The sequence below is a fragment of the Amborella trichopoda genome, chromosome 13, assembly GCF_054954075.1.
Source record: "Amborella trichopoda isolate Santa Cruz 75 chromosome 13, AtrichopodaSantaCruz75HAP2 v2.0, whole genome shotgun sequence".
NCBI lineage: Eukaryota > Viridiplantae > Streptophyta > Magnoliopsida > Amborellales > Amborellaceae > Amborella > Amborella trichopoda.
In genome coordinates, this window is record NC_142348.1 from 14,548,696 (window position 1) to 14,620,784 (window position 72,089).

The following is a 72,089-nucleotide window of genomic DNA, read 5'->3' on the forward strand; positions in this document are numbered from 1 at the left end:
TAATTGTGACCTCCCTGTCGAAAGGCAAATGGTCTCATTGTATAAAATCCCAAATTTTAAATAATGTTCAAATAATTGTGACCTCTCTGTCGAAAGGTAAATGGTCTCTTTGTATACAATCCCAAATTTTAAATAGTGTTAAAAAATCGTATATGCATATAATTGTCTCCAACAAGTATAAGATAATTAATATTGATTTAATCTGGATTAGTATAATATCTTGGTTTAAGTTATTTTTGCGGAGTACTATCGAAATTGAATAAAATAACATTAAATTGGGCCATTTGCTAATATAGAAGTTATTAAAAGAGAGATTTACATTAATATTTATTTTATTTAACGTTGTTAAAATTTTGCCTGAAATTTAACGTTGTTACACTAATACGCAGTGGTTCTTTGCTTATATTTCGGATCTTCAAGATCCAAAAATCAATAAAAAAATTTGGACATTCAAGATCCAAAATTGCGGACTTTTAGATCTTGAAGAGTAGTCAGGGCTTCTTCTTTTTTACCCTAACCAAAATGTTCATATTTTCAATTCGATTTTAACTAAAATACATGATCTTGCGAGACAACGTAATTTGCTAATGCTGAAAAAAAAAAAAAAAAAGTTTAATTTTAAAGTAAATTTTGGATTTTTGAAATTTAAAAAAGTTCATAAATACAATTTTCAATAAGTTTCGGATATTCCAAAATTATAGTGAGGCCAAAATACAATTTTAGGATTTTAAAATATGAAATTTCAATTTTCAAATAAGTTGAGGATTTTCCAAAATCTGAGATTGTTGGGACACTTTTATTTTTGGGGCTAAATAACATAGTTGGACACTAAATTATTTTTTTTTGCAATTTTTTATTTTTAAAATTAAAAGATAAATTTTGGATTTTCAAAGACCAAAAATGCTGAGAGACTCTAAAATGCAATTCTTTGAATGGCAAATATCCACAAGTTTTCAAACCGCAGGGAAGAACTTCTTAACTGCATGCTTCTTAGGTATAACGAAACTATTCAGGACAAGATACAGTATCTTTGGTGCATCATACCCCCATTACTATCCCCTAATATAGTAACCCACAAAGTTGAAGCGATTGACTCGCTATTTGGATGTGATTGGTACAATTCTTACACTTGCATTGATTAATTTATATTTATTTTTGGTTATTTTATATCATAGTATATTTTATTATTAATATTTGTTGTGTATTGTTGATTAATAAAAAAAAATTATTAATATTGATGAAGTTATTTGTTTTATATAATTATTTTTTGTTTGTATTTAAATTTGTTGTTTATTTTGTGTTTATGTGAGTATTTATTGTTTTTTTAATATTATTGTTTACTAGTCACATTTTAGTAGTATACTATTTCAATCGATTATGTAATACTCCGATTGTAGAACCCTAAAGTAGTTAGAAATATCCCAATTTTTTATATTCCATGTTTTGGCTAAATATTGTTCAACTTGTTTGTTTGTATTAAAATTTGTTGTTTTTTTTGTTTTATGTGAGTATTTGTTGTTTTCTTTTGTTTATGGTTTACTAGTCACATTTTTAGCAGTACACTATTTCAATCTATTATGTAATACTCAGATTTTTAGTTAGAAATATCCCAATTTTTGGTGTTCCTTATTGTATTGAATTTTTGTAACACAAATTTTGCTATTCGTTTAATATAGTAGCATTGACGATGGCTACCGAGGGAGTATAACTAGTATTCCAGTATGGGGGTCATTTGAGATGAATGCAAATGATGGATGTGTTACTTATAAAGATGGAAAATTGAAGGTCACCAAGTATAATGGAAATAGTTCTTTGGAGGAACTAAAAAGTCATTTTGGTAATTTAACCAAGTGTGATCCAAACAAATTAACTATTATGTACCACAACACAAGTCTATCTAGTGGGCTTGCTTACCTTTTATGTTGGGAGGGGAATCTTCAAGAATTGTAGTATATATTGCCGCTGCAATGGAGCCATAACATGAATCTGTTGTTGATGGCTCATCTTCAAGGAATATGTATATCTACAATTTATTTTTTCATTTGTAAACTACTTTATTTTAATCTTATACATGCAGAAATTGTTATTTCATCTTGCACTCTATCTTTTGTCAATAGTTGGCGTAACGCTTTACCTGATCAAGATCAAAACATTCTAGTGGTACCCAACCCTGAGCTTGTACCAGAGCGTGATATGGAGGATATTGAACCACTAGAGAGTCTATGTAGAGGAGTTGGTAAAGAGGTTCAATTGAATATTGGGCAATGTTTTGAAAATGTTAATGAATGCTGACATCATCTAGTTGATTTTGCAATCCATAACAATTTTGTTCTAAAGTTTGACAAAAGTGATTTAAGACGGGTGTGGGCAAGTTGTAAGGCAAAGAGAAGCACATGAGAAGGGCGGTGCTTACGAGTTAGCAGTACCGCATACTTTAACGTGCAGTCTATGGTTAAGGAGCACACATGTAGTGGCCTAATGGGAAGCGTCCATCAGCCACTAGCTCGTAGTGATTGGGTAGCAAAAAAGATTAAAGGCCGCCTTATTGACCAACCAAAAATAAAAGCAAAAGACATCGTAAAGGATGTCCAATGTGATCACGGGGTCGGGCTTTCCTACATGCAAGCTTAGCGGGGAATCGAAGTTCGCATCCACACAAATGAAGGCAGGTTCAAACTACTATTTATTGTTTATCGTCCATACATTATGGGTTTTGTTAATGGATGCAGGCCACTAATTGGTATTGATGAGACGTTCTTAAAAGGAAAGTATCAAGGCATATTATTGTGTGTCATCGCGTTAGATGCAAATAATGGGCTCTTCTCATTGGCATTTGCAGTGGTTGAGAAAGAGAACTACCAGAGCTGGTATTGATTCTTAAGTATATTAAGTGAGCTATTTAATGAGTATCCTAATCTAACTGCCTTAACAATTATATCAGATCGAAAGAAAAGCCTACTAGAAGCAATAGATAAATGTTTTCCCACATGTTTTCTATCATTCTGCATGCGACTTATGGGAGAGAACTTGAAGGGCTTTATGAAGAAGTCAGCAAATACTGAAATATTATGGATGTTGTTTTAGAAGGCTGTCCATAAAGCGACCATTAGTGGGTTTGAAAAAGTAATGTTTGATATACAGTGTGATGACCCATATACATATAAGTGGATTAAGAATATCCCTTCCAAATTTTGGGCAGATGCCTATTTTCCAAGGTCTAGATATAGTCATCTTATCTCTAACATGACCGAGTCTTTTAACGCTTGGATTTTATCTGCTCGAGAGAAGCCAATCATTATAATGTGTGAAGAAATAAGGGTACAGTTGATGATCAGGTTTGAAGAGAAGAGTGAGTTAGGTAATACTTAGAGCGGCATGCCAGTATCGACGGTTCAATAATTACTCGACTTGCAAAAGATGAAGGCTCGATTTTACACACAGTTATATCTTCCATGGACACGCATTTGATGTGCAGTTGTAGAAAATGGCAACTCAGTGGTATTCCGTGTGCTCATGTCATTGCGGTTATTAACCATATGCATTTGGATTCCACTACTGCCTTAAGTATTTCACAGTGGAATGCTTTAAAAGCGTCTTTCAAACTCCCTTTGGGCCTGTCCCGGATGATATTGAGTTGACATGTATGTTCAACTGGATAGTGTAGCCACCAAGGATTACACGCATTCCCGAAAGGCCAAAGAAGCAACGAAGATTATCCGAAACTGAACAGCCAATCACCAGGCCTTTGAAGTACAAACGATGCGGCGCAGTGGGGTCATAATAGGAGGACATGCAGAGAACCGATAGAGTGAATTACTTGTTGTCAATATTGTGTTTTTTATATTGCAAATAGGCTATGTGAATTTGTAAAGGCTTCATTCAAAAATGAAAAAGTTGCATATAGATGAGAAATACAGAGCATTTGTTGCCACTCTTTGTGTCACGAAAGATGATTTCAATTTTGGAAATATTTGTGATAGCCTTAAAATAAATTTTCATCTTCACTTATAAAATTTAAGGCCTAAAAAATATTTGTGATAGCCTTAAGGTAGGCTCTAATTTGATTTTTTTAGAGCCAAGGCTCTAATGTAGGCTCTAAGGTAGGCTCTAATTTGATATTTAAGGTAGGATCTAATTTGATTACCTTCTTATAATCACATTTTAGATAGAACACTTACTCGCATCCATCTTTAAGATGGTTGCTTTACACTTCCTTACTAATATGGTAAATACAATTTCTTAGTGGCATTAGATAGCGGAATGTAAACTACGAGACCATTTATCTTTGTCACAAGGAGGTCACTTGCACTCCTAGTCATTAAATGTCATATTAGATGGTATAGAGCATTTGTCATAAAGTTTGAGAAATATCTTTTTGAACTTTGAGTGTATGTAATGACACTAAGTGATTTCGGATGTTGAACATTCGAAAAAGTGAAATTTTTGGATGTTCAACATCCAAAAATATCAAATTTTAGATTGTGGAACATTCGAAAATGATTTCGGATATCCAACATCTGAAAACATGATATTTTCAGATGTGGAACATCCGAAAATATGACTGACAAATCCATGAAGTTCTTGGATTTTAGTAGTGATATTTTCGGATGTTCAACATCCGAAAATGTGATATTTTTGGATGTTAAACATTCGAAAAATATCACTGCTAAAATCCAGGATTTTGGATGTCCAATGTCACATTTTCGGATGTTGAACATCCGAAAATATTACTGCTAAAATCCAAGAACTTCCTGGATTTTGTCAGTTATATTTTTTGATGTTCCACATTCGAAAATATCGTGTTTTCGAATGTTCCACATCCGAAAATTTGATATTTTTAGATGTTGAACATCCAAAAATTATTTCGGATGTCCAACATCCGAAAATTATTTCAGATGTCCAACATCCGAAAATTTTATATTTTTGGATATTGAACATCCGAAAATTTTATATTTTCGAAAATATCACTTTTTCAGATGTCCAACATCCGAAATCACTCAATGTCATTACATACACTCAATGTTCAAAAAAAGCTTTCTCAAACTTCATGACAAATGCTCTGTACTATCTACTATGACATTCATGTGACCTCCTTGTGACAAAGATAAATGGTCTCGTATTATACAATCCGCTATCTAATGACACTAAGAAATTGTAGCTACCATATTAGTAAGGAAGTGTAAAGCAATCCTCTTAAAGATGGATGCAAGTAGGTGTTCCATCTAAAAACAATGGAAACTAACATGCATCAGTGGGGTAAATGTGCATCTCTATCATAAATTCTAATCCAATATTATTATATATGAACTTATTTGTTGAATAGAGTTTAATTTGGGTTGAGAAATGTCTGATCTGGACTTGTTATTGAAACACTGCCTCCAGTAGTAGCCTGGCTTAGTAGTAGATTAGAGTAAGAATTATCATTTTCTGGTGAGATAGAATTAAGAAGAGAGAGTTACTTTAAAATTCAACCTTTCGCAAATTGTGAAGTCATGCTGCTTGTTTTGTGCGAGAAGTGCAAAGAAGTCAAGAGCTTAGATTAACTCGATTAATCTGTAAAGGCTTAAACAAAAGTAGAAAGACTTAAAAAAAGTAGACAGACTAAACCAAATTCTACATAACAAAATTCATTCAACAAATTGAATACATTACAGTGGTCAAAATGACCAAATGTTCCAATACATTACAAGGGTCAAAACTCCATTACATTGGTCGCATTCTCTTAGGCTGATATTGTTTATTTCGTGTGTTGTATCTTCTAGGTTCTTCAACTACAGTGTGTAGATAGAGCTAGGTCTTCTACAGCCTGATTACTTTCACCCACATCATCATGTCTAGCCTCGTCAGGTATACCTTTGTCATTATATTCACGTAGTAAATTTTCCATCCTGGCTTCTACGTCATCCATATCCACAGGCGCAAACTTAGACAACGTTTCAAACGTGTTGCTAACGCGATTATAAACTTCAAGATACAACTTCTGTCTAAGTGTAATTACCTCTGCTAACATGATTGTAGATGTCTGAACTGCACTAACCTGCAAAAACAAGATAGGTAATTAATATATTTAAACAATTTCATGGAACGAATAGCTAAGTACAAGACTATAAGAATTTGTAGGTCAATATAAATATATCAACTGGTCCTCATAACCTCGAGGTCTCATTATATACCGTGGTTCATGAGCAGGAACCATATATTCTTCTTCCTTGTTATGAGGTTGCAATATGTCTTTGGGTGGGTTAGTGACATTATGGATTATAGAATGGGACACTAAGTTGTACCATGCCTTATACTCCTCTGAGGGCAAACCTATTGTCAGTATCTTCTTCAATATCAGGCATCATGCGTTCATGGCGAGTCAACCAGTGCATGATTTTGTCTGTATTCATATTTTGTCTATCTCGCTGTCCATCTTGTCTGCTAGACCTCTTATTAACAGCCAAGGAATTTCTAGGAATGTGTTGTTTAGCTCTAAATTGCCGACGTATAAGATTTGGCATGTACGGTTCGACAATATCATCAAATATAAGAGTCGTTATGCACATTGCAGTTTGATATGCCTCCTGCCTGTCATCTGAAATTACTTCATCAGGCTTAAAATATGGATTTCATATTACCTGTTATATGATATGCAACCAGTCAATAAAAATAATTACAAATACTTAAATACATTTAAAAGTAATCAATATCAAATTACACACTAACCTCATTAGGTTGGAGGTTATCAAATTCTTGTCTGATGCAAGGCATTAGGTTATGTGGATTGCCATGATAAATCTTTGATGGCTCCCATCTTTTGGCCCTAGGCATATTTGGAGAGATATTATGCGGTATGGGCCTCATATATATAATATGCTCATACGACCAGCACTGCAATGAATTAAGTGATGATAAATATTCAATATTTTAGAAAAACAGTCTAAACTATTACGTTTATGTTATATACCAAAAAAAAAGGTTACCTGCATGAGAGTGGATGAACCACTCAAATATCTTCACTTGAAATGTCACACCCCATGAATTTACAATACTGATATTTCTGAGATGTGACAGTCAAAACATATATACATCTCTTGATAGGACAAATTTACAGTGGCGAATTCTTACAAAGTAACAAAAGAGAGTTTAAGCACAACTACAATATCTGCTAGAGTTGATCCTGACGAGCACTCAAAATGAAACTGCAGTTATCTTGAAAAAAATGTTTACCATAATTTGATGAGTTTAGCTACTCCGTAAGTGATCATCATAATCCTAAAAATAATCATGGTTGAAAGTTATCAACATTTCAAAAAGGAGATCTATTAACAGAAATGCATTAACAGTTTCACTTTCAAAAATGCATAATTAAGTATAATCCAAATAATAGAAATGGATATAACATTTTTACAGCAGTTCATAATTCAAACGATTTCACAATTTACCCTACTGGCGTCCCAAGTAGGTCACCTATACACCCCATCAGCGTCCTGATGGGTCCACTTAATCCCTATCGGCGTCCCAGATAGGTCCACTTAATCCCTGCAGGTCCACTTATACCTCACCGACGTACCGGATGAGTCTACTTAATCCCTACCGGCGTACCGGATAGGTCCACTTATACGTCACCGGCGAACCGGATGAGTCCACTTGCATACTTAAAGTATATCTCTTTAAACATTTGAAAGCAGCAATATCATGTACTCAACATATCACTGAAATTATTAACATAAATTTCACTGAAACCATTAATAACAATCACTTTCAATAACACTTCAAAAATAACCAGTCAAATATTTGGGATCAAATTTAGAAAGGTAGTCGTTCGTAAAAACATTCTAGCATAATTACCAATCTAATATGTATAGAAAAACTCTTATAGAAATTCATGAAAATTATCACAATTTATGGGATGTCAATTCACAAATAAACATTTTACAGACAATGCTATAATCAATTGTAAAAATATCAGTTTTCAAATAATAAGGCAGTCATTTGCACATGAAATTTACAATGTCTAAATATTCAAAAACAGTAGAAAGAAATCTCACAATTTTACTAAAAGCAGAAATATCACATTTATTTCTAATAATTTTACAGTATCTAACATTTTCTAACAATAGACAAGAAAAATAAATAAATTTATTTTTCTAAGAATTTATAGCATTTAAAATTTCAAACATAGATAAAATATCACAATTTTATTAAAAAAAGATTATTTTTCGAAATAACGAGGTCACTTGCGCATAAAATTTATCGCGCCTAAAATTCATGATAATAAGCATAAATAATTATTTCATTTCATTTTCATTTTTTTTTTTAAAAAAAAATGATGGATTATTTTTCAAGATAATGAAGTCACTTACCTAAAATATTTGAGAGGGAGCTTCCGATAAAAATTCGGCTAGAGAGAGAAAAAGCTCACTGCGTTTCGACTAGAGAGAGAGATCTCAAAATTTTCTAAGGTGGGAGTCCTAAATTCTTACGACACCTTATTATAATCTTTTATTAAGTTATACCTCACAAATGAGGTGTAACAGTTAAATTACATCTTAAACGCTTAAAGCTCACGTCCACTAAAAGACATGGCAAGAGCAAAAGCTTAAACCAGGTAAAAGCTTTTGAAAGTAGTGATGGTCCCTAAGGACCATCATGCTCATAGGGACCATCACTTATTAAAAGTTTCTTTTCTTTTTTCCTTTTTTTTTTTGAAATTTTAGGATTATTACATGAAAGTACAAGCTTTTCCAAGCGAGCGATAGAGGAATGCAAGGGCTGCAGCACCCCAAGTATATCTGTTGGCTCCCTCAATATATTCAAAAAATTGCAAGTACCTTGTTGGCACTGTTGAAACTAATGCATCAGCGAATATGGTGACACTAATGAGGAAGAGCAGATATGCTTGAGTATATCTATAAACTTCACCAACAGTTGCATCAGGTAGCAACTCTCTAAAATTCGCTTTCAATTATGTCTACCTTAGGACTGTCAGGTTGCCATCAGGGACTATACCCAAATTGTCTTCTATATACTGTCGCATATCACTGATAGGACGAATGTAACTAGCTCACCATCTACAACCAGTCTTAAAATCTCATATACATCAAATAGCGTTGGTGTCATCTCACCAACATGAATGTTGAAATGAAATGTACTGGTCTCAGAATGCCACCTCTCTACATTAGCTGAGACCAAGGATGATCAATCCGGCCTGGCCGAATAATAAATAGCAGATCCAACCCAACCGCGTTTATTAATTGAACTTGTTCTTTTGATAGATTCCATTCATTTAATCGATAAGTCTTCTCATCAATTATAATTCCTTGTTTCTCCTGAAATACAACGAATAGACAATATATTAGTCCCAATATACAACATATTAGTCCCAATACATATACATGTACTTCTCATAGAATGTTTGAATCTGACTACAATTTATTGAAAAATAACAAATTAATAGAAAGGGCAGATGAATATATACATATACATGTCTTTCCCATACAAAATATGATGCATGTTCAGGATGAAGTTGCACCAAACTAGGGTCTTGAGGACCTCCTGGATATCCTCCATAGGGATGTAAACGATTCATATTCACTGAAATCCCATATGGTCACCATGTTAATCATAACGTTACATATACAAAAATTAACTAGATAACAAACAAATAATAATGACATGATATAAACATAGTGTTATAGACCATAACCTAATACTACTCTATCAAAAGAACATGATAATACAATGGAATTAAATACAATGATCAAATTATTCACCATAACCTAATACTGCTCTATCAAATACTGCTCTAGTCATGAATTATTCTATCCAAAATATAATTCACATAAATCACATACAATGATCAAATTAGATTTGGTGTGAAACGTTTCTGTGTACAGATCCATTCTGCAATGAAGATTTGGGGGGGGGGGGGGGGGGAGGGGGGGAAGAGCAATGTAGAGGAACAGTTTGCATATACAAAATAATTTTTATATGTAATCAGTTCGTTGTGCAAGAGTTTTCCAATCCTGCTTTTTCCCACGTTTTGTTTCACATGTCTGGAATTCCTATGGACCTAGTTTCTAATGTTTGGTAATCCATTGGAAAGCAATCTCCCAGAATTTGGATTAATACATATTTTTAGCCGTTCAATGCATATATCAGGTTAACCATTTCACTTCAATTCTCCAATCTTTAGGGGTGTTAGGTATCCTACTCTAACCTTGCTTTTCTCTTAAGAAGTTTCTCCTTTTCATCAATTTCAAATTTGCTATAGTATTACCATTACAAATCACATTTTGAGGCAACACAAACTCGATGAATAATTAAACTGTAATCCATACATACAAATTACGAGCAATAAGCATTCAAAAGAAGAGCAATAAGCATTCAAAAGAAAATCTAAGGACAGGACTTAAGAAAATCATATAATAGAGCTATAGAAAAGCTATAAGCATTCAAACAAAGACAAATCACACCAACACAAATCTTCACTAATTGGGCAACCAATTACATCATAAAATTGATATAATTGATAAATTGATCAAATGCAACTAAAAGAGACCAATATTATATAAAAAAAGTGAATAAACAATAAAGAAATTCACCCCCAAAATCAGGCCACTCTTTGAATTAGCTATGAGCCTCCATAGAACACGAAAAATAGAGCTTTCCAAAGATTCCAGGGCAGCTCCACTTGATCATTATTCATTGACCAATCCAAAAAATAAAAAAAATACAAATTGGGTATTCAATGGATTACTAGGAAAAAAAACCAAGAAAAATAAAATAGAAAAACCCATACCCAAGTTTTTTACATATTAAAATAGAGCTTTTGTACCCAACAAAAAATAAAAAAGAAGCAGACAAATTAAAAGAAAAAGCTTCTAAACATACAAAAACAAACTAGAAAGTACAAAAAAAAAAAAAACCGTACCCTTTCTACATAGCAAATGTAACTTCTATACTAATGTATTTTTAGGGATGCATCATAAACCCAACAAAAAAACTAAAGGAAAACCTAATAAAAAATAAAAAAAACCAATAGTAAAAACAAAACTAGCTAAATGATGCAGAGAAAATAAAGGACCATTAGATGCAGAGTAGAGCATAATGAGTTGTTTCCGATAAAAAAAGAAGGAAAAACCAGCAAAAAAATAAAAAACCTTTCCTTGTTGAATCAGATGAAGAGGTTGAAGTTTATGAGACTTCGAAAGTGATTCTCGTTTGAGAGAGAGCACAATAATAGGGAAGAGGGAAGAGCAGAGTCAATGGAGAGGAGGGGTTTAAGGGGGTGAGAGAGAGTAGGGAGGTTTTGAGAAGGAGTCGCCGCTGTTTTTTTTTTTGCTCAGACTATCAGTTATTTTCGAATGTTCAACATCTAAAAATATCAAAAATTCAGATGTTGAACATCCGAAATTACGAAATTTCACGTCTTCAACTGCGGCTAATTTTGGATGTTGAACATCCGAAAAACGCAGATATTCGGATGTCAAACATCCAAAAAGGGTTACAGTTGTCTTTTTTAAAAATAGCATTATAGAAGATAAAAAATGGACACAAGTATAATAACGGAAAGTATTTGGTAGATCCGTAATAACGCAAAGTATAACGGATGTCTACGAAATTTTTTCAAAATAAAATGGTATAGAGGGTGACATTGTGATGTGATTGGGGCTATCTACGCTATCCATTTAGAATGGATAGTTGGATAGAGGGAAGAATAGAAGTTTTATGCTGTAGAGGAAGCATAGAAAGCTTGACCTCAAAAGTAACCCCTAATATAACTCATTACTTTCCTTTCAACCTAATGCAAAAAGATAACACTCCCTTTAAAATAGAAAACAAAATATATTTCCTAAAAGTTAAAGATAAACACCTTGTACCCCCGACCAGTACAAGAGATAAACTTTCCTAAAGGAACTAAAAAATTACCGTCCTCCCAAGCTAACTCCATTGTACTTACCTTTTTATTTCAAAAGAGGATTCAAAAGAAATACTCTAACTTTTCTAAATAAAAGCCCACTTAGAAAATATAGACACTAAAATACAACTAAGGGCCAGTTTGGATATACCCAAAATTACAATATTTTTGGATTGCAATCCAAAAATCTTATAAAATATATTTGACCCGTATGGACAACCACTTAAAATTACAATATTTTTAAATTGAAATAAAAAAAATTTTAATATCTAAACAAAATTTACGATAAAAAAAATTGAAAGTCATACTTGAATTTTTTTTTATTTTTTTGGATGAAAGTGCGACCTTCTCTCATCCGTTTAAAACGCGAGCCTTTTGCCCACCCTTTCAATCTCCTCCCCTTCCCTGTAACCCTAAGCTCTCTAGAAACGCAGATCACAGAGCCTTTGCCACCGTGAAATTGCTTGGGTTCCTCCATTGAATGACCTAGGGCTCTGAAACCCTCCATAAGAATCAGATCTCATCATCTTGTGAGGCCGATAAGGAATCGATTGCTCCTGCAGCACCTCACCTTCTCTCCGATCTTCTTCCAATGTGTAGTTGAATCTAGATTTCCTTGAGCCTTTGGCCACAGGCGTTTGGTATTGATATGGGATTGTAGGTATAGTACGGGTTTTGGGAGTAAGATTATGGTAATTGGTGGGATTGCCCATCAGAACCAGGGTTTTGCTCTGGCTCGATTTAAAGGCGGAGTGAGAAACAACTGCTGAGTCTATGACAGCCTATAGCTCTGCATCGTCTAGGTTGTTGTCATCTGGAAACAATCATGGCCACCATTGTCACCTGCACAAGTTGAGAGAGAGACGTGGCTTCAATAGGTTATATCTTGGTGTCCCTATTAGAGAGAGAGAGTGTGTCAAGATGGGTTAGAGAGAGAGATGGTTTCCATGGGTTACAGAGAGAGATTGAGAATGAGCTTGAGAGGGGGAGAGAGCGAGGCTCAATATGAGCTTCACTGGTTATAATTTTATCATTAATGTTTGGTCCAGTGGTCTTAAAGCTCCATGAAATTGCAAATAGGATGGTCTCTTCCAGCTATCGTAACGAGTGTTGCCATGCTTTTAGTAGCTTGAGAAGGGAATTCCTCGAAGAAAGCATTCTCAGATTAGGATTTCAGAAGCTCGGCATCGAAGATGTTCAAAAGATGGGGTAGAGGGTCTTTTTTTTTTGACAAATGAAATTAGACATCCAAACGGTTTACCAACATAATAAAATAAGACGAGAATGTTTTTCAATTGTGGTGGAAAAAAGTTGCATTTTTTTTTTCTGTGAATATTTTTTCCTTTGACAACCAAACTGGCCCTAAAATATTATCTTTTCTATAAAAAAAATAATTCCTAAAATATAGACTTATTAAACTAAACTAAAAAAACCCTACTAATCTTATTTTTAAAAAATTAACCCTAATAAAAATAAAAGTCTACCCTCATCTCTAAAAAATAAAATTAGATTTTGAATCAACCCATTTTTTATCTACGTCAGTTTGTGAAGAGAAAAAAAAACAAAGCCCCAATCCGAGAATTTGATATTTTGGACCTTGAAGGTCTTGGATTTTTTTTTTTTTTAATCTTGAACAGTACAAACATAAGCAAATTCAGAACTACCTAGAAAATGTGTATAGGTGTAATAATGGTAAACGCCAAATAAAACAAATATTAGAGTAATTTTCTCTAATTATTATTGTAAAAAAATTAAATTAAATTGTAAAATTTAGTTTTTTTTAATTGAGAAACTCCTTTTAATGGAAAATATACAAATCTTAGAATCAATCATTTTCAAATAACTAAAAAGATTCCAAATAAATGGAAATCCTCCATCAACAACTTAAATCTCCATAAAAAAAAGGTAATCTTATCAACAACATTGCCTAGCCTATCAACAACATTGCCTATCCGATGGTCACATGACCGGATAGGTATTCTCCTCTGCCCAAGCCCTCGGTGGTCACATGACCACGCATAGAGAGCTGAGATGATCCACCCATTGAAGAAGATTATGAAGGTAGAGAGAGACTGCAAGTATTGCCACTTGATCTTTGAAATGTTTGATGAATCGGGTGGGCACATGGCTCTTTACAGGAATAGAAGCCGCGGATTGAATGTTAGTGATGGATGGAATTGTTTGATCATCTCGACATCAGGATGGATGACCTTCCAAAAATAGTGTATTTTACGACGTATTATCTACACTGTTCATTTTCAAGATTTTCATATGTTTATAAATCTACTTGATTTTAATCATTTTTTAATTTTAAAATTTTATAATTAAATAAAAAAATAGATTTTGAGATAATCCTAAAAATATTTTATATCAAAATTATATACGATGATAAAATTTGAAGACGCACCTTATCTCTACAGCTACAGATGCATCTGTATGCCAACTGCACCTTTTTTTCAAGGTTTTGTTGTTCTTTTATTCTTTTACTGGGACTCATGAACCCACCCTTGGTGAATGAATCTCAATTTTGTCCGAAATCGTGTCTGAATTTTGCCGTTCTTCTCTTACGTTTGTGGTCGCTCCATGCTCTTGATTATGTCTTTTTCTCAATTTTCTATTTTCTTTTGATTATTTTTTGTTTTTCTTTTTGCCGGCATGATATTTGAGAAGGAAAATCAATAAACAATTTTCAAGAGAAAATAAATTCTATATTCAAAGTAAATTAAACTATTTGGAAAAAATTAGCTTTTCAATTCTTTGAGTGGTCGTGTAGTTCTTACTAATAAAAGAAATAATGTCCTATGTTTTAGTTAGAGTAAATGACAAACATATCAGTTATTTTAACATGATTAAAATTATGCTATTGAATTTTGTATTAGGCAAACTTTCTATGCTTTCCTATAGCATAAAACTTCTATACTTCTCTCTATCCAACCGTCCATTTTAAATGGACAGCTTAGATGGCCCCAATTACATCACAATCTCACCCTCTATACCATTTTATTTTTAATATTTTTTATACAAAAAAATTTGACACCAAAATATGAGTGTCGAATCCTCTCTTGAACTCTCAAATATAAAAAATATAAAATAAATATTTCCAGTAAAATAAAATGACTAAAATGGCCCCGAAAGTTTCAGGGGTATCTTGGTGACATGAGAAGGTGATTTAAATACATAAAAGGAGGCATGCACCATGTAAATGGAGATTAAATTTTGATTGATAAATAAAATGCTTTCTTGGAGAAAGATGCCCCTTTGTGGGTGTGTTTCTTCTCTTGTGCTTATGGACCCATGTCAGAATACTCGTATCCGCACATTATATTCTTTCTTCATGTGATTTCCTTCACGATTTTTATTTTTTTCTTAAACGTAGTTATTTTTACTGGTATTATTTGCCGATAATTTTATACTGTGTCACACAAATTTTTAGATTTTCAATATCTAAATTTAACAAAAATAAATGATCATGTGGGAAAATGCAATTTTCAAATGTTGAAATTCCATATTCAATTTTCAAATAATTTTAAATTTTCAAAATCCGAAATTGTTGGGACGCTAAAATGCAATTTTTGGATTTTTAAAATCCAAAATCTCAATTTACAAATAAATTTCACATTTTCAAAATCCAAAATTGTTGGGGCACTTTATTGGGGTAAGTCAAATTGTTAAGATGTTATTATTTTTTGCCCGTTTTTGGAATTTTAAAATCAGAGCCATTTTTAAATTAAAAAAAAATTAAATTTTCAAATGAATTTCATATTTTCAAAATCTGAAAAATGTAAGGGGACTCTAAAATGCAATTTTTCACATGTTGAGCATCCCAAAGTTTTAAGGAAAAAGTTTATACAAGGTTGCAACTTTAAAATGTATAATTAAAGATACACCTAAAAAATCTATCATAAAAGGTCGTTCGGATGTTGGAAAACCCTCTAATTGATCATCTCGACATCGAGATGTATGGATATGAAAAGAAAAAAGATTTTAAATCCGTAAAATAGTGTATCTTGCAACCCATTATCTTATTTGAACTATTTTTAGAGTTTAAGAAAAGGGAAAATTACAAAAACCCCCCTCAAGTATACTATCTATGCAACTTACCCCCCAGCTAACCTGTCATCTCATTTTTTTTCCCCACAATCACTTTTCCTCCCAAAAACCCCCAAGGTAAAAAGTTATTATTTTTTGGACAGAAATGCCTTTCCTTACAAACAAAAGTCAATTGACAATCCCAAGTAGCGTATTGCCAGAGCGACCAATTCAACAGCCGGAGCGATGTGGCTCCAGAAGGTGTACTATCGGAGCACGTATTTGTACTGCCGGAGCACTTGTCTTTATTGCCGGAGAGACCTATTCAACCGCCAGAGTGATGTGGCACCAGAAGATGTACTGCAGTAGCGCGTCTTTGTATTGCCGGAGCGTGTGTCCTCATTGCGGAGTGACCTATTTAACTGTCGGACCACTATGGCTCTAGAAGGTGTACTGCCGAAGCGAGTTCTTGTATTGCAGGAGCACGTGTCTTCATTGCCAGAGCGTTTAAATGGACTGCCGGATCACATGGGGAGAGATTCATGGGTAAAAGCCATGAGGAGAGAGAGGAGGGTAGTTTAGTCTCTCTTTTTTTTGTTTTGGATTGGGGGTTTTTGCAAGGAAACATGGTTATGGGGAAAAAAGAGAGAGGAAATATTAGCTGGGGGTCAGTTGCATAGATAATATACTTGAGAGGGGTTTTTGTAATTTTCCCTAAAATTTATATATTCTCAAGCCATCCTAAGTTTTTTTTGTCAAAATTATGTTTATGATAAAATTTAGTGGTGCGCCTTAATTGGATAGTTTAGGAATAGTTTGGATGTATCCAAAATTGGAATATTTTTAAAAAAAATTTAAAAAATAGAATATTTTTAAATTTCTTAAAAGAATTGAGATAGCAACTTAGAAGCGTTTGGATAACCCCATTAGATTTTATTCCCCATCAAAACAAATTATGATGCTAAGCCAAATTTACCTCTAACCGTAAGTGAAAAATATTTGAGTTCAACTCAAATTTTTTTCGCTTCTTGCATCGCGCCTTCCCACCCAACCTTCCCACTCTGCGTTGTACTTACAAAAACCTCTCTGCTACTCGTTGCACTTACAAAAACCTTTCTGCTACTCTCAAGCAGGTCTCAGAACTCTTTCTCTCTCTCATCAAATCACTCAAAAAGTTTTTAGGGGTAGGTTTGTAAATGATAATTTACTACATCAAAACATTGGCAAACGAAAGTTTATAAAGGACGTCTAACATCTTTGGTCCATCAAGGTACTCTCTATAGAAATAAGCATTTTATGATGTTGGGGACTTTACCTCGAAGATTGAAACCAATATAGATTGTTGATTTTTTGAGGTTTTTTAAAAATAAATGGGGATTTATATAAAATGAGAGTTTATGATTCAGCTCAACACAGGCAATGGTACATCACTATTCATTATGGGTGGTAAGAACCCTCTTACAAACTCTCATTTTAGACACCCTGCTGCTACACACTCTGTCTGTAAAATCATTAGACACCCTGCTGCTACACACTCTGTCTGTAAAATCAGTGGCCGACCATCAACAAAAAATAGGCACAATCTTCGTCATGTCAAAAGTTTGTGAAATCTACTTTGGTGAAGTAGTCAGTTTTCTGAAACTTTAATTTCTATCTCCATGGATATTATCTCATTTATTTGGTACTATGTTGCTTGCTTTTTTATCTCTCTCTCGAAGAAAAACCAAATGATTTAAATCTTTCTCCCTCCAAGAAAAACCAATTGATTTAAATCTCTCTCTCTCTAAGAAAAATGAACTTATCACTTATTATAATTTGTGAGCATGTTTTTTATTTTGTGTTGTTTTCTTTGTATGGAAAATTATGATGTATTAGAAGTGTTTGATTAATTTTTTGAAAAAAAATTTTAGGCTAATCATTGCTGATTACACCAACCGGTTTCCCCCTCATTTGTTGTACTTCAACATGCATTAATGTACATTTGATGTTGAATTTCCAGTAATGTTATATAATAATATTCTGCACCGATAAATAGTAGCATAAACCCATACATTTGTTCACAATCTTTTTATCATGAAGGTGTAAGTGTATAATATGAGATAGCTACACAAAATCTAGTTTACATGCGATGCTTCTGTATGTGAGTTATGATATATGTAAGCTTCTATAACATCCATTTTACATAAAGTCATGATTGTGCAATAATTTGACAAGTGTTAGAGGGTATTATTCAGCCTAGAGATGTCAGAGCAACCCCCCTACCTCTAAAGATCCAATCAAGACAAATTGGAGTGCAACTCGCGATGAATTCATGGTTGAGCAATTGAAAAAATTACATTTTGTTAGGAAGCGGTCTGATATTGGATAGAAGAAAAAGGATTGGAGGTCTGTCTTGGATGCATTTAATAAAAATTTTGATGTTCAAAATACCGTACAATAATTTAAAACTCGATGGGCTACACTTAAGAAGTAATATTTTATTGCGAAGAACTTTATTAACCAAAGTGGTTTCAGTTGGAATGACCATGCCCATGTTGTAATTGCTCCAAAGTTTGTCGTATGGAGTTAAATGTATTTCAAAGCTTTTTGAGATTCTTTGAAGTAGATATCTTCTGAGTCATACTCGAGGTGTAAAGGTTGAAGATAAGTTGGAAATGTTCTTATACATCATGGGGAAGAGCTCAAGCAATCACACAGTCCAAGACCGGTTCAAACACTCAGGTGAAACCGTTAGTCGCCATTTTGAGAGAGTTCTCAATGTAATATATAAATTATCATTCGATTATGTTCATCTACCTTTAAGTAGCTCTCCTTCAGAAATTCGCAAGAAAAGCATTTATTATCTCTTTTTCAAGGTATTTATTTTAAATTTAGGTATCCATCGATAATTTTGGAAAACTGATGATTGATTTTAATTGAAGTTTTCTTGCTTTACTTTTTGAAGAATTGTATTGGGGCAATAGATGGTACCCATATTCATGTGAGTATTGGTGTTGAAGAGCAAGCTCCACAATGGAATAGGAAAGGCTTTTTATTACAAAATGTAATAGTAGCTTGTTCTTTTGAACTTCGCTTTGAATATGTACTTGTTGGGTGGGAGAGATCATCATCAAATTCTTCTGTGTTAAAAGCTGTACTAAAATCTAATTTCAAGGTTCCCAGAGGTCACGGTTAGTTTTCTTACCTTCAAAAATTTTATATTTGGTGGAATATTTAAATTTTATTTCAAGGTTGCTAATAAATGTCATAGTTCTCATCCACGTCCTACAAAAGTATTGTTATTTTTAGAATATATATATATAGCTATAACTTTTGTTATTTATATGCATTCAGATAAATATTATCTCGTTGATGTGGGTTATGCAAACACACAAAACTTCATAGCTCCATTTAGGGGGGTGAGGTATCGTTTGAAGGCTTATGGTTGGGGAATTTTAGCCCAATAAAATGCAAAGGAGCTCTTCAATCTTCGGCATTCATCTCTTTAGAATGTTATTGAACGTGCATTTGGCTTGTTGAATAAAAGATTCCCTCTCTTGAAAGTGGCAACAATATATCCTTATGAAACACAAGTTAAGATAGTCGTTGTTGCTTGCACTTTACTTAGTCATATCCGAACTATAATAGATGGTGATGATTGGCTCTGTGAGGAGTATGATAGGGATCTTACACGTGGATCACTTAAAGGAACAAATATTCAACATAACGATGTAAACCCCCAAGTTGATAAAAATGATGGTGATGAACTACGAGATCTTGTTGCTAAAGCACTTTGGGATGACGATTGTGCTCACTATTGAACATAATATGGCATATAGATATAATTGGTTGTAATCATGTTTTCCATTACTCTCTTTTGCAGAAAATTTTTCAATACTTCGGACCAACATAATAAAATAAAATGATAATGTTTCTCAATTAAGAAAAAAATTGCATTTTTTTTTTCAATGTGAATATTTTTTTCCGACATCCAAACTGGGCATTAAGGTTGCAAAGATTTTGAAAATCGAAAAAGGTCAATTCCGTTATTTAAAAAATGGGAAGTATTATTGGAATAATAGGTAGCAAACTGTACTAATGTAATAACATAAATTTTAACCATAAAAATTTATAGGGAAAATTACGTAAATATTTATTCAAGTTTCCGTTATTAATAAATTACTGAAAATTTTCCGTCATTACTAATATGTCTGTTTTTTTGTACCTCACAACAATTTTTTAAAATAAAAAGATGAAACTACCCTTTTTTTTGTTTTTTCAAAAACCAAAATCATGCTAATTTCGATTTTTGAAAAATTAAAAATTTTAAATTTTCAGGTTTTAAAAAACAAAAATTTTAAATTTTCGGACCGAAAGTTTTTCTCTGGCTTGTGGTCCTCTGCGTATTCTCTCTACCTCTCTCTCTCTCTTTCTCTACTTGCTCATTTTTCCCTTGAAATTCCTATTGTTGGAGAGTATTCTTTTCTGCTCCTCTCTCTCTCCTCTCTCTCTTCTTAGGACATGGCTGACTAGAGAGCATCATAGGGCATCGGTACTCATGAAGCCTTCAAGAAAAGCCCTAGGCCAACCTACAGGAAACCTCCTCCAGGTATTATATCTCTCTCTTCTCTCTCCCTCTCTCTATATCTCTTTCTTACATGGTTTTTATTTTTTATGTGCTACCATTTTCTATGTGAGTTATGCTTGGTTTTCTGCATTCTTTATGCCTCTCCTTGATCTTTATTTGGATCCTTGGGTATCGATTGAAAGCTTCTTTTTTTTTCTAGGGTTTCTGTTGCTTCTTTGAAAATTAAGTAGGTGTTCTTGTGAGCTGAGTTTTCATTCTCTTCGGATCTTTTCTTTGATCATGTAATTCTTGGGTTGATCATAACCCTCACTCCAATCTGTAGAAATGTGTTAGTTCTCTATTAGAACTTTAGCGTTATCATCTCTGAATTTGAATGATGGGCTTCTTTCTTTTTCGATATTTTTTATCCGTTTTTTTGAAAAATAGAAAATTAAAAAATTTCGATTATTGAAAAATAGAAAATTAAAAGATTTCGGCTCTTGAAAAACCGAAAATTTAAAATTTGTATTTTTTAAAAACCAAAATTAGCACGATTTCGGGTTTTTTAGTTTTGTCTTTTTTAAAAAAAAATTGTTATGAACTCCAAAAAATGGACATATCAGTAATAACGGAAAGTATTTGATATTTTGGTGATAACAGGAACTAAAATAGATATTTACGTAATTTTTTCAATTTTAAATAACGTTAAAAATGTATATAATTATATCTAATTAGTATACAACAATTAATATTGATTTAATCCGAATTTAAATAATCTCTTGCTTAAAGTTATTTTTGTAGAGTAATTTCAAATTTAGAAGAAAGGAACATGAAATTGATCCATTTTCTAACATGGAGGTAACTACAATAGAAAAAATATGCTAATATATATTTTATTTAACATTGTTAAAATTTTACTTGTAGTTTATCGTGATGACATCTAGAGCCGGCTTTTGGGTGGTTCAAAAATTGGCTATATTTTGGATCTTCAAAGATCAAAAAATCAACAAAAAAAATTTGGACCTTCAAGATCCAAAATTGCATATTTTAAGATCTTGAAGAATAGCTAGGGCTCTCTTTTTTTCTTCTTTTTTTTTTTTTTTGGCCTCACAAAAATTTTCAGATTTTCAATATTCAATTTTAACAAAAATTTTCAGATTTTCAATATTCAATTTCTATTGTTGAAAATCCAAAATTTTAATTTTAAAGCAAATATTGGATTTTTTAAATCCAGAAATATTCATACATACAATTTTCATTCAATTTTCAAGTAAGTTTCAGATTTCCATATTCCAAAATTTTTGGGAGGCTAACACAATTTTAAAATTTTAAATATACCATATCAATTTTCAAATAAGTTTAGGCGAAAGTGTTGCGACCAGCGTTTTAAAAAACGCCGAGTCGAACCGGACTCGCCCGGTTCGACTCGGAAATAGTGAAAAAGGAACCGGATCGCCCAAAAATCGGAAATCGTCTGGTTCTAGAGAGAACCGGACGATTCTGTACAGTGAATCGCCGATTCACTGTACCGAATCGGCGAGTCCGAACAGTGAATCGGCGATTCCGTATGGAATTTTTTTTTTTTTTTTTTTTTGTAATCCATGATAGATTTTTTTGTAATACTTGATCGATTTTTTTGTAATACTTGATCGATTTTTTTGTAATCCATGATCGAATTGTTTTTGTTTTTTTGTAATCCATGATCGAATTTTTTGGTTTTTTGTAACCCATAATAGAATTTTTTGTAATCCATGATTGAAATGTTTGTTTTCTTTTCTTGTAATCCATGATCGATTTTTTTTTTTTTTTGTAACCCATGATAGAATTTTTTGTAATCCATGATCGAATGTTTTGTAATACATGATCGAAATGTTTGTTTTTTTTTTGTAATCCATGATCGAAATGTTTGTTTGTTTTTTTTTAATCCATGATTGAATTTTTTGTTTTTTGCTTTTTTTGTAACCCATGATAGAGTTTTTTGTAATCCATGATTGAATTTTTTGTAATCCATGATCGAACTATTTTTTTCTTTTTTTGTAATCCACGATTGAATTTTTTGTTTTTTTTGTTTGTTTTTTTTTGTAATCCATGATCGAATTTTATGTAATCCATGATCGAATTTTATGTAATCCATGATTGAATTTTTTGAAAATTTGTGATTTTTTTTGTTTAATCCATGATCGAATTTTTTTTTGTAATCCATGATAGAATTTTTTGAAAATTTGTGATTTTTTTTTTAATCCATGATCGATTTTTTTGAAAATTTGTTTTTTTTTTTTTTTAATCCATATTATTCAAAGAGAAAACGAGAGAGATGATGATTCTGAGGCCACCCTATCCCAGCCATATTATTCACATATCGAGTCCCAACAGCAATAGTGTAGGGATGAGCACGAAATACTGTAAATTAAATGCTGAATGGCGGTTCATGCAGGGAAAGAACATATCAATATTCGCATATTCATTCAAAAACATGAAAATTCTTAATGGAGTACCCTCATTTTTTATTGAATTCCTAAAAACCAATATTTATAATGAATTTTAATAATTTTTTTGAATTTTTTTTAAGCTTTATTCTGACCGATTCACCCGATTCCCGATCCGGATCGCCGATTCGTCGATCCGGATCGGTTTTTTGAAAGCCCGATCCGGGTCACCGATCCGTTTTTTAAACCATTGGTTGCGACACTTCCCTCTTTGGGGCTAAATAAAACTATTGGGACGTTCATTTTTCTCTTTGTAATTTTATTTTTAAAATTTAAAATTTTAATATTGAAATATATTTTAGATTTCATAAACCAAAAAAATTTGGAGACTCTGAAATGCAATTCTTTTCCAATGGCAAAGATTAAATTATATCTTAAGCATCTCTACACTCAACACTACAAATACCCCTTTAAATCTTTAACACTTCATTACATGTACTCTCTCACTAGAGTGGTACACTACTTTCTCTCTCCCTCTAAGCCATCAGGTATGGCATGCCCTAGGCTATCGCCTCTCCCTTTCTCTCTCTTCCAAAGTGTATGAACGTTATGTGAGAGAAAGCTCCTTTGAAACTCCATGTTCTATTAATCGTGATTCAAAGTTGAAATTCAAGCCATGGATGAACTAATATTAAAGTCGTCATCAATTGAGTAAGCTATTATCAATATTCTTTTATTTTAGTTAATTCACCTTGCTGTAAATTACTAATTACAACAAGTTTCCTTCATCCATTTGATGTTAGATCATTTATTTCTTTGATCTACTTTCATCTACTTTGATTCCATTTGATTCATTTAGTTGAAGGCATCATCCATGCACAAATTGATCTAATTTCCATGAGCTTTTCCATTTGTTTTTGAAATATTTTACTAATATTTCTCTGATATTTTTTCAATCAAATCAGTCAATTAGATTTTCATTTTAATGACTTAAATTACTGTTTTCATAAGAGGATATTATGCCGAATTATGTGGCTCGATTTATGAACTCTTTTGTTTTTTAATGGCCACGATTTCCCCTATAGTTTTCCCACTTCTTTTAATCATTTGATCTTTGTAAATTCTTCCACGTTTCAAATGTATATCATTATATTGATTTACTCTCTAATTGATTATTTTGGTGAGATTTTAAAAGAAAGACTTACATCTTAATCTCTATGCTCATGATATTGATTTCTTTATCAAATTGAGAGTAATTTATGTTTCCTTTTTCTCCCACTTTTTCTTATGGTTTGGAATCCATATCATTAAGTTCTCTCATATGTTAGAATGTGTTTCCCTATTTGATGTTGCTATTGGCATATGTAATTATGCCATCAAAAGTCCTCCCATGGCATACAGCTAAGATCCAAAGCCGTAAACTGGACAAAACAAACTATATAATTGCCTTCCAATAATCAAATTTTATACACACACACAATACTTATTTTTTGTGGAGAAAGGAGTTTGAATTTAAAGTGTATGATGTAATTCCAGGGTTATATATAATTTGGCAATGTATTTGTATATTGCTGTATTTTTTAGATCACATGTATGATCAAGTGCTCAGTCAATCTTCTTGATGTATATTGTGTCATGGAGTAAGGCAATGGACTAATTAGAATCTTATTTTGTTTTAAAAGTGTATTAAAGGCCAAGTATAGTGGATAGAATTATATTTGATGATGTAAATTTGATGTAATTGAATTATGTTGTATTAAAATCAAGAAAAATTGTATGCTGTGTCACTTGGATTTGGTATCTACATAGTTTTTTATGCTTGTGACACTCCCCATAACGTTTAAGGTTTGACCTTATGTTTCACAAAGAATAATTGCATGGGAAATAGGGATTCACCATCAGCTAAGACAGGATGATGATGCAATAGTGAAAACTCGAGGGCAAGTTCTTTTCCATCATGGGAAATATGATGCAAATCGTATCATCGATGTTCAGGAATAGGGTTAACTGGAATTTTATTTTTTTATTTTTTTATTTTATTTTTATAGGGATATAATTGGACTTGTTTATTTAAATTTTTATAATTATTAAGGTTAATATTCAGTGGTTTATGATGTGAGGGGCAAAAACGAAATTTGATGTAATGTGTTGGGGTAGGATGGAGGTCTCCCATGCTCAGGAATCAACGTGGCCCTTTACCATTAGTTGGTTAGGAGTGACCTTATATTATTGATTAGTGATAATCCTTACGGAAGGAGAGTTTTGAGGTTAACATGAGTTAAAGGAGGGAAGTCATATTTTCATAGACTTCAAAAGAGGGATTTTTGAGGTTAACATGAGTTAAAGGAGGGAAGTCCTATTTTCATGAACTTCAAAAGATTTAGATAAATATTTCATCAAGGGCTCACATGAGCGAGAGAGAGCGATGAGGTTGGGAGAAAATCCTAGAAAAGTTGATATAAGGAAAGAGAAAATAGAAGAGTTAGAGATTGAGCGAATAGATGGTACGTAATTAGAGAGGAGAAATATTTTTAAAAATTTTGTCGTGTGCATCAAAAGTTGTGTATCTTTTGGATTTTATTTTATTTTATCTTTTATTTTTTATTTCTTGTATTAAAAGACCGGGGATGCCATGTTGAGAGATCCTTTGATATTTTTATGTAGAAAGCTTTATGAATGAAGCAAAGAGAATTTTTTTTTCTCTTGGCTTCATCTACAACTATTGTTTGTTTATTCATAGCCGAATTTTGCTTACTTTAAGATCAGTAGAAGGCAAAAAATAATTTTCTTGAATCTTTTCGCATCACAATTATATTTTGTATTTGAAGTTTTTAATCTTTTCTCTATAAATACAAAATCACTTGAAATTTGGTGCGTCTACTCTTCTCATCAAGGTGCACCTAATAAAAAATATTAAAAAATTTATTCACAAAAAATAAATTGGATTTGCTTATTTTTCAATAGTAACGCTTAAAATTCCCATTAAATTGGAAAAAAAAAAAAATTCATATACGTAATGCAATCGTGACCATTGAATGCACATATTCAATCTAATCTATTGGGAGTTTATTGTAACTATCAGCTAGCGAGCTGACATACACACACACACACACACATATGTATATATATATATATATATATATATATATATATATATATATATATATATATATATATATATATATATATATATATATATATATATATATATATATATATACATATGTGTGTGTGTGTGTATGTGTGTGACCGCGCAATGAACTTTAGACCGTGATGGGGGTAGGCGAAATCATTGTTCATTTTTTCCTATAGGCATTGCATAGTGATTTTCATATATATATATATATATATATATATATATATATATATATATATGGAAAAGGATGAGATTAGCCCGCTCGCCCATATGCCTCAGCTACGCCCAAGGGTCAAGATGAAAAGTCGATAAATGGACGGTCAATGTGGCCGTAGGAAAGGTCAGCATTTTTTATGGAAAAATATAGCTTTTTAATGGGGGGTTGACACTGCAGTGCATGAGTATTGACAGGCGTAATAAACAAAGCATGATTCTCTCTCTTTCTTCCAAAACAAAACGAATGGCTTCTCTTTCTCTCTTCGAGTTTAAAAAAAAAGCACGATTTTCTCTCTTTCAAAATAAAATGAAGGGCTTCCCTCTTTCTCTCACTTCCAAAACAAAATGAAGGGCGTCTCTCTCTCTCTTCCAAAACAAAACGCCCTCTCTCTCTCTCTTCCAAAACAAAACGCCCTCTCTCTCTCTTAGTTTTCTTCCTTATCTCCTAGGTTTGCCCCTACTCGCCGCTTCTCTCCCTGCCACTCTCTTGCCCCTACTCGCTGAGAAAAAACCCTCGCTCCATGTCTCTCTTTTGCCCCTCACTCCAAGAAGGCTCACCCCTGTGCCTCTCTGCAGCTCACCCCATCTCTAAAGGTACTCTCTCTCTCTCTCTATATTTTTCTCAGATCTGCAGTAAAAATTGGGTTTATATCACGAAATAATTTGTAAAACCCCCATTGCTCCAATGGAGCTCTAACCAACCACAAAGCCCTAATTTTCAGAAGTAGCTTTACTTCTAAAACTATATTTGTGCACCTTAATAGGAAGATTTGATCCCCAACCTCTGAGAGAGATAGTTGTGGTTTTGCTTTCTATGAGTTTCTTGGAGTGAAGTCAGTTTAATAGCCATATGCATGTTGCTTCTCAACCTGCTCTCCTCTGCAGTCTTCACTAGACCAGCGATAGAGACTATGTTCATCTCACATTCACCCACTCCATTTGCTCGGTGACGGAATTGTTGTTTCATTGTGTTTGGACGTTTTTCATTATTTTTTTTAGCATAAGAAAATTGATAGGATGAGAGAGAGAGAGCTAGTATGAGTAAAAAGATGAAAGGGTTGGATCTATGTAGAAATGACGAAAGAGATTTGTTGCTTAACCCGGACATAGTGGGGAAGGGAGGCTGAGCAGTGAGAAGAGAGGTGATTCGAGCAAAGGCACATGTCCTGAACTACCTTTGGCAAATCCAATGGCTTCAGGATGGTAACATGGTTAGCACTAGGGCAAGTATAAGGGAACTAGGGCAAAGGAAGCGGGTTCTTACCTATGTGGTTAAGTTTGCCTGAAATTTCATAGCCTTTGTGGCTAATATTTTGATTGTTGTGTATGCAAAATTTAGTAGTGTACAGAAGATGATTTAAAAGTTTTTTATATGTTGCAGAAACCAAACATGGTTTCAGTCCCTATAGTTGTTGACCCAAAAAGAAAGTGATATTCATGATGTTGAATAAATTGGATGTTAAACTTAAGGAAGTTGGTTTATGTATCTACTAAAAATTATGTTCTAAGAAGGAGAGACTACAAGTTTCCTGATCTCTGTTATGTTTATTTTTATACATTTTGATACATCATATGTTGTGTCCAAGTCCAATATCTTCATGTGGCATCAGATGCACCATATAATGAATAACTTACTTTTGCTTTTTTGCTACATTTTTTTTTTTTGCCATTGGGTTTTTGCGCTCCTGCTGTATTGAGTTTATATTACAAGTATGTAGTATCCATTCATTACAATTTTTGCATGTGGCAAGGTGGGTTGAGAAACATATGATTGGTATTCTTAAGATGAAGGTTTGAATTCATGTATTTTTGTAGTTTGCAATTTCACGTTGGGTAAGTAAAAAAACTGAGATGGATCTCACGAATCCAGTCGATGTGACATCTAGCACATGCCCAAATGTTGGCAGCATTGACGAAATCCCGAATGGTGGTCCTCGCTCACCAAACATAGGCCAAGAAATAAAAGAACTATGTGTAGGAATGATGTTTGGATCAGAGGATGATGCATATAAGTTCTTTAAGTCTTATGCATTGACCAAAGGTTTTGGTATTCGCGGGGGGGAGTACTCATAACAAAAAAGGTAAACAGATCGATAGGGTTTATGTTTGCTCGAAGAAAGGGTTTAAATAAGAAAAACCTAATAAAAGTAGAAAGGTTTATCTTGAGTTAAGGTGTGGATGCAAGGTTGGGATGTACATAAGTAGTCAAGAAGACCACGAGTGGAAAGTGACTAGCGTCGTTAAATATCATAATCACGATCTAGTTAGTCTAAGAAAAGCTCATCTAATTCGCACACACCGATCATTGTTGAGTGCTACAAAGTCATTGATACATTCAATGAGCTCGGCAATGGTTAAGCTTAGACATATTCATAGAGCAGGCTTGAGGGATCGACAATGTCTCTTATACACAAAAGGACATCCAAAATGAAATAACAAGCTCTAAAAGAAAACTTAGAAGAAAATATTGCAATTTAATTTTGCAATGGCTCTATAAAATGAACCAATCGAACTCATCATTTTTCTATAGATTGAGATTAGATTATGAGAATCACATTGGCAATATCTTATGGGTAGATTCTACATCTAGAGTTTTCTACCAATGCTTTTCTGATGTGGTTACCTTTGATACCACATATAAGACAAATATGTTTGGTATGCCCTTTGCAACCTATACTTGGTGTAAATTACCATTACAGTACAACTTTCTTTGGATTTGCACTCATATTTGATGAGAAAATAGAATAATTTATATGGGAATTTGAAAACTGGTTGGAAGCCATGGGTGGACGGCAACCAAGTGTTATTATCACTTATCAAGATCCTGCAATTTCATATGCCGTCAGACAAGTTCTTTACCAAAGTAAGCATTATTATTGTAAGTGGCACATATTTACGCAGATCAAAGAAAAAATGCGTCATGTCTTGCATATGCATCCTTCTTATTCAAATACCTTTAAGAGGTGTGTAGCTAGCCCAACAATTGATGAATTTGAATCATGATGGAAATCAATGATTGAGAATTATAAGCTAGAAGACAATGAGTGGCTCAGAAGGCTTTATGGGTCTCATGCAATGGGCTGATGCATACTTGGCTGGCATGTTCACTGCGGGTCTACTCAAAGGAGTGAAAGGATGAATGCACACTTTAAAATGTACTTGACACCCACAACAAGCTTGCGTACATTATTAGAAGTTATTGCAAAAGTCCTAGATAAGAAGGCGTGAAAAGAGAAGGAAAATGACTTGAAAGATATTCAGACTACTCCAGTCTTGCGAACAACCTCTTTCATTGAGTCCCATGCATCAAAAATCTATGCTCAAAAGATTTTAAAGATACTTGGGGAAGAGGTGGCTAATTTCTTTAATTTTACAAGGGAGACAGTTGAAGACAATGGACAAGTTGATACCTTTAAGGTTGCAGTCCCAGGGACCAGATCTAGATCCTACTTAGTGAAATTTAATTGCCATGACAATTTTGTTTCTTGCAGTTGTTACTTCTTTGAGAGGATGAGCCTTCTTTGTAGGCATGTACTAAAGATTTTATGGTGAAAGATATGTTTGAAATCCCTCCACAATATATAATGAGGCGTTGGACCGAGGACGTAAAGAATGGAGTTTTTTTTTATGACGTCGAGGAACAAATTCAAGTAACATCTGAACTACTACGCTCCATTGGATATAATGAGGCTATGAAGGCAAGTCAATCCCTTGCCGAGCGTTCTTCACAAAATGTAGAGGGCCATAAGTTTGTAATTTCTATAATACAAAATGGAATTCGTTAGTTTGATAAAAAGTTTGTGTGCAAGAGAGGTCCACAGGACAATGCCATGAGTCATATCAAGGGAGATAACAATTCTACTAGTTATAGTAACACACCAAGTAGAAGTAACAAATGCTGCAATGTTCTTAAACCGGCACGAGCAAGGACAAATGGACGACCGGCCACTAAAAGAATGAAAGCTCGTTCTAAGGGATGGAAGCCGAAGACAACAAAAAGGAAAGGCACAGTCTGTAATGACAGTAGTCATGAGTAAAATACAGAGAGAGAGAGAGAGTACCTTTAGAGATGGGGTGAGTTGCAGAGAGGCACAGGGAAGTCGAGTGGCCTCCTTGGAGGGAGGGGCAAGGGATAGACAGGGAGAGAGGGTTTTTTCTCAGCGAGCAGGGGCAAGAGAGTGGCAACGAGAGAAGGGCTCTTCTCAGCAACGAGCAGGGGCAAACCCAAGAGATGAGGAAGAAAAATAGGAGAGAGAGAGAGAGGGCGTTTTGTTTTGAAAGAGAGACAGAAGCCTTTCGTTTTGTTTTGGAAGAGAAAATCGTGCTTTTTTTAAAACACGAAGAGAGAGGGATAAGCCCTTCGTTTTGTTTTAGAAGAGAGAGAGAGAGAGAATCGTGTTTTGATTATTACGCATGTCAAAACTCATGCACTGCAATGTCAATCCCCCATTAAAAAAGTCATATTTTCCATAAAAATGCTGACCTTTCCTACCGCCACACTGACCGTCCATTTATGGACTTTTCATCCTGACCATTGGGCGTAGCTGAAGCATATGGGCGAGCGGGCTATCTTTTATATATATATATATATATATATATATATATTGAACAAGAAGCAATGGTTTTGCAAGAAGAGGATCTAACCAATAATGAAATTCAAGAAATGGAGGAAGCCTTCAAAGAAGAAAGCCCTGAAGTTAATAGAATAGATTACGGGAGAAAATTTAGACCAACTTCTCAAACTAGGATGTATCATACAAGACCAACCATTGTAATTTTGAGCTATGAGCAATTATTATGAGCAAATTATCATAAACAACTTTCAATCTAACTATCAATAATTAGTACACTAAATTTACAAGTACATAAATAACTAAACAAATAAGAAATAAAGAGGGAGATATATCAATGATAAACCAATTAACATATGTAGCAGTCCTGATTTTAAAACAGAATATTACTTTTACTTGCATAAGACTGATTGAAAAATACTTACATAACACACTTGCAATAACTTGAAAATAATTTCCACTCCTCTGGGCAGTAGCTCGGCAGAGTGTTTAGATTACAATCACACATATATTTTTCCTCACAATTACAGTTTTGGTGTGGCTAGATACACCACCCGATATATAGTAAAAAGAAAGAGAATAGATAGTGATATAATAGTGAAGAGAGCAAGAAATAAATAGTGACAGAGGTAGCTGAGTTCAGAGAGACAGCTGGGAATACAAAGAGAGGTAGCCAAGAGAGATGGCTGAGTTCATAGAGACAGCTGGGAATACAAAGAGAGGTAGAAAATAGCAGAGAGCAGTGAGTAGTAGCAAAGAGCAACGAGTAGCAGAGAGCAATGAGTAGTAGTTCCTGAGAACTGAGAGAGAACTTGAATAGCTTGAGGAGCAGAGGGAAAACAGAGAGCTTCGAGGAGCAAAGAGGAAAAACAGAGCTTTGAGGAGCTTTGAAGAACTTTGAGGAGCTTTGAAGAATAGAGATAAGAAAATCTAACTCAGAGCCGGGAGAGAAGAGAAATCTTCAGAGCATAACAGAGAGAAGAGAGAGAGCTTTAGAGCTTATGAATAAGAGAGCTTAGGAAGAAAAGAGCAAAGAGCGTAAGAGAGAAGAGAGAATTTTAGAGCTGAGCAGGGAGACGAGAGGAGAAGGCTATTGAGGGAGAGCACTCGATCATTTGCTTCTACCCGTCTTCCTCCTTTTATAAGCTGCGGACTCCAAGGCTTATTCATTTTGCTTCATAATTATGGACGTCAGCTCACAGGGTAAACAGTGGCTTGAGGTGGCGAAAAGCAGCAGCACAGTGACTTGAGGTGACGAAAAGCAGTAGCACAGTGATTTGAGGCTATGAAAAGCAGTAGCACAGTGTTTTGAGGTGACGAAAAGTAATAGCACAGTGACTTGAGGTAACGAAAAGCAGCAGCACAGTGACTTGAGGTGACGAAAAGGTGAACAGTGATCGACAGTATTATTGGTGAACACTGTCTTGAGCATCTTGTAACAGTGGCTTGAGAGGACTTAAAGTTGTCAGCAGTATCTGGTAATAGTGTATTTTGTCAATATTTGGCAATAATTGAGATCTTGGTGTCGGTAGCATCTTTGTTGTCGGCAATCCTTTATTCGGGCTTAGGAAAAATCGGGTCGTGGTTGTGAAAGTCCACAATCTTCATTTTCTTGAGCGTAATCTTCTTCATTCTGTGTTGATGTGGACATAGCTTATTCCTCCTCATCAAATAATTGTAGCAGTTTTTTCTTCAATTCTTCCTTAGTGGCTGTTGGATTTTGTTGTCGTATTTTGTTTATATAGTCAGCCATATTGTTGACTTTTGCCTCTGGTGTTGGAATAGGAACCTTCTTCATCTTTATATTATCTGGTTCAATGGCCTTATTTTCGTATACATCCCACCATTTTATGTATACTTGTTTTCCTAATTTGGTTATATATTCCCAATCATTTGTATAATTATCTGATATATTATATGATCATTTCATGATCCATGGTATTTGGTAGAATACCATAAAATACGTATGAAGATCTATTTGGGTGTTATTATTGTTGAATTCAGCAAATTTTCTTTGAGAGACCTGTATTATTGGCGGTAGTATTTCGGTTCCCAATCCCTATATTTGGAACCAGTTCTTGAACCAATTAGGGAAAACTTCTATTACTGGCATCTTATTTAGAGAAACCATGTATGGGAGTTTATATTATTTTGGAAGGAGAAGACTTTATGCCAAGTATCAACATATTCAGCATATCTATAGTATATGTTATTAAATCCTTCATTCTGCAATTTCCTTGTTTTTATTGGATCCATACGCCATATATGATATTATTTTTCGGATTCGGAACTTGGAGTAGGCAATTATATTCATATGTTTCTTATAGAAATGGACCAGTGTTATTGATCCGATTTCTAGAAGAATAGCTTCATACCACTCTCGGGTTTTATTATTATTAGAGGGGTGTAAATGATTATTTAGATAGATATTTGCTATTTCATTTGGATTTTTTTTTAGATGAATATCATCTATTATTATTTCAATTATAAAAGTGGTTTCTGTAAACCTGGATTTTTCTCCTCCTGATGTATTTGTTATTAATATTGGCTCAGGAAAGAATACTATTTCTTGGGCTTGCCTCATTATTAATTGGTTTGGAGTTATAGGAGAAGATACTAAAGACTTTTCTTAAGATGAAACTATTTCCATTTTTTCTTTCCTTTTATTTGGGATATTCCAGTTTGTATTTGTTTTTCTTTTTTTATGAACTTATTGTTTATTCTTTTTTATGAACTTATTGTTTATTCTTTTTTATGAACTTATTAAATCTTTTGTGAAGAGCATCTAGTAATTGTTGAGGGAATTCAGCTAGATACCAGTCACGAATTTCTTTATTTTCTTCAGAAAGATAGTCATTCTTAAGAGCTTCTATATCTATTTTAAATTTTTCTTCTTTCTGAAGGGTAAGAATATTAAAATCTACATCTGACGGTGTTGGTTCATTGTCGGATGAACTAGGTTCATATATTTTACAAACTGGTTTATGAATATTACTATTTGTTCTAGTCAATCCATCTAATATAGGTCTTTGAGGATATTTTATCTATATATATATATATATATATATATATATATATATATATATATATATATATATATATATATATATATATATATATATATATATATTGTTAACATAGAAAGCTGCACAACTCCAAGGTGAAGAACTTGGTCTTATGAGTTTTCTTTGTTGGAGTTCAGTTATTTCTTTTCGACACATATCTAACAGAACAGTATTCATTTGTATTGGTCTAGCTTTAGTAGGGATTTGTTTTTCATCAAATCCTTGCTCATATGGTAGACTGATACTATGCTTTTTTCTTTCCCAAAAAGCATTAGGATGTTTACTGCATATTGACGTTTCTATTTGGTTTTGTAATGCTTGAATTGTTTGTTGTGTTGAAGAAGTTTGTAAGTGTTCTTCAATCACCTTATATTTGATTTCTTGTTTTAGTGTACACAGAAATCTTTCTTTATCCATTAATTGGCTTCTGACATTATTTAATTCTTTTAATTTTGGTTTATGGATAAAATTAAACTGTATGGGAATATTTTGAATTGTTGATGAAATTCCTGTTTCATCTATGGTTATAGGATAAAGCAAAGTTAGGAACGGAACTCCTAATATTACTGATTGGCTTAATCCTTTAACCATAATAAATGGTGTATCAATACACTGATGATTATTGCATACAGAAGCATTAGATAATTTATATTTAATAAAGAGTCTACTGCCATCTGCCGTATTTAATATTTACGTAGTTTTATCAAAATATTTTGAAGGTACAAGTCCTTCGTTTATACAATTTAAGTCAGCTCCTGAGTCTATAAGAGCTGAGGTTTCAAAACTATAATTCTTTACAACTATAATTTTGACTTGAACAAACCATTTTTGTATAATTATTTTGTTTATTTACGCTATACATCCAAAGCCTGGAATTCTACACAATTGAATTATTCCATGGTTAAAATGAAAAAAGGGTTGTCATTACTCAATTCATTAATATTACCAAGAATAAATCAAAACCACTACCTATCAATAAAAATCAAGATGAATATAATTTTTCTGCTATCATAAAAAGAGTAAGTGATCAACACACTTCTCAACAAAAAGAACCTACAATCTCTGATCTCAAAAAAGAGATCAAAGAAATAAAGACAAAAATAGGACAGTTAAAAAACAGAATTCAATCACTTGAATTACAACAAATGTCCCAACAAGAGTCTGATACAGATGAAGTAGAATTCAATGAATTAATGACTTCTGAGTCAAATCAAATATTGGAGACTCCTGAATCCTCAGAATTACCTCCAGTACCCATTCCTTCTGTCAATTTAAACACTTTCACCAGGATCTACAGTACTGTCACTTTTTGCTTATTTTTATTGTTATTTTAAGTTTCAGAATCTAAGTATTGGGTTTATAAGAGGTATGTGAACAACAAACTATTGTAAGTTATTATTGCTCGTAAAATTCTATAATAGTTAAGGCAAAACAAGATTATTCCTATCAAAGGGACTACTGATATATCTATTACTATCCACTGAGCATAACTATTTTCTCTAATCTTAATATTAAACAAAATCTTAAATTGCATAATTCAACATATACTCAAACATATATTTATTGCACACAAACATAGATGTTTACAGATGCTTACAGAGATTTATGATACAAGAAAGAAAGAGAAAGAGATAAGAAAGAGAGAAGAGAAAAGAGTATGTTTCAGAGAGATAGCAAACCGAGAATAGGTGGAAGGAAACTTACTGTGTACACAAACAGTAACTGGAAAATAACTTCCAGTGATGAGGGCAGTATGAGGGTAATTCGTTGATATTACAAGCACACATAATTAACAAAAGTGAGGTAAGAAAGAACCTGATTATGTCGAGCTACGAGGGCGAGGATAGCTCCGAATTCTTATTGTTGCGGAAAGGCTTTTGGTTTTAGAGACAGAAGGGTTTGCAGGTTGGTAACAGATGCAGGGTACAGGTAAGTTTCAGGTAAGTTCGAAAGGTTTAGGTTGCAGTTAGGTAGGTACAGGTAGGTACAGGTAAACACAGATAGGTTGCAAGTGTAAAGGTTAGGTGGCAGAGGTAGGTTGCAGAGGTAGGTTGCAGAGGTCTGAGAAAAAAGGAAGAGGAGTGAGGTTCTTCGAGGAAAGGAGGAAGAGATTAGACGAGAGGAAGAAATGAGAAGGGGAAAGGAGACCCTGTCCTATGAAGTGGGTTTGCCCTCCTTTTATAGCGGAGAATTCCTTCTTCGTGAAGAAAGGAATCCCAGAGAGGATAGGCTTGACAGGCTGGAAAGGGCTTGTCGGCATAAAATGACGAAAGCAAGTGGAGGCTTACGACAAAATAAGTGGAGGCTGTCGGTACACTATTCTCAGTGAGAGAGAAAGAGAGAGAGAGAGAGAGAGAAGACAAAAGAGCAAGAAGACAGAAAAGAAAAGAGAGAAAAGGAAAAGAGCATCTATGTACAGTGGCTCTTTTGGCCTTATTACATGATTGCTACAGTGGAGCACAGTAGTCTTTTGTCGGTGACAAGACTAGTATTTGTCGCATATGTCGGTGATGGAATCTTGGCATAGTCTTTTTGTCGTGTATTGCTGATTGATGTTTGTCTCTTTGATGAAGTTACGGCCGCTGACTGAATTCTTCTGAGTCTTCTTCTTCCGGATCTGTTTCTTCCTGATCTGTATCTTCTGGATCATTTTGGCTTAATTGGAGATACCTATTTGTATGAAGTGGAGAGGACTGTATGGTCTCTTCGGAAGATGTTGGCTTTCTTCCAGCTTCAGCAAAAATTTCTTTCATTTGTTTTTCCAGTTCCTCTTTGGATGCATGGGGATTGGTTTGGAGCATATTACGGAGATAAGTTGGAAAGTCAAATGAGGTGTTTGCAGTATTTGGGTTTTCCTGGTATTTAGGTGTTTTTGGAGGTATTCTCTTTGGAGTGGCTTTGGTGAGATCCATTTGGAAGATATCCCACCATTTAACAGATATGGTCTTTCCCAAACGAGGGATGTATGTATAATCATTTGTGGCATTGGGTGATATGGTATAATCCCATTTCATAATCCAAGGGATTTGGTACAATGCCATAAAGTAAAGGTGAGTGTCAACTGAAGTATCAATATTATTGTATTGTATAAATTGTTCCTACAACTCCTTAAAAGCAGGAGGTAAAATCATATCAGTTGATCCCCACACAAAATACCAGTTTTGAAACCATGTGGGGAACCTTTCAAAAAATGGATAGCCGGAACTGTAAATACCAGCTATGAGTATTGTTGGGATTTTGGTAATAAAAGAATTTGTGCCAAGCTTCGATATACTCAGCATATTTAAAGTATTTATAAGAAAACTCTGGGTTTTGTAATTTCTTTCCCTGTGCGGGATTGCTACCCCACTCAGCATAAGAAAGAAGTTTCTTTATTTGTACTTTAGAATAGGCTATTATTCTAGTATTCTGTTGAAAGTAATGGACAACAGAGATGGACCCTGTTTCCATGAGTATTGCTTCATAGTATTCTCGAGTCTTAACCCCATTGATAGGATTAAGATGATTAAGCAAGTATAGGGGTGCAAGTTTGCTTGGATCCATGTGAACCTGATGTTCATCAATGGTTATATCCATTAGGAAGGCTCTTTCAATATATACTGATCGTGGAATATTTGATGGAGGAACGGATTTTGACTATGCTGGTGAAAATGTGGGAGTAGAAGCATGTGCTTCTGGATAAGTTATCTGGTGGATTGGAGATTGAGAGGGTGAACGGATATTCAAAGGTGAAGGTTCTCTTTCATAGGGAACTAGAGCTTTCATGGGTTTTTTATCCCTGCTAGAATTGCCTCGGGATCCCATATCTAATGAGGAAATAGTATTGGTTTGATTTTCTTGGAATAGTTGAAGAGCAAGAGATAGTGGAGATTCGTCGTTGGCGTCAGTGTTGCCCCCCCTGCAAAAATTCACGGGTGAGAAAATCGGGTAAAGAATTAGAAGACCCGGGAAGATGTTCAATTGAGAAATCAAAGGCAGATAGAATAGCCTGCCAACGGGCAAATATTTGTTTGGAAACCAAATTTTGCACATCTTTTTGCAGAATATCTTTGGCTGCTTTGCAGTCCGTTCGTATGAGAAAGTGTTGGTTTAAAACATCACTTTGGAATTTAGTGACACTCTGTGGTTCTGTGTGTTCCTTGAAATTGAATATCTGGATTGGATGAAGAAGATTGAGTAGGAGGTAATATAATAACATTTGGATTGTGAGAATAGGATTTTCTACTTGGTATTTTATTTTTAATATTTCTTTTCCTATTGATATTAATATCATCCTGTACTTGTGTTTGTTGAAATTTAATTTCAATATTACCATCTGTATGTTCTATTATTTGGTTGGGAATATGATGTTGAGGAATTTCTTGTGGTTGGTTAGCATTTTGTAATGCCCATGATTGAGGTAATATAATATCTGACCATTTTATAGTTTTTGGAACAATCATATTAGATTTTTCTATATTTGTTTGAAACAATATTGTTTGATCTTTTTGATCAAGTTTTAACGTATTTGGACTTAAAGTATTCATAACTTTATAGTATATGCGATATACTATGGCCAAATTTTGTGAACCATGGATCATGTTGAATCCATGTGTTTTGAGATTTATTGTTAATATATCTAAAATATTTGGGTCAGTCAAAGAAACAGAAAATTTAGGAAAATAATTAAAATATATAGGACCACTCAAACCATGCCAAGTAGCGAGTCTGTGAATATATTGTGTCTTGTATCTCTTAGGCATACAAGCACAGAAGTGTTCAACCCTAAACGGGTCAAAGGTTTTACGGGTATTTGGATAAGGCCAATGTGTAAATATTTGTAATTATTTTCTTTATGTTTTTCAATTACTTTCTTTGAGAGTAGGTGAAAGTCTTCTTGGTTTTGTGTTACTGATAGACTTTCTTCTACAGTTTTGATGGCATAACCCATCTTGAGTTTAAATGATCCTTTATTATAAACATCATGAATTGGTACCTTAGGAATATTCCAGTTCTGAATATTTTCCTCAATATCATTTATAATAATTTGTTCTTTATTTTTTACTCTAAGTTTTTGAGATGAAGCTACAGTTTTTCCCTTAAGATTCTTTATGAGGTTAGTCATCCGTAGGTTGCGGATAATGACAATCTGGACATTCAGTGGCCTTAGCTTTTTTCCCTAAGCGGCTCTCCTGGCCTTGGCGGTACTTTTCGCATCGGCTTTCACTTGTCTCTTGCCTTAACTCTCGGACCAACTTTCTTGGTGGTCAATCTCACTTAGTATCTTTTAGTAAAAATGTAACTTTATCTTGAACTTATTGAGTTAAAAGAATAGTTTTACAAATTCTCCAGTTGTAATATATATATATATATATATATATATATATATATGTAACGACCCCGCTCCTTGACCCCTGTCGGAGGGCGACAGAGCGCAGGATCGCAACCGGAGTCGCAAACGTCACTCAGGTGGGAGTGGCTCAATGCATTAAAATATGGAATCGAGAGCAAACCACTAAAGAAAACTAGAATAAATCCATTCCTCAAACAAATATTAATCCAAAAGGTGCAACCATTTCATTCCTTCAATAACAAAGGTCTTTAATTACATTCATTAGTTCCAAGAAATTGCGAACTTCAGATACATTCATTGGTCTTTCCCATTTAAGTACAGCGTCAATCTTGCAATGGTCAACTGTAACCCCTTCTTTGGAAACAATATGCCCAAGAAAAGTCACGCTTGGAAGCCAGAACTCACTCTTACTAAGCTTAACATACAATTTTCTATCCTTGGAGTCTGGAGGTCTACTCTTAACTGTTGTTCATGATCTGTTTAATTCTTGGAATACACCAAAATATCATCTATAAAGGCCACCACAAAGTCATCCAGATATGGTCTAAAAACTCTGCTCATTAGATCCATAAAGATAGCCAGGGCGTTTGTTAACCCAAAAGGCATGACTAAGAACTCGTAGTGGCCATAACGAGTCCTGAACGCAGTCTTGAAGATATCCTCTTCCTTAACACGCAATTGGTGGTATCCAGACCGGAGGTCAATTTAGAAAACATTTGGGCCCCCTTGCAGTTGATCAAATAAATCATCAATTATGGACAACGGGTATTTATTCTTTACTATAACCTGATTCAACTGTCTATAATCAATGCATAGCCTCAAAGTCCGGTCTTTCTTTTTCACAAATAGAACTGGTGCCCTCATGGTGACACATTAGGTCGGATGAACCTCTTATCCAATAAATCCTGTAATTGCTCCTTCAATTCTTTCAACTCAGTTAGGGTCATCCTATATGGAGCTTTAGAAATAGGAGTAGTACCAGGGGCTACCTTTATTTCAAATTCAATATCTCTAATTAGGGGAAGAGAAGTTTAACTCTTCAGAGAAGACCTCTGGATATTCACTCACCACTGGTATCTCTTCTAATTTAGACTAAACACCCCGGTTTTCTACTACATAAGCCAAGTATCCAACACATCTTTTGGCTAATAGGCAAGAGACCCAAAGGGCCAAGATGATATGCAAAGGAGCAACATTCTTAATGCCCTTAAAATACAGTTCAAGTTGACCCGGGCATCTAAAAGTTACAATCTTATCAAAACAGTTTACTATAGCATGGTGGGTAGACAACCAATCCATACCCAAAATAATATCAAAGTCTTGAATATCTAAAAGTATTAAATATATAGGCAGCAAATGCCCTTCAACCACAATCCCACACTGTTTATATATTATATCAGTTTCTACTGATTCTCTCAAGTAGTCACAACTCCTGACCCTTCCCGCAACTGTTTTACTGAGCTCCACCAGTGCTCAGCTTCTCCTTCGAGCATAAATGTACCCAGCCTAAATTTATGCTCGTTTGTGCAGTTAAGAACTTGAAAGATCTTTTCTATCTGCCTTTTCTATCTCTCAGCCTTTTCTACTCCCCCATGCCCTACAAAGTGAGGTTCCATCCTCCTAAACCTTTATATCAGATTACTATCATTCATATCAGAGGCAGGGGTAGACGGTGCCGGTACAACTTCTCTCGTCGCTTGTGTCACGGTCTTCAAAGTTCTAACAAGTTCACCGAAGGCCTCGGTGATCCCGTTACTTGAACTCGTGTGGTTGGTACGAGTCCTTGGCTTCTCCAACCGAAAACATAAACACCCAGCTACTAACCTATCAAATAACTATCCTACAGACACTCCTAAGACTCGCTAGCCCAAGAATCCTATCATGACTGCTCTGATCCCATAATTGTCACGACACACTCCTTAACCCCTGCCGGAGGGCGACAGAGCGTGGGATCGCGACCAGAGGTCGCAAACGTCACTCAGGTGAGAGTGGCTCAACGCATAAAAACACGGAATCGAGAGCAAACCACTAAAGAAAACTAGAATAAATCCATTCCTCAAACAAATATCAATCCAAAAGGTTCAGTCATTTCATTCCTTCAATATCAAAGGTCTTTACAATTTCTTCAAGGCACTAATGGCCCAAAATACACAAAATGAAGTATACATCATGTTGTTGAAATCACCAAAACATACTGTGAAAGTCCTCGAAAGACATCTTCCCAAACTTCTAAACTTTGAGCTTCAATAGCCCCAAATGGCCACCCACCTTTAGCACAGATGCCACCAACCTTTAGCACAAATGCCACCACCCTTCACTCTACAGTTATGAGATTAAGATGGAATGAGCTAAAAGCCCAGTAAGCATGTCTACACCATTGCATTCCAACCAGCATAATAGTGGTACAATATATATATATATATATATATATATATATATATATATATATATATATATATATATATATATATATATATATATATATATATATATATATATATATATTCACATGGTATCAAGTGAAAACCTCGAATATGCTTGTCATCATTATAATAGTAATATGATAAAAGAAGTTCAATATATAATGCATAAGTCACAATCACCTTACTTAAAGCAGAGTAGTAAGGACAACAGATCAGTTAACAGTTCATGCAGAAAGCTTAAATGAGACAAGAAAACATATCTATTTACTCCTGAAGTAGAAACCACATCGGTCAGGCTAAGCCAATCCTGAACTTGAGACTTCTACCCTCACTCACTCAGGAGGATAATGATAAGTGGGTAAATCCACTTTGTAATATCCTCACTCATGCACACAATCCCAGCACGCTTAGAGGTTTCGATAGGCAGTAGCTTTACCAGACACGACCATCTCTTTATGCCTTTTTTAGCGAGAGAGCGTTACACTACCATTAGGTGATCCAATGCGTAGTGCCTACATAGATATGGGGGGCGCGACCCTCCGAACTTCACATCCTGAGTCTCGTCCTATCATGGGGAGTCAGGGGAAGATTGCAGCTGTCGACAACATCATTCACACAGTAGGCACCCTTCCCAACAGGCAGCTGCCAGCACCATTATTCACACAGTAGGTGCCTATGCAATAACACATAACCATCGCAGCTGCCAGGACCATCATTCACACAGTAGGTACCCTTCCCAACAGGCAGCTGCCAACACTATCATTCACACAGTAGGTGCTCATTCACATATTACATAAGCATCATGATATCATCATTCACATAGTAGGTATCCATCACATATCACATAAATAGCATGATACCATCATTCATACAATAGGTATTCATTCACATATCACATAAACAACATGATACCACCATTCACACAGTAGGTATCCATTCACATATCACATAAACAACATGATACCACCATTCACCCAGTAGGTATCCATTCACATATCACATAGATAGCATGATACCATTATTCACACAGTAGGTATCCATTCACATATCACATAAATAGCATGATACCATCATTCACACAATAGGTATTCATTCACATATCACATAAACAGCATGATACCATCATTCGCATAGTAGGTCTCTATTCACATATCACATAATTAGCATGATATCATTATTCACACGATAGGTATTCATCATTATAATAGCAATATTACATTTTGGTAGTAGCACATCACACTTTAACAGTATCATAATGACAGTATCATAGTAACAGTAACATTATTTCAATTAAGCCTTACCACTCAATTTCCTGCCATTTAGGGCAATGACATGCGCTCACCATTAGGGTTGTAACTCTTGGATTATTTAGAGTTTGAAAATGGTTTAAAAACCAATTTTGTACCGAACCCATCTATCTCTCAAATGAGAATGTTTTGTAGACAATTGGACGTCGTTTGACCTCTTAAAGGTTCAAGGAGGTGAGGGTTAACTAGCTGCCCCATGTTGTGTACATAGCGACATACCTTGCTTCATATTACTATAACTTTCAAACCGTAAGGCAACTTGCGACGGTTTCAAAATCAAAGCTTAAGCCAATATGTATATCTTTCTAACAAGGCAAATTCGAAAGCATTTGGATTCCATTTGGTGGTTCAAAGAGTCGTGTCACACAAGGTGATAGTTCTGAAATTTATCAACACTGCCCACAGTGACATAACTTCATAAAACGAAGTGTAACTTTCAATCTAAAATAAATTTAAAAATAGTTTCTCATGCAAGTTTTAGCCCATTCAAATATCTTTCAAATGGCTATGGTTTGGCAAAAAATGAACGTCGTTTGGTTAGTTAAAATCAGTAGTGGTATTAGTGCAAAAAATCCAGGAAAACAGTCAATAGTGATATACTTTCCCATTTTGAAACATAACTTCATGTTTGTAAGGAACTTAAACAGTGGCCAAAAACAAGCATTTTACTAGACTCATATATCTTCCCAATGGTGGTAGTTTGAGGTCAATCGGACCCCGTTTGGCTGCTTAAAAGTCTCTTTCAAGAACATATATGTTTTTAGAATTTCACAGTGGCATATAACATATCTCAAGAACACATTCCATGGCCTTCATTTCATGGTGAGGAACATGATAACAACCATTCACTTACAATGCACACACATAACATGCATTTCTCACATAATATAAGAATCATACATTCAGTCTTAGCATCCACTTTCATTATAGAATAAAACCCCCAAATTTTAGTGAAAAATACGTAAGGATTTTCTACATCACAATACACTTTCCTTGCTTATTTCACTTGCATAAATTCCCATGCATCCTTATGACTATCATGCAATGGTGATGGATCCACTTACCTAAACAACAACAGTGGCTTCTCAAATCCTTCTTTCACAGCTCTCACCCACTCAACAATGGCTGCCCTCCGATAGCTACTCCTTCGAGTCCTTGCTTTAGAGAGAGAGAAGAGATGAGGGGAGAGTGAGTCGCATGGGAGAGAGAGGAGGCTTAAGTATTCTTGTGGGTGGGGTGGCTGCCAAAGTGGCACTCAAATAGCATGCATTCAACAAGTGGCATACTCAACTCATGCATGTCAAAGACACAGCCGGCGTTGGGCTTTCTACTCAGCCGGCGTTGGTCTCTACTCAACTGGCGTTGCACACAAACCTGTCGGCGCTGGCACCTTCTCCTCTTCATAGCCAACGTTGCACACAACCCATCCGGCGCTGGCACTTTCTCCTCTTCACAACCGGCACTGCACACAACCCAGCCGACGCTGGCACTTTCTCCTCACCACAACCGGCGCTGCACACAACCCAGCCGGCGCTGGTACTTTCTCCTCTACACCTCTAGCGCTGGGCTCTCTTCTATCCTTCTTTCCTCCTTATCCCGCCATGCCCATGGGCTTACCGTAGAGAATGCGCCCAACGGCCAAGATGGAATCTGGGGCGATCTGATGCTCACAGATATTCAAAAGTATTTGAAGTTTATTTTTTTTTCTACAAATTATATTGACCTAAAATTTTTTTTTATGTGTTCATCAAAAATAGAAGAATCTACCAAAAATATCAAAAAAATATTTTTTTGGAAAACATTAGACCAAAATACCCTTGAAAAGATTCGAGTGGTATTTTGATTAATTTATTTCATGCAAATATTTTTTGATATTTTTCGTATATTATCCTATTTTTTATGAACATAAAAAAGAAATTTTAGGTCAATCCGATTTGTAAAAAAAATAAAAAAATTCAAATACTATTGAAATTCTTGAGCATCAGATCGGCCCAGATTCAATCTAGGCTGTTGGGCGCATTCTTTACGGTAAGCTTGTCGACGTACCGTATACCAACACATAGAATCCAATGTTTAGAAAAACATATTGGTGATAATTTACTCAAAAAACAAGTCTGAATTGGTGGATTAACAATCCAAATCTGTGAACCGATTAGATGGAGTGGATCCAGCCTAAAATAAAAATAAAAATAAATAATCAATAAAAATTGTTATAAATAATGTTTTTTAGGTTTTCAAGAAACAATTGGGGTATTATGAATTTTCATTATTTTATAAGAATACGTTAATATTGATATGTCATTTCCTATTTTAATGTATGTTCACCATTGAATATTTCAGGGTTTTCAAACTCTAAAAATTCCTATTGTAGATAACTTGCTTTTTAGAAAATTGGATTTGCCAATTGAAGACAAACATGAACTTAAAAATCTTTGTGCATTGGAGTGGAAGTTAAAAGATAATATTATCGGCCTTATATAAATATTTTTGAGAAAATAAGATATATATTTGTTATATTTGCTGTTATTATGGGATTACCTCTGAGTTTTTATTATTACATCTATTCTCGTTTTTTTACGATACTAACATTTCTTTTAAAAAAAAATTGGAAATACCCATTTGTTATTTTTCAAAAACCGAATGCGAGTAAATTCAGTTTTTTAAAATCCAAAATTCTATTCCGTTCTTTAAACTCTTTTTCCCTGTTTTTGTGGTTTTTTTTTGTTTGGAATAGGGGGGGGGGGTGTGAGGACGAGAGAAAGAGGCTCATTACGTCAAACCTTTTTTAGAGCTTGTAGAAGAACTTGCTGAATCACTACCATACGTGGTTTATCTCTTATCATAATCCCTAACCCTGTAGCAATTAATCTCATGGTACCTATGCCTCCTCTGAGAATGCCTATGGTGTCTCGTCGTGTGATCATGACTACAATGGCTCCCATGACTTTCTTTCTCTTCATCTTCTTCCAGCATTGCTATCACTCCTCCCTCTCTCGTCCTGAATTTTCTCTCATGTGCAGTCACTTTCTCTCTCATGGATAACCTTCCCTCTACTATATATTTGCTCTCTTCTGAAGAATTCATCTATAGATTCTCCCTTTCTTTCTTGGCTTGGTTTTTCAGTCTCAGAGTTCTCAATCATCACTATATCAAATTCAGTGCCTTCTGCCCCTAGAGAAGCAGATTTCATTGGTATAGGGTATTGAAAATGATGCAAAATAATAGGAATTGTGGGATTTGTATCTTTCTTATCTCTCTCTCCGTAGATGTGAGATGTGAGGGTAGTTATCGGTCATGGGTAGTTCTTTTTCTTTATTGGTAATGGGTAGTTGGAGTTATCCAATCACGTAGGGGAGTGATTTAATCACATAGGTTTTATAGATAGTTATCTAATCAGGTTTATGAGAGCCCAGGTTATATATATATATATATATATATATATATATATATATATATATGCATTATCGTGGAGAGCCCAGGTTGTGAAAAAAAAAAAAGATAGGCATTGATGTTGAGAGCCCAAGTTGAGGATAGGCATTGGCCAGCCTAAGTTGTTAAAAAAATAAAATAAATAAGGAGATCAAGGGTTGCCAAAGAGATAATTATTGGTGTGGAAATTTAGGACCAGCAAGTCAGAGACAAAACTCAAGGGAAAGGTAATAGATATTTAAATCTCTTTATTTAATTTACTACTTTATTCCATATGGCACACTCTAATGGTCCAAATATTTTTCAACTATTGATTACAATTTTCAAAGGTGAATTTTATGAGTAGTGGAAAATTAAAATGAAAACAATGTTTGGGTCTTGATGATGATAATAATAATAATAATAATGATAATGATAATGATAATGATAATGATAATAATAATAATAATAATAATAATAATAATAATAATAATAATAATAATAATAATAATAATAATAACAACAACAATAATAACAACAATAACAATAACAATAACAATAACAATAACAATAACAATAACAATAACAATAACAATGTAATTTTAAAAAAACAAAAAAAATATTTTGATTTAAATGTTAGGTGATTTGCAATGAAAACAAAATTAAGAGAAAAAAAAGGAAAGAAAACAAATTTCTTAAATGTGATGTTCTTGGAAAACGAAGATGGAGATTTTTTAAAAAAAATGGGGAAACAAAATTGGAGAGCTCTTGATATTGTATTTTTGTAAAAGTTTTCAATACATAAGATTTGAAAAAAAAAAAAAAAAAATCTGAAAGGGAGACATGAGTAGTCTCCTCAAAGGAAATCCATGTATGTAGGCATAGAAAAAATGAAAATGATTTTTTGGAAAGAAAAGAAAAACGAGAAACCACAATCCTGGTATGTCATGCTACAGAAAGGCATGATGGGAAATCTATGCCTAGTTTAAGAATAGGAAAAATGATTTTTGAAAAAAGAAAATAGGACACCGCAATCTTTGTTTGTCATGCAATGAAAAGGCATGATGATGCTATGAAAAGGTACAAGGGTGCCCAATGAGAAGGCATAAAAAGGAAATTGTGTTTAAAAAAATAGGACATCGAAGTCCTAGTTTGTCATGTCATGAAAATGCATGATGGTGCCATGAGAAGGCATAAAAAATAAACATGTTTTTGTAAAAGAAAAAAGGAAGACCGCAGTCCTAGAGTTGTTATGCCATGAGAAGGCATAAAAAAAATGGGAGAAAAATGTTTCAAAAAAACGGGAATTAAAAAGAAAAATAATTGCTGCAATTTGTTTTTATAGAAAATGCATCAAGAAATATGGCAATTGCTATTTCAAAAAGCAAGTTGAATGAATTTTGTCAAAAAGCAAAAAATTGAAAAACCAATTTACAAAATTATCGAGAGGAGACTTAACCACAGCCCTATTTTTATCTGTGAAGTAGAAGTCGCAGGAAAAAGAATTTTCAGGATCTTATGTGGATAGGAAAAAGGAAATGGAACATAGAGTAGCCTATTTTGCCATATCACAATTGGCAAAAATGAAAGAAGTAATTGAAATTAAAGATGACGAAGAAAGAAAAAGATTAAATTTGTGAAATGAAGAAGCATATTGAAAAACTTGAAGCCCTGATTTCTACATTAAATGAGGAAAATGAATACCTTTGGATTTTATTGAAAATGATGTACATGAAATTTAAAAGAAAAAGATAAAATTTTGCAAGGGAGAATATTGAAAATGATAATAAGAGTTATGGGGTTTGTGTCTTTCTTATCTCCCTCTCTCAATAGAGGTGAGTTATCACTCATGGATAGTTATCTCTCTCTTTATGAGTAATGGCTAGTTGGAGTTATCTAATCACGTAAAGGAGTTATCTAATCACGTAGGCTTTGTAGGTAGTTATCTAATGAAGTTTGTGAGCTTTGTAGGTAGTTATCTAATCAGGTTTGTGAGTCGTAGGTAGTTGCATAACTACTATAAACACCAGTGTACGTAACTTGTAATGAGATACGTGCAACCAGTGTACGTAACTTGTCAACAAGATGTAACTTGTGTGTAACCTATGGATGAATGTGAAATGAGATATATATGAAAACCTCAATTGTATGTGTTTATCTCTCCAAAAGAAAGAGTGCCTACTTGTGAGCAAGATGTAACTTGTAAGTAATACGTGAAATGAGATACATATGAAAACTTTAAGTGTTTGTGTTCATCTCTCCAAAAGAAAGAGTGCCTACTTCTATTTTAAAGTAACCAAATATTTTTATAATACCGCCATGCATCTTGTCAAAAAATACCAACAATGATAAAACTCCTTATCCAAAAATTCTTACCTAGTAACAGAGTGTCCATAAAAATATTGTCCATAAAATCCCTACATAGGGTCTCTCAACAATGGCTCCTGCACACTTGTGGCAAGAGTTTTCGGGCACCAAAGAAGAACTGAATTATGGTTCTCTCCATCAACTTCACCAATTTCTCTCTCTAAATTTCTCTTAGATTCTAAGAGAACTAGCGCCTCGCTAGGAGAAAACATGGGTTTCAGTCGTTTCGTAACCCAAAACTGAATTATGGGTAACGGATGCATTGAGTTTTCTTTCAATAGGTCGATTTTTAAAAGATCGGTCGGCTGACAGGGGATCGGTCTGGGCGAACCCGATTTAGCCCGATTTCAATGGTCATGTATGCAGGAATTTTTTTTCAGTGCACTAATCGGCCAATTAATCGGACTTATCGGAACTAATTGGTATTAATCGGCTGATTAGTGAACTAATCGGTGATTTGTTCTAAAAATCGTCAATAAGTGCATTGTTACACTGCAGAGTTTTACAAAGCTTGTCCTTATAATATTTTTTTCTTTTTTTTTCTTTTCCCTATTCTTCTATGGACACACGGTTTCTATGCTGCCCAGCCCGCATATTGTAGACATGTGGGCTTGGCAATAACTATATTTTTAAAATATAATTTGATCCTAATTTTTAGAGAATATATAATCTTTAACATGGAAATCACGAATATAAAAAAATAAAAAAAATAAAAATAAAATTGAAAACTAAAAATAATAATTATATTAAGAAAACATTTAAACCGCTAGTTACACTTGTTTTTAGATGGTCTACCCATTCGCATCCTTCTTGAAGATGGATGCTTTATACCTCTAGGCCACATATTGTAGAAATGCAATCCAACTCGTATGAAACAATTTTCTTTCTTCTATTTCTCTACTTAAAACTTTATATATTATTAGATTTTTTTTTTTTTTTTTATGACTCAGATGCACCAGAGTTGGTCAAGCCTATCAGGGTGCCAAGCCCATAGGTCCCTCAACTCAGGGGATATAAAATTTATTCGTTGTTTATCTGATCTTCAATCTAATACATACACCAACAACCCCGGAGGGGTACATAGACATACACATAGACACTGATATGAGAGAAAGATGGAAATTTATCAAAATTGTCACAAAGAGACGAACAATTTTATATTTTACTTATATTTTTAATTTAATTCAAAAATACCAAAAAAATAAACGTGGTCTTGAGTTGAAATGTTATAATATTTTATAATATTATATCATATTATATTATATTTATATTTATTTTATTAATACAATTTATATTGTATAGTATATATTGATTACATATTATATAATATATAATATAATATAATATATAAATATATATTAATAATCATTAAAAAAAAAGTATTCCTTCAGGTGCCTAATCATTTTCTCCGAAATCCAATTATACTTATAATATTTTATTTTTTTTCTTTTTAATGTGATAATATAAAAAAACAATACATGTAAATTTTAAACATTTTTTACAATTTTGTTGAGATTTTTTTGGGATTTTTTGAGTTTTTTGCAATTTTTTACCAATACTGCATTTTTTAGGGGAAAAACAAAAATAGGAGAACTAATCGGCCGATCAAGTTGAAACCGATCGGGCTAATCGGATCAGGCTAAGACCTACTAGTCGGCCTGATTCGTTGTTTTGAACACTGGTTGGAACGAAGCTATCCTCATCATCAAGCCAACCATAATAGGTGCTCTTCTCCACACACCTTCACTTCATGAATCATTTGTTTCTCTCTAAGTGACCAATCTCGCCCCCCAACCCAAAAAAAAAAACCACAAAAGCTAAAGAAAATAGTTTAAAGAATACATCAGAAATTTAGTTTTTGAAAATCCTATTTTAGTCCCATTTCGATTTTGAAAAACCAAAAAACTAGGGAAAATAGTTTAAAGACTGCAACATGTTTAGAAAAACCGATTTTAGTCCTATTTTGGTTTTTGAAAAACCGAAAATGAGCATGTTTGTCTTTGTTAATAAAAATTGTTTGAATAGTAAAAAAATGAGTATAAAGGTAATAACAAAAACTTGAAAATAATCATGTAATAATGATAAATATAGTGGATATATACGTTATTTTTCCAGTACTTTTTCATAAAATTAGAATTTCCCTATAAATCATAACCCAAAGCGTATGGAAATTTGTTTATTTTAAAAAAAAATCACTTTTTCAATGAAAATGTCAAAGTAAGGGTAGAAAGGTCAACCGCCATTTCAAAGAAGAAATATCCACCAAAGTCAGGGGAAATATGCCGAAATTCCATGCCCCTATTTCGGGATAGTCCTTGGCTCTTGATTGTTTCTATTTGATTCCATGTATAAAGCCCCAATTTTATTGTTCCCCTTGTTGTCCCAAAACCTTCGGCAAGTTAATGAAAATTGAATGCAATTTCCATACCGGCGAGTTATGCACAAGCCAAAAAATTTCATAACAGAAGCCCATTCGATATGAGTGTTTGTAAAATCGAACCGAAATAGACATGGGTTTGGAAGCGGTTTAACCAGTCTAATCGGTAAACCGGCTGATTCAACCACTTTAATTGGGCAAGTACCGAACAATCAAAAAAGTGTTAAAAAAATAAATAAATAAAATGTACTAAAATATGAAAAGCATATAAAGAATAATTAAAACAAAAAACATTCAAATGAAGTTGAAAATTAATGAAAAAAATAGATTTTAACCCATTTTATATTTCTCAATAGCTACTTTTAAAATTTTCTAAAAAAGATGGGAAAATATAAAAATGAGTATTGATGACCAAAACAATTTTTAATCTTTACCATAATGTAAAGAATATTTAAAAATACATTACAAATAAATTTTTTTATTTTTAAAAATATATATACATATTATTTTTAAATATCGATTGATCACCCTAACCGCCCAATATCGGAACCGGCCACTGACCGGATCTAACCGGGCAGTTAGCGGTAGATCAGGCGATTTTGCAAAAAATGCTCGATATACATGGTTGGATAAGAAGTTTTATTTGTCCATCAATTGTTCAAAAGGAAGTCCCGCATCGGGAAAAAAGAGGAAAATGGGAGGTAAAGCTCTATAAAATGGGCCATGGGAATGGAAAAGCGGAGTGATCATTGGCTGCGTCCATTGTATGAGGAGGTGGGGGTCCTCTCTTCCTAAAGGTTTACATAATAAATGGTCTTCTCCAGGGAGATCGAAATGGGTCTTGTAAAATTACCACTCGATGAATAATAATCCGGTCGTCTGCAATGTCAGCTCAGCCTTTTGGATAATACTCTAAAAATTAGATTTTGAGTTTCTAAGTAATTAGATCTACGGTCCACATTTTGGATAGTATGTTTAATCTTGAGTTGATTTTACAGATTTTCTTTTTTAATTACTTTATTAAGGTTGAGAATCAATAGGAGTTCACTTGAGGTAATTATAATGAGTTTTAGATATGAAAGTAAGATACGACAGACATACATCAAAACGTTTATTTTTGGTACAAGGCTATCACAATCACCGCTAGCCATCACATATAACATTTATTTTTGGTACAAGGGTATCACAATCATCGCTACCCTTCACATATAAAATTTCACTGCTTGAAGCATGTCAAAGTTCTAAAAATTTTGTCAAAGACTTTCCCCAATCAGTGGCATACTTCTAGTCGCTAGATTTAATACATACCATATATGTTTTTGCTATTCTAGTATCATGACATTATTTTTTGGAGCCAATTCAGTTATACATTCATTCACATTTATTTAACATCTATAGTTGATTGTCACCGTATTATAAAACCAAAACGACAAAGTAAGGTGTCAACCTCAACCTTATATCGTAGAAGTAAGGTGCATCTCAAAAATTCATCCAAAAAATTTACTAAGGCTGGAAAAAAAAAAGTCCTCAATATAGTTCATCTTCTAACATATTATTTGGACGATCCATATTCAAGATATTCAAAAATTTATAGATTTGTTTGATCAATACAAATTTTAATGGTGCGGTTTGTATAGAGATGAGGTTCTAAACAATCAAAGTAAAGCACACCTTCAAATAGTGCCGAGAAATGTTATTTCAATATTGGAAATTTTTGTGATAGCTTTAAAATATATCTCCGTCTTTACTAATAAAATTTAAAGATTTAAAAAATAGTGTAGATCGAGCAGATCTATGAAAACTTGAAAAATCTTGAAAATTAACGATCCAAAAAAACGTTACAAGATACACTTGCCAAACTTGAAATCCATTTTTTTTCTCATGTCCATGCCTCTTGATGTTGAGATGATCATTTTGAGGATATTTGGGCATTAAAACAACGTCTTCTAGTGAAATTTTTGAGGTAGGCTCTAATTTGATTGTTTTGAGCCTGGGCTCTATATAAACTTTTTCCAATTTTTAAACTCTAAATTTTATAATTAGGATTGAAAAAACAAATTCGAGTAATAAAATTTCCAAACACCAAACCCTATTTTTTTTTTAATTAAAATTTGAAGATGCAATTTACTTTAAAGGTGCAGTTTGTATAGAGCTGAGGCTCCAAACAATCAAAATAAAGTGCACCTTCAACTTGTGCTCAGAAATGTGGTTTCAATATGGGAAATCTTTGTGATAGCCTTAATATATTTTTATCTTTATTGATCAAATTTAAAACTTCAAAAAATAAAATTTAAAGCTTCAAAAAATAGTGTAGATCGAGCAGTTCTATGAAAACTTGAAAATCTTGAAACTTGACAGTCCAAAAAAGCATTACAAGATGCATTATTTCCAAAACTTGGAATTCATTTTTTTTTTCCTCATCTCCATGCATCTTGATGTCGAGATGATTAATTTGGGCATCAAAACAACCCCCTTTTAGTAAAATGTTTGAGGTGGACTATTGTTTAGAGCCTAGGCTCTATATAAACTTTTTCCAATTTTTAAACTCTAAATTTTATAATTAGGATTAAAAAAATTGAGTAATAAAATTTTTAAACATCAAAATTCTATTTTTAATTAAAATTTGAAGATACGATTTATTTAAGATTGCATATAATAAGACAATTTACTTTGATATAAAGTGGTCACAATTACTTACAACCATCCAATATGAAAATCAATAGCTTAGGTGTGTCAAAGTTTGAAAAAATTTCTTTTGAAGTTTAAATTTAATCAATAAAAATCATTGAAGTTTAAATTTAGTCAATAAAAATCAAAATTAATTGCGACTGACTTGTACGATAAGTAATTGGTTCGCCCGTTTTATATGCTTTTTCCTATCTAGGTGTGAAATTAATCAAATAGAAAGGCAATTTCGATATTTCAGTTAAGTTTAGGGGCACTTCATGAAGTTCGCACTGATGATCAGCACCACTTTGAAAACTTCAAGGTGCAGACTCTGAAAGCTTGCTGTTTAGAGAGAGAGTGTGTGAAACAAAAACAGTGTTAGAGAGAGAGCTGAGCAAAAATGGTGACCTTAATGGGGGTTGCACGGGGTGGAATGGGTCAGATAATCGTAGGTTTGGCTGCCGCTTTTCTAGTCCGAATCTTATCATCTCCAGGTCCGTCTATTTCGCCGGAAAATGACACTGAAGACAAGGATTCCGGCCAAAATGACGACCAGGGAGAAGCTGAAATCGCCGGAAAAATTTCTCCCCTGACCTTGCAGTGGTCTAATATCACCTGCTCATGGCTAAATAAGGCTGGGAAACCGGTAATTTTCTGGTATTTCTGTATTCTTTTCTGGTAACTTGGGATAAACTTCAAAAACTATAATAAATGTATTTACCCCTTCTTTTTAGATGCAGAATCTTTTATCAGTGTTTTTAATTCCTTTAAAACAATAAAATTTGAGTAAATAAGATATTCTTTTCTATTTGGTTTGGTTTTTAGTGCGATATTCTCTTTCCAAATTAATATACCTGATAATTTTACCAATAATTAACCAAACATTTGCAACTTGATTAAATTTGTTTTCTAATAGTGTATATTCATTACAGATATGGTGTTTTCAAGGGAAAAAAAACATTTTTCACGTTGCTGGAATAATTTTTTCCCATTCTTTTTTTAGCCACAAATTTGAGGTAAACTATCGATAATAAGGACCTCCCTGAATCATAACTGTTACTAAGGTCCCCGATTCCACTATTTATGCTTGAATTGGGGCTGCAACCCATCATAAATTTCACTACAAAAATATAACAGCAAGTATTGCTTCGTTCAGCTTATATAGTTGTTTGAAATGTCTTGCCAAATTTAATAAATTTCTAGAAATAAGTGCCAAGGTGAATTCTATTACTCATGAATATATACTGTCCATTGGATTTCATCAGTAAACCCACCTTTCTCCATGCATTAAGAAGGCCATTTTTTAAAGTTAATTTTCATGTTTTTTTTGGAATATCTGAACCTTACCACTAGGCAAGGTTGACAGGTTCAGTTTTGGGATTCTTTACTTTTTTTCTTTTTCTTTTTCTCTTTTCTTCCCCCTTTTTTTTTTTATGGAAGTTAGGTCAGGTATTTGCTTAAGAATGTCAGTGGAGAGGCCAAACCAGGAAGGCTTCTTGCAATCATGGGTCCTTCAGGATCAGGAAAAACTACATTGCTTAATGTTCTTGCTGGCCAACTTTCAGCATCACCAAGACTTCGACTTATGGGCTGTCTCCATGCAAATGGACGGCCCACATGTAATGCGTCTTTTAAGTAAGTTTATTTGGTTTAAGAAATTATTTTCGGTATCGTGTTACTTGCTGCTGCTGCTGTTGTTGTTACTATTTATTTGCTGTTATGAATTATGATACCTATTATCTTGCTGAGTAATTTCGGGATTATTACAGTTAAATGCTGGGGATGACTTGTCTCTGTTCATGATTCATATATTTTTTCCTTTTATTAGGATAGCTTATGTAAGACAGGAGGATCTTTTCTTCTCTCAACTAACAGTGCGCGAAACACTATCTCTAGCTGCTGAGCTCCAGCTTCCTGCACTGAGATCACCCATAGAGAGAGAGAGATATGTGGACGATCTATTATTCCGTTTGGGTTTGGTAAGTGACTTGTATAAATCGACTGCCTAATATTCATTGTATGTAAAGAAATTTGATTTGTTATTCCTTCTACTTGAATTCATTAGATGTTTCTTAAGTCTGCTGGTGAATGAGTTGATTGGAAGTGGTTAGTGACCTCATACTACACCATAGATCATATTTTTGTAAGAACACTTATTTTTATGTGGAACCCATATAGGCTAGAGCAAATCTATCCCATGTTGATACTGGTGGGTGGTTTTCATAGTCTGGTCTAATGGAAGGAGATACATTAAATGTCATCCAATGTCCCAGAGGAGGCTTTCATTGCCGTTGAGTCTCGAAGAATTGTTTCTAGAAATTGAGTATCTTGTATCAAGTAAATATGTTCTTAGGGTTAAGGCGAATGTGATATTGGATAACTTGTAAATAAGCATGTAAACCAGAATGGCTTGGGTCTTTAGGAGTTAATGTCATCTTAACTTGCTTTTTCCTCTCCAGAGCAATGTTTCCTAACCTTTTCATTTCTCTATTAATATATGATGGAAAGGAAGATATGAAACAGTAATTATCAAGTACCATCGTTATTCCTATTGATTAAAGTGTTGTTTGTTTATATAACTCTCATCAATGGTCTCTGTAAGTGCAAATCTCACATTGGTGTTTTCTAAGTTCCTTCCTCGGTTCTTAATAACCGTTTAGTAAACCACATGGTTGGGACAGGAGTATTTATTGGATCTTATTGAACATCACTTTGACTGGTTTTCTATCATAGGTTGGTTTTGATAATTGCAACATCAATGCTCTTGTGGATGCAATATGTTTGATAACGGTTTTATCTTCTCGTTCTCCTTTTATCCATAAATTAAATGCCAAAGGACATAAGTCATTAGGATCTAGTGCTGTGGTCCTAGGCCAGGCACATAAAAACTTAGAAATCCTACTATATGTAACAGATTCACTTCTTGATATGGTTTGTCCATTTTCTATGTAAAATAGGTAAATTGTGCAGATTCGGTTGTTGGTGATGCCAAAGTACGTGGAATAAGTGGTGGTGAAAAGAAACGGTTGTCACTTGCATGTGAGCTTATTGCTAGCCCGTCTGTCATATTTGCAGATGAACCTACCACTGGTAAAAAAAAAAAATTTGCAAGTATTTTTCCCAAAGATTCTTCATATTTATTTAGTTAAAAATTAAACATTTTTTATCCAGTATTATCATTCCTATTTGTGTTATATGGATACTGTTTACATGCTTAAAGGGTCACCTAGCTATGTGGAAGAGAGTATTATGTGGCGTGATAATCTTCCCCAAAGGGTTTTTGAATTGCGTAGCTGTTGCGGGTGTCTTATGTGCATGTGGATAGACTCTGTGTGGCCTAAAAAACGTCTTTGTGTAAACTCCTCAACTCTTTGGGTGAAAGTTGAAGAGCTTGAATGTTTTAGAAATCAGAAAATCCGTCTTCTTTGAGGCTTCAATAAGCTGTAAGTTACTGCAGAGCCAAGTCTGCACAAAATCAACTCAACAAAATAAATACAAGATACAGGTAGTGAGTGTTCTGGAATCTCTTGGACTATGAAATCCATCTCCAGCTCTCCCATGGGCATGTGAGACTAACTGGCCGTAGAGTTTGTGATGATATGAAAGTATGACTTCTTTTTTTCTTTATAATGGTTATAACTAATTTCTCATTGTCAACATTTTCTTAGATATTTATGTGACCAGATCCTTGCATAGACGGTCTAAGGAGTTTTATGCTCCGAGTTGATTTATGCAAGGAATGGGACATTTTAAGTGAAGCACAATAAATATAATTATTTGATTAGGTAATTTGAGAGCCTTTCAATTTTGTCAAACACTCTTAACATATGTTTCAGGAGAGGCCGTTGTCATACAGCTTCCTTTGGCTATGAAGCCTACTTTTTTTTGTTTTTAGATGATTATGGGGTTAACTTGGCCCTTTTTGGACCCAAAAATTCTTATCAGCAGGTTTATCTATACAAACTCTTACAACTATGGTACATAGGCTCCAAGCTACCATATTATGCAAATTAGAAAGAGCACTTCAGATATAAATCTCTCTTATCATTTCTTCTTACTATGTTAGAGACTGTACAATTAGTTGTGTAATTCTCGTTAGAAAGTTTCTGATGCATGCTGCAAAGCCATGTTTTCTTGAGAGTCCAGGTTCAGCATTGAACTCTTTGGTTAGAATCCGTGCTATATTGGTATTTAAAAGGGAGGAACATGGGCACTAAATCCTAATAGCCCTTTAAGACAAGATAAAAATATGAGTTTTGCGATTATATTGCAGATACTTAGATCGTGTGGTTCAATCCATCCATGGTGAGAATAATATTCATGGATTGAAAGTCAACCAATTCTCAAAAAAAAATATTTAAAATCCACTCTTAAGAGGGAGTGTTTTGGAAGTACAAATGAGTACAAATGCAAATGATGTTATTACCAAATAGAAAAAAATATAAAAATATAAGGAGAACTACGTAATCATGGTGGATCGCTGGAGCCACCACAAGTGATCCTTGTGAGCTGGATTAGCAAATGCATCAACCAGTTGTCACTATGGAAATCTGAAATTGGAAGCAATGTATATGGAATTAAGATTATCACAATTCTGTAGGTCCCCAGAAACAGATATTAAAGAGTTGGATTTGTCAATGATTACCAAACTAGCATCCAAATCGTCAGCATGTGAATAGATGATGTCCGCTACAAATGTTAATGATTCACATACCCTTGCCATACCATGGCTATGATTCCAGCTAGAAAATGTATTATTGGAAAGCGCTATCAACAATCATAAGCAGGATCTGAGTGAAAAAACCTAAGAAAGATACTGCAAAGTGCAGACAACCAACAATACTTCGATAAGGAGAAGGGTCAACATAGGGGAAAATCAAAGATTAACTTCTATTATTTTTTACCGTTTTACAGTCAAGCATATCAATATGGAATAATGGATTCATGGCTATTGAGTCCGAGGAAGCAATGAGCCTCAGTACTGGCTGCCTAAATAGTTAAGAAATAATGAGGGTATCCAAGTTCCTTCATATAAAATTATTTCCAATCCGGTGAATGACACAATGAAATAGGCCTAGCATATGAACAATCAAATTAAAAAGAAGAATAAGAGTACCAAACAAAGGTCACAATTGGGTTACACAAAAATCTTGTGAAGGAGGGAGGAGCTGGAATATTGAAACCTCCTTGCACAGGAAGTCTTTTTAAGAGTCTAATTTACTTTGGTAAACTTGTATCGTTTTAGCCATTCATATCAGATACATAGAAACCCCTTCATCCATAAGGAGGATACTATAAACTGTTTTTGTTGAATCTGGTAAGCTAAAGTAATTTCCTTGTAATATTTAATCCCCAAGTCAGTTGTGGATATGATTGCTTAGTAGTTATTGGAGTAACAGGACTTGTGAACCCTTGAAAACTACAACTTACAAGCAAATGGTTGTTTTGTTGGTTATTAAGGTGGATCAACCTTGTACATACATCAAATACGGCTTGTGAAAGCTACCGATTGATAATAAGAGGCTAGATATGTGGTTCTCTAGAGACCATTTGAATCTGTAGCCTCTTTACTGAATTGTAAAGTTGGCACTTATTAATAGTCCAAAATATCAGTACAACTACATGTTGATATTTCATAAGAGGATGCCAACTGATAATATGTGAATTTGTCGTGGAGAACACCCAGTGGCTCCCATTGTAAGAAAAGTCAATATTACACCCTCTCAGTTATGGGCAAAAGTTCGTGCAGGGCATGTCTGTTTTTGGTTGAAATCTGCTTCCAAGGAGATTTCAATGAGATTACATGTCTGTAGCGCATGGAAAAGCACAACACTTTCACACCCATTGTTGAAAACTACGTCATACCTATGTAGGTGTGAAGCCACATTCCTATGCCTAGGAGACATTTTTGGCTGAAATCTCGTTTTAAGAAGGAGATTGCAACTGCAACCAACCTGCCCCTAATACATTGTACATATATTTATGCACGCCTTTCTCATATTATATCCTCAAACTGGAGTATCAATAGACTAAGCAACGACATGTTCACTAAGTGCTTAAGCTTAGTGAAGGAATCTGCAATCTAATGGGAGGATTGCATGACCATGCATTCCCAAAATTTCTTTGATAAATTGTTTGGGCATAGCAAGTTTTCTGTTAAGAGTTTCCAGGATGGGAATGAGTCCCATGGACAACCAGAAATCCCAAACTAGCCAGCATACTAGTTTCCAAAATATGAAGTTCTCGTTGGCTATATTTTAGTTACCACAACTGGCATTGATATTCTTGGAAAAGAGACTTGCTTTCACCTTAAGTGGTTCTCATAATTAGTGAACGTGTACTGCTCTTAATGATTGCCATCAAATGTTTGCTTGGTTGGAATATCCCAAGGAGATTCAAATTGCTGACGATATTACTGGGCCTGAGTAAAATCTATCAAAAGAGTTTGAATGCCTAAGAAGCATAACTCTCATGCTATAAAAGATTTTGAAAGGCAAAACTGTGAGTCCAAATTTAAAACATTAGCAGTCAAATATAAATCGTATTGCAATCCCAACTGAGTTTAGATATTACTTCAAACTATAAAAACAGGTGCAAAAGTTACATGTTTATTGGCCATGTATGAATGAGAAACATTGGTCATAATGCCATTTTGTGCAGGGTTGGATGCATTTCAGGCAGAAAGAGTCATGGAGACTCTTCGACAACTTGCACAAGAAGGGCATACAGTGCTTTGCTCTATACACCAGCCAAGAGGGTCAATCTATGCCAAATTTGATGATATAGTGCTGTTATCAGTAGGTGAAGTTGTCTATGCTGGCCCTGCACAAGAAGAGCCACTATCTTACTTTGCAGGATTCGGGTACTGTTCACTAAAGCCTAGCCGCTAGCTGTTTCTTTTTTTCTTTATTTAGACTGGCCATTACTTCATGTTTTGTAGAATATTTGATCATTTTCATGGCGATATGAATTGATGTTCTGAAATTCATATGATTATTGTATGAGAGATGTGTTCATGTTCATGTGCTAGTGATAAACTTTCCAATGCTTGTAGAAGTATGTCTTTATTAAATTCAGATTACCTGTAAGAGAACATGTTAAATTTGATTCCTTCTCCTTTGTTTTGCAAAATTTATGGATGGAATCATCTTGAACCACGTTTTAGGGCATTCCAGCTAGGTTTTTTTTTTTGAAGAAGAAGAAGAAGAAAAATTCCAGCTAGGTTGTCAGCTGACAGAAATAGTTATCCAGGTTTCATTGTGCAGAACATGTGAATCCAGCTGAGTTTTTGGCTGACCTCATTTCCGTAGACTACAGTTCTTCTGAAAGTGTAAATGATTCCCAAAGGCGAATAAATACCCTTGTTAAGGAATTTCAAAGAAATTCGGCACATATCTTATATGAAAGTTCGCTCTCCACCATGAACCCAGCGACAATTGGCAAGAAGGCTATCATCAAAAGGAAAGGTGGTTGGTGGAAGCAATTCTGGTTGCTTCTAAAGCGTGCTTGGATGCAGGTTATTTTCACATACTATCACGTTTTTGAGTTAGGTGACTGTTATTGTTTTGCTTCTGTTATCCATATTATTGTAATTATTATTATTGTTCAGGTACTTCCAAGATATTTTCAATTAGTTGTATAATCTCTAATGATTGCTGATGTTATTTCATCCTTTTCATGCAGCCATAGGTTTTGTGAAATTTTTTTAGGAAAAATAACCCCAAAGTGTTGACTAATATAATTATATCTCATGCTAGCTTTTCATCATGGTCTTACACGTGCATACACACATAGAGATTGGAATTTCTTCCAAACAAAATGTTCCTATGAGTAGTGAAGCAGCTACAGAGATGATTATTGTTTCTTAAAATGCTTTGTTGATTTCATGAAAGGCACTGGCTGATAATCTTCTTTGTAGTTCTACCTTACTGCGTAGACTTCAGAGCTCTATATGTGAAAAATCTTTCTTCAATCAAGTGTTTCAAGATTTATGAATGAAACCCAACTTCTAGAAGGTTTTTGCCTCAGGCTTCTCGTGATGGGCCCACAAACAAAGTTCGTTCTAGAATGTCTATTGCATCAGCTTTGATATTTGGATCAGTCTTTTGGCGAATAGGAAGATCTCAGACATCAATACAGGACAGGATGGGTCTACTTCAGGTATGCAGTAATAATGCTATGGTTGATTATTGGAGTGCAAAGTGGTGGTTATTGTACAATAGTACAGATATTATTTTCTGATTGATGCCAGTCATGCTGTTTTGTTTTTCTGTTCATAGAATAGACTTCAATTAACAGAGAACAAGACATGCGTGGTTCCAAAACTGGTTAGGAAAACCCCCACGTGGAAGTCAATTGGGTGCTCAACTGTAAAGGCAATGATAATTGTCTCCTTTTCTTTTTACAAACATGGGATTTGAACCTACAATCTATAGGGGTTGAGATAAAGAGCTTCATGCCACTCGGCTATGAGGAGGCATCTCCTTTTCATTCAAGCATTAAGACGCTCCAATAGCAACTCATGGCCTCTAGGCATGGTTTGTCAAGGTGGTGGGGTGCCACATCGTGATGTCTAGAGCTTCATTCCTACCAATTTTTAGGATTCAAAGGAAAAGCATAGCAAAACTACCCCAAAGAACGACAAAAGGAATCTCAACTTTCAGCACCACGATGTAGGTGTACCATGCATGTGACCAGAAATATAGTGTTAATTAAATTTTGTGCTTTCTTTTGTTGCAGGTTGCTGCCATAAACACTGCCATGGCTGCACTCACAAAAACAGTCGGTGTGTTTCCTAAGGAACGTGCCATAGTTGATAGAGAGCGAGCTAAGGGGTCTTATTCCCTAGGACCTTATCTTTTTTCTAAGTTGTTGGCTGAGATTCCTGTAGGAGCAGCATTTCCACTAATGTTTGGTACTATTTTATATCCAATGACACGGCTTCATCCAAGTTTATCTAGGTAAGTTCCCTGTTTTTCTCCCTAGTTTCTCTCAATATTGGCCAACTTTTAGGTTGAGCTAGATTATACTCTTGTTGTGATATCCAAGGGTTATACTTCTCTCCATATTTGAGGATGCACTCATCAATAATTGGAAACATCCCACCCCATGTGCGATTGGCAACGTCCCCCTCCCTCTTTTATGCATTCATGCCATACAAACAAACATCCTATTCTCCAACAATTTGAAGGTCCTTTATATTAGATGCCAGATGGATTGTATTCTTGCTCAATTTTCCTAATTTTACCATGGGTTCTTCTTTCAGTTTCTCATTAATAGTGCTTATGTTGGCTTCTTGACTTTCTATACCTTGCAGCTGTAAAGGCTTCATACAGCTCACAATTCATATTTCCTACACTCTGTAAAACTAATAAGAAGACTCTGACTTGGTGATTGAGTATTGATTAGAAATGAAGAAACTGTTGCTAATCTGGTGCCCGTCATAGTTACCTTCAATTCTTCACAAAAGAAAAAGTACTGAGGAAGGTCATTTTGCCTTAACAGGTTTGGGAAATTCTGTGGTATTGTGACTATGGAGTCATTTGCCGCATCTGCAATGGGTTTGACCGTTGGGGCCATGGTTTCCACAACAGAAGCAGCAATGGCTTTGGGGCCCTCTCTGATGACAGTGTTCATTGTTTTTGGAGGTTATTACGTTAATGCTGAGAACACACCAGTGGTTTTCCGTTGGATTCCTCGTGTTTCTTTAATAAGATGGTATGCAACTTCTTTCCTATTTAAGCTCAACTCAATGATTTAGTGAGCTATGCAAAAGTCTGGGTGATGGTTAATGGTATCATCACCTCTATTGTCAGGGCTTTTCAAGGACTATGTATCAATGAATTCAGTGGCCTTAAGTTTGAGCAACAACAATCGTTTGACATTGAGACTGGAGAACAGGTAAGTTCAAGATTATCATTTGTGCTTGTACGAGCATGCGGACATGAGAGAGAGAGTGGGTTGAAATTGTCAAAGCCAGTATTTTAGAGATTACGTCAGGTCAAGTACTAGCCACTTGCCTGAGGCAAGTTATTCCGGCAACTCTTGAGTGGACTCGCCCAAGTACTAACCAATAGGAAAAAAAGTGTAAGAAGCAAAAGAAAACGAACAAAGCTAAAAAAAGAAAGGGGAGGCTTGGTTAGCCACGTGCCCAAGAGAGAAAGAATGTGGCCCAAAGGAGAGGGGGCTGTGAATCCACGTCTCTCTCTCCAAGATTGGTTGATTCACATGACAAAGGGATTCTATCTAACTCCTTGATCTCTGAAAGTTGTGAATTTAATTAAGATTTGAGGACTATCTCTCACCCACACACTTCGTCTGTGGATTCTCTTGGATTCTCTTAGTTGTGGATTCAACTTAGTGTTCGCAAAATCGAACTGGAACGGCCTGGAAACGGTTTAACCAACCTAATAGATAAACCGACCGATTCAACCGCTCTAACCAAGCAAGTTCTAGGCGGTCAAAAAAGTATTGAAAAAAAATAAGAAAAAACAAAAAAAATTTACTAAAATATGAAAAGCATATAAAGAATTATTAAAGCAAAACACATTCAAATGAAGTTGAAAATTAATGAAAAAAATGGATCTTAACCCATTTTATATTTTTCAATGGTTATTTTTTAAATTTTTTAAAAATAATGAGAAAATATAAAAGTGACTATTAATGACCAAAAAAAATTTTAATCTTTACCATAATGTAAAGAATATTTAAAAATCCATTACAAATCAAATTCCTTATTTTTTAGAATTTATATGCATTTTTTTAATTATTTTTTTTAAATACTAGTTGATCATCCTAACCGCCCAAAATCCACTAGCCGGTTCCGATCTAACCAGGCGGTTAGCTGTTAGATCGAGCAATTTTGCGAATAATGGATGCAATTGAGTGGGTGGTTTCGATCTAACGGGGCGGTTAGTGATTAGATCGAGGGATTTTGCAAACAATGGATTCAACTGAGTGGGACTCTCTCTCTCTCCTGAAGAGAATCTGTTGATGCAGCAAATTTTCCTGTAATTGGTATTGAGAGAGAGGAAAAAGGGGGGTGGACATTTGCCCCCATTTGAGAGAAGAAAAAGGGGGCCCGATCTAGCTACCTGTTCGAGATAGGGATTTAAAGTGAGAAGAAAAGGTTTTACTTGTACAGGTGTACCCACCTACAGGTCTACTGGCCTGTATCACCTTGGCCATTGGCCATTTGGCCTAGGCCACCGGGCTGAGGTTTAAAACACACCTAAAGCATTATGGGGTGGGGTCCTTAGAAGTGTTAAAGGTTATTTTCCAGTTGGAGCGCGGATAAGGGGTGAGAGAGAATATGGGTGGGCAGAGAATTTCACAACCAAGAAATCTCTTTGGAACCCCTTCCCACCTGATGAGGATATCATAACCACGGGGATGGACTGGGGTTTGGATGGCTGGTTGGGATTCAAATTTGATGGAACAAGACCCTACCCATACTATTCATTTGGATCATGACCTAAACCACCATTTGTTATTGGGTGATAAATGGATCAGGCCCCCAAGACATGCTCAAAGAAGCCTCCAAAACAGTCTCCTCTATAAATTCAAATAAATTTTGAGTTGGGGCTCCAAATACCTAATCCGCTGTTCATTGTATGGCCAGCCCAGCTTTGAACTTGGGGGCGGCGATATTGGAGCACCATTTTATTTTATTTTTGGGAGGAAAGTGATTTTGGAGCCTTTGTGGGCACCCAAATAGCAGTGGTTGATCTAGATGAGAGCTCAATCAAATAGTATGAAGACCCCAGGTAAATAGATCTATTAATTTTTCCCTAATGAATTTTCCATAGAGAACAAACATTGTATCATTTCACTGCTTTCCCCCCCCTGAAGATTATGAAAATTGATTTGTTGCGTAGAATATGACACATATTTAGAAACCATAATGGCTTCAAAGAATTTTGTATATCAGGGAGCCCCAATAACTATATGGTCTTTTGAGCCTGGTATTTATTTATTCAAGTGGTTCCTAATCCAAGTCCGTTTGTAATAATGGTGTGCATGGCAGGTCCTAGAGAGACTTTCTTTTGGGGGAAGCAGCATAAAAGATACAGTGGTGGAACAAGGACGGATTCTGATGTTCTGGTACTGGATTACTTACCTTCTTCAGAAGAAGAACAAACCCAAGTATCAGCAACTAGAGCCGCCACCTTCCATGCCACTCCAACAGTTGGAGTGAAGCTTAGCTCCCATTAATGTTGGCTCTACTCAGAATTATCCAGATGAGCAAACCCGAGAGAGAGAGAGTTATCTGTATCTAATCTTCATTATAGTGCCACTATTTGTTTTATAGCAAGGAATTTCCTAGTGTTTACTTGGTAATGGCATTTACCAAGCGGTTAGTCCTACTCTTTCCATGATGCAATTTTTGATGTAATGATATGATAAATAACATAGATTTTCTATTGCCATATGGATCATAATATGCTTTCCTTGTACCATAGAACTTAATCCATCTTGAATTGTGACAGTAACATTGTAGAAACGATGGTAGACACGCACACTTATAAAAGTTTTTCAGGAGAAGGCATTATTTCATATATTAACTTTGTTGCATTCTCGCAAGATATGAGTTCCTCACGAGCTTGTATAAAATCGTTGTACTGATTTTATCAAGGACATTGAAAATGGCTTTGCAGAGTGTTATTGAAGGGCCTCAATTTGCATTATTCAAGGGACACTGATCCAGGATGGTATTTTAATATGTAAGGGATGTATTCATTCTAGAAGATCGGAAAACAAGTTGGAAATCGTCTGCAAAATTGATTTGGGAGGCTTGATTGGGAAGTGCTTTTGCATATTTTGGGCTTAAAGACAAGATGGAGACAGTGGATCGCATGGGTGACTGTCATCCAGCCAATTCTCAGTACAACTGGAGAGGCATAAGGATTCTTTAAGCATCTACCGGAATAAGGCAAGAAGATCCTCTTTTTTTTATTCACAACTAGAGGGATAAGGAGCACAAAAACTAGAATTTCTCCTTAGAGATATGGAAGACCGCGTATAAAATAATTATACTTGATGAATATTGCATTAATAACAAAGTGGTGGGTGGTGGTCAAGTAACAAAAAAAGAGTACTATCGCCAGAAAAAAGCAGATACAGTGATGGGAAAGGACTGATGATGGCACATTCTCAACAAAGTCTTTGTATTTCCTGGTGTACTGTGATGGAACATGACGACTTAACCTAAATTACAAAAGATATGGAAGCTTCCTTTTTCACATATGATTCAAACTTATTATGGACATCTATTCTCAAACAGATATTAATTATGAATGTGTTGAGAAAGAAGGCCAATATTGTCATATTTTGTGTAAGGAGGATGAGGAAACAGTGGACCATTGTTTTTAGGATGTCAGTATTCAAGAAAAATATATTAGGCATTCTATCAATTAAATATCCAGCATCCACTAGCAAGATCAGTTGACTATGTCCTAGACCATTTGAGCATTCCACATTCCATGCAAATATGGAAAGAAATGAAATAGAAGAGTGCATTAAGGAAAGGCGATGGAAGAAAAGATGTGGATCGAATCTAGGTAGCTGTTGAAAGTTTGGCTGCGGTTATGGAGGAAGCTTGGGGTTAGGGGTAGTAATGGATCTAAAACTCGTTGGTATACCCAACATGGGCCCCGGTATGGGTCCAACATTTGGACCTGGCGGGTCATGTCCGAGTCTAAAACCTAGACTCAAATACTATTCGGGTCCGGGTTTGGGTCTAGTTGGACCTGCCTGTATCCATAAACTGTTGGAGATAAAATGCTTCAAGCCCTATTCGTTTGGTTGTATTAAGGATCGTATGCAATAAGTACTTGCAGTCATTTTTAGCTATTAAACGACAAATAAGACGGCTTGAAATCTATTGACTGGTGATTGTATCCTTGTTGCCAATAATATGGGCATATGATGGTAAAAAAAAGGCATAAAACCTCATAGTGAGGGTGGCAATGGACCCGACGGGATAGACCCGAGACCCAACTGGTATATGAATGGGTCCAACTTTTGGACCCAGTGGGTCGAGTCCTGATCCTAAACCTGGATCCAAATACTATTAGGGTCCGGGTCCGGGATCAGTCGGACGCCGACCCGTTGCCACCCCTACTTAGGGTGTGTATATCAACAGATGATTTACTACATGAGCTAGGATAGGCATACAAATTAATAGGAAATATGAAATTTAATTTTGATGGTAGTTTCATTTAAAAATCCTGGCCATGTAGGTGCTAGTGGAGGTCTTAGAGATAGTGGATTGATTTACGAAAATATCCTTCTCAAGGCCAGCAGGATATGCCTTGGCAAACGATGTAAAAATGAAAGGCCATTTTCTGTGTATGCAATTGACTGATGAAGAATATATTCAATGGCCATTTGCAGTGGATTTTCTGCAACCGCATTTTTCCAATATTAACAAGCAGTCTTTTTGGAAGCCGGTGGAAGAGAAAAGGTTCTTTGGTTGGAGTCTCATTTTTCTTTTCTTGACAAAGAACGGAGTGCTGTTAGATCTGGTTCTCAAAGTCTGGGTTGTCGTGTGGTTTTTTTGGCAAAAGAAAGCCATGTATCCCTTGCGTTATTAGTGTGTTGCTATTAAGGGTCAACCTCCCAAGGCTAGAGCGAAGTTTGATCTGCTTATCATTGACCCTCTTGCTGTGATGGTGGTGGATTCTGACGAAGAAGATCCGGCTTTGGCTTTTGGAGACCAGAAGTTGCCTACGTAAATTGAGGGGGAGCAAGAAGAGGATAGTTCTTTTGACCCGAAGATTGTTTTGGTTGTTCCTTTGAGAGTTATTCCCCATTTGGAGGCGTCCCTTTTATGGCTTTTGGGGTGAGCGTTTATAACTGTTGATTCTGTATCAGAAGTTGAGGTTTTTGAGTCTGATTCTGCTGATGTTGATCCTGAAGAACCGAAGGTTGCAGCTATGGTATCTGATAGGGGTATGGATTTTAATATCCCTATTGGAGTGTTCTTTGATGAGGTGAAACATATTAAGAAGGTTAGAAGGACTGTGAACTCAGAGACGGATATTGCTCAGAGCAGTGTGGGGATGTATAAGAAAACCCCTATCGTCGGCAAGGCATCTAAGCATAAGAAGTTTTCTTTTTTGAGGTCGAGGTCTTTGGCTTGCCTGGAGGGCCGTGGCATCATTAAGAGCATTGTGAAGCCGAAAGCGTCTTTGGGTAAGGAACCAGAAACCATTGATCTCTCGAAGGTTTCCTCTGCTTCTCTTGTTTCACACTCTTTGGAGTTGTCGGATTATGTTGCGTTCAATGAAGCATTGATGCTGGAGGAGCTCTATTTCAGAGCAGGTCCTGATGGGTCAGGTTCCACCTCTAACCCTTCTTGTTAATGCATAATCTCTCATGTAATGTTAGCGGTCTTGGTGACCCTAAGCGTAAGATGGATGTTTTATTTTTTGTTTCTAAGTTTAAGCCCTTGATTTAATTCTTCAAGAGACCAAATTCCCTATTCCTAGTGTTTCTAGGGCTAAAGAGGTCTAGGGCTCAGGGGCTGCTTTTTTTTTTGGTATTGATGTTGTCGAAGCATCTGGTGGCTTGTGGGTATTGTGGAACCCTCTTGTTCTTCAAAATTTTGAGAATATTATTCGAGATAGATTGCTATTTTTTGGCTTTCATGGTCTTATCCCAGGGTGCTCTTGGGGAATTATGAATGTTGGTCCTACTGACTCTGCTTTTAAAGAAAGTTTTGTCAATGATATAGATGGAGTGATTCGGCAAATTTCATTTCCCTCTGTGCATAGGGGGATTTTAATCTTATTAGGTGGTCAGATGAATGTTCTGCATGATCTTCTATTAATTCTTCGATAAGGTTGTTTAATAGATTTATAGAAAGTAATTCTTTCTTTTATCTAAAACGTAGCAATGGAAAAAGTTATATAAGGTTGAGACCTTAAAATGTAGAATTAAGCTCCACATCTATAATCCTTAAAAAAAAAAAACAAAGTTGTTTTGATGTTAAAAAAATATCTAATTAATTATCTCGATATCAAGATGTAAAGATATGGGAAAAAAAGATTTCAAGTCCTAAAAACAATACATCTTGTAACACATTAGCTGGACCGTTCATTTTCAACGTTTTTATGCGTTTATATATTTGCATGATTTGAACTATTTTTAGAGTTTAAAATTATATGATTAGATATCAAAATAGATTGTCACACCATACTAAAAAAATTTGACACCGACATTGCATCTCATAATGACAAAGTTGGGAGGTGCAATTTAATTTAACTGTTTAAAGTTGCAACCTTATGCAAAATGGAAACGACACCTGAAAAAAAAAAAAGAGATTCCTTCCTTAGCCTTACTAAAGAAAACTCCAGATATCTGAAAGAATATGAATATGAGACGCGATTCCTTGCTTAGCCTTACCAAAGAAACCTCCAGACGTCTCAAAGTATACGAATATGCCACTTAATGACACCTTTTGTTCTTTCCTACACCATTGTTGATTGTATTCGAGTTCCTGCTATACCATAGTTATCAAAACAAGATCGAGCAAAAACAATGATCCTAACAAGATCGAACAAGCGGTCGAACTGGCAGAACCGACGATTGAATCCCTGTCTGCTCCAAGATGAGCACTAAACCGATATTTCTCGAGAACCGTCAAAATCGATGGTTGACCGAATCCCTGTCGGATCCAAGAAGAGCACTAAACCGATATTTCTTCTTTTTTTTTACCAATGTTCAAGACTTTATTGAAATGCTAAAAAGAAATTACATAAGAAGAAACAATAATAGAATCAAGGCCAACACCTCTTTTAGCCAAAGAATCAGCAACCCCATTAGCCTCTCGAATACATGGGAAAAAGAAATAGATGAGGAAGCTGAGACATCCAAAATCTGTAGCCACAAAGACCAAAGTTCTCAGGGAACAAATTGCTCTTTCCTACACCATTTTATGACGTTCAAATAATCCCCTTCAACAATACAAATGTTCCCCAAGCTGCGGTGTACAAAATAAATCCCCTGAGTAAAGCGCTCATCTCTGCAAGTTTCGAAGTTGTCACACCAATAGGTCCTGCATAAGAAAGAATAGTGTTCCCAAAACAATATCGATATATTACCCCAATACCCACTGGACCTGGATTACCCATTGAGCTACCATCAAAATTAATCTTAAGGTATCCAAAGGGAGGAGCACACCATAAAGCTTTAGGTCTAGCTTTTCTCACTCCAAGTTTAAAAAGATAGGTGAGGTTGGACATGACATCCAGTTTGGTAATTCCCCATTCCTCCTTGGTCACAGAAAGATAATACCAAATAGACTACTGAATTAATAGAACGACCTTTTGGAAGGGTAAAAGTACACCTTCAAAAGTCATTCTATTCCTTTCTTTCCAGATTTCCTACAACATCATACCTACTGCAATCTTTCAGATAATTCTCCCTGTCTTAGGAAGAAAGGGCATTAATATCTGTGTGAGCATTTCAGATACCTTCTGAGGCATAACCATACATACCCCAACCAAATTAAACCACCAGTGCCATATCCGGGAGGAGAAATGGCAATGCATCAACAAGTGTGCAACAGATTCCCCGTCTTGTTTGCAAAGTAAATAGACATTAGTCAAAATCTTACATCGCTTCATAAGGTTATCAATAGTCAAAATTTTGTGTTGTGCTGCAAGCCAGATAAAAAGCTGAACTTTATGGGGAATAGGCCATTTCCAAATATGGACAATCTCAGGAAAGGATCGCCAATAGCGATCATGAAAAAACAAATTGTAACAGGATTTTAATGAGAAAATAACATCACTCTCAATCTCCCATACCATCTCATCTACAGCATCATGTGAGATATAAACTTTTTCCAACAATTCCATCAAGGCACACCATTAAGAGAAAATAACATTACTCAGCCTCCTGTACTTGAGATTGATATTCCAAAACAACCTATCCCCTATTCTTTCTACTATATCTCCAACAAACAAATATGGTTCAAAGAACACACGGAAAAGGTAAGGGAAAGCAATTTTAAGGGTGAACATTCCAATCCACTTATGATACCAAAATAAGGCCTGCCTACCATTGCCAACATTCTATTTAAAAAACCTCGAGATCATAGGTCTACAATTATAAATGGCTCTAAGTGTAAGAGACCTCCATCCCTCTACCTCCACCGAGCCATAAATTGTGGTTGTACGTCCCATATTTTGAGAGAAGCACATTATACCAAAGATGATCCTTAAAACAGGTACTATGTCACCACCATTTACACAGTAAAGCCTCATTAAATTTCCTAATATTACGAATACCAAGGCCCCTTTCACGTT

The 72,089-nt window shown here is 34.7% G+C and overlaps 2 protein-coding genes and 1 long non-coding RNA gene across 7 annotated transcripts; 2 read left to right on the top strand and 1 right to left on the bottom strand.

Annotated features, from left to right (window-relative positions):
- Window positions 1-5,681: 5,681 nt before the first annotated feature.
- On the bottom strand, window positions 5,682-13,433 carry LOC148779047 (uncharacterized). Its single transcript, XR_016047042.1, has 7 exons — window positions 10,590-13,433; window positions 9,485-9,579; window positions 8,961-9,314; window positions 6,966-7,257; window positions 6,709-6,873; window positions 6,174-6,620; window positions 5,682-6,037 (listed from the first exon to the last, which is right to left on the bottom strand). It is a non-coding gene; the product is annotated as an uncharacterized LOC148779047 (long non-coding RNA).
- Window positions 13,434-18,603: 5,170 nt separating this feature from the next.
- Window positions 18,604-19,734, top strand: LOC105420184 (uncharacterized). The gene is made up of 4 exons (XM_020663537.1): window positions 18,604-18,789; window positions 18,879-19,104; window positions 19,268-19,332; window positions 19,423-19,734. The coding sequence occupies exons 1-4, from the start codon at window positions 18,604-18,606 to the stop codon at window positions 19,732-19,734; spliced, it is 789 nt and encodes a 262-aa protein (XP_020519196.1).
- Window positions 19,735-54,116: 34,382 nt separating this feature from the next.
- ABCG7 (ABC-2 type transporter family protein) lies at window positions 54,117-66,212 on the top strand. Of its 5 annotated transcripts, none has more exons than XM_006837118.4 (11): window positions 54,117-54,421; window positions 55,220-55,410; window positions 55,604-55,754; window positions 56,733-56,865; window positions 60,436-60,637; window positions 61,027-61,291; window positions 61,804-61,935; window positions 62,515-62,735; window positions 63,280-63,492; window positions 63,591-63,675; window positions 65,801-66,212. In XM_006837118.4, the coding sequence occupies exons 1-11, from the start codon at window positions 54,176-54,178 to the stop codon at window positions 65,969-65,971; spliced, it is 2,010 nt and encodes a 669-aa protein (XP_006837181.1). In that variant the 5' UTR covers window positions 54,117-54,175; the 3' UTR covers window positions 65,972-66,212. The 5 variants fall into 5 exon arrangements, with proteins under 5 accessions (XP_006837181.1, XP_011621138.1, XP_088711234.1 ...); XM_011622836.3 differs by having other exon boundaries at window positions 56,733-56,814; XM_088855108.1 differs by lacking the exons at window positions 62,515-62,735; window positions 63,280-63,492; window positions 63,591-63,675.
- Window positions 66,213-72,089: the final 5,877 nt, after the last annotated feature.

Excerpts from the sequence above, each read along its gene's own strand:
- ABCG7 (XM_006837118.4), top strand. The coding sequence starts at position 54,176 with ATGGTGACCTTAATGGGGGTTGCACGGGGTGGAATGGGTCAGATAATC. Across the intron at positions 54,422-55,219 it reads TAAATAAGGCTGGGAAACCG|GTCAGGTATTTGCTTAAGAA; the intron begins GTAATTTTCTGG and ends TATGGAAGTTAG. Across the intron at positions 61,936-62,514 it reads ACAGGATGGGTCTACTTCAG|GTTGCTGCCATAAACACTGC; the intron begins GTATGCAGTAAT and ends CTTTTGTTGCAG.
- LOC105420184 (XM_020663537.1), top strand. The coding sequence starts at position 18,604 with ATGGGGAAGAGCTCAAGCAATCACACAGTCCAAGACCGGTTCAAACAC. Across the intron at positions 18,790-18,878 it reads TTTATTATCTCTTTTTCAAG|AATTGTATTGGGGCAATAGA; the intron begins GTATTTATTTTA and ends TACTTTTTGAAG. Across the intron at positions 19,105-19,267 it reads CAAGGTTCCCAGAGGTCACG|ATAAATATTATCTCGTTGAT; the intron begins GTTAGTTTTCTT and ends ATATGCATTCAG.